Source organism: Carassius auratus, chromosome 27 (assembly GCF_003368295.1).
Source record: "Carassius auratus strain Wakin chromosome 27, ASM336829v1, whole genome shotgun sequence".
Classification (NCBI taxonomy): Eukaryota; Metazoa; Chordata; class Actinopteri; order Cypriniformes; family Cyprinidae; genus Carassius; species Carassius auratus.
The window spans coordinates 13,508,003-13,580,091 of NC_039269.1; the positions used below are offsets into that span (position 1 = coordinate 13,508,003).

Consider the following 72,089-nt stretch of genomic DNA (forward strand, 5'->3'; position numbering starts at 1 on the left):
AATGATTTCCCAATTCAGTTCAAATTCCTAAGCTTTCGGTTTGATTCGATTCTGATTTAGGAAATAATAATATTATCTTACATATGAAAGAAATGATCTGTCAGCTAATGCTTTAAGTTATACAGGGAAACATCTAGCTTTATACATTTTAAAAATGAAAGATTATTCAGTTTGCAATAGATATGTGACAGGGATATTATTTAATTATAATTTGTAAAATCATAAATACTTTTGCTATAAACTTCCATATACAAATTTAGAATTTATTTATTTATTTATTTATTTATTTATTTATTTATTTATGATTGATTGATTGATTGATTGATTGATTCATTCATTCATTCATTCGTTCATTCATTCATTTAATGAATCAGAATGAGTCAGCAAAACCAAATATAAAACATGATTCTATTTTGCATTCGTGCTGTAGATTCAGCAGCACAAGTTCCCCACAATCAGTGTTATTTTAGTATCATTGAGATACTATTATGGTTTGTATTAATAGCTTAAATTGTTATATATATATATTTTTTTTTTTCTCTTAATTTCTCTTAATCAGTTTCACCATCAGTAATCACATTGTCTTGAATCTGTTCTAATCATAGGAGAGAATGTTAAATTAGAAATAAAGCTGTCATGAGAACAACAACAATAAAAAACAACATCTGTCAATAAAGCAGGGAGGCCTCAGAGGTTCCCTGGAGCTGAGGAAAAGGGGTGCAAATGAGTGCCGGTCCAGAGGGAACCCTCCATTCGGGAGCTAATGCATCTTATTAATGCAAACATCTTCTCTCACGCAGGGTTTTAAATGTCACAGTCAATTTAAAGCAGGAGTGAGAGGCAGAATTCATTTCATCCCTATGCTTCACCAAGACCCCTGAGCCAAACCCTAGTGTTTGCACACATGTCTGTCTCTACTAAACGACAGGAGATGGCTGACGTGCTTGGCAGAATGTATCTATGCCTCTCGTGTACAGACAATAATGGCCTGGGCTGAGACAGGTTTCTTAACACAACCTCATCCGCCCCAATGAAACCCCCACCCACAAGCAGCAGCACTGATCAATTCTGCTTATACTTCTCCTACAACATTGTTACCAGGCCAAACTGCATTCAAGGTTGTATGAGGAAATGGACTTTTGCGGTGCTGTTTTCTTGGGTGGAGAAGAACTGACGGACCTCACCTGTGGTTTTGGGCCATTGGTGCATACTGTGGATAATAGCACAATGTGCATGACTGGAACAATGGGATCAGACAGGTGAAAGCATGAGCCGACAGAAGGAAGTGTGATAATTCTCTCTCTCACTCCCTTTCACTCTGTCCCCAGCTATTACACGTCCTCTCTCACTTGTTCTCTCGCACACACCTTTCCTTTTGCATGTAGGTCAGTGTCTCATCTTCAGGAATTTGATATGTCCTGGGTAATGGATTATGGCTTAAATTGGGCCGGAACGATACAGAATAGTGTGGCAGAACCTTAGATTAAATTTGTTTGTCAATCCATTCCATTTCCTGTATGCTCCTGCACGGTTTTTGTGGATTCAGTATTGCTCCATTTAGTATGTGTACTCGGTCAGAACCACCTTTAAAGTTTACTACACTAAGCATTATGTTCCCTTCAAATCAGTGACTCTAACAGAGACGAGATTATCACCCAGACACAGTTCTTTACTCTACAGCAGCATGGGGCGTTGCGCTCCTTTCCAAAACCCCATTCATAGTGCCAGCGTTTTTGTCTCTGCATGTTAACAGTCTTTGTACTGGTTGGTCACTTGTAGGCATTCTTAGTACTGGTTGCCCTAGAAACTGTCAGGGACATCAACCACACTAACCTGATCCAGAATCCCAAGTATGATTTTTCATGTTTTTATTTATTTATTTATTTTATGTTTCTTATTTAATAAGCTGAGAGGATCATGTGAGCTTTACTTTCTTGATGGTATTGCATCAAATTCGCCTTTGAATGAATGTAGATTTTTTTTTTTTTTTTTTTGCTGCATACCCCAACATCTTTTCACCAATGGTCACTGCTATTTGTGTCATTGCATCTCTCCAAGTGTCATTGAAAATGAATGAGGTAAGGTCACTCTGTGTTCAAGTGGCTGCCTTATTTATTTATTTATTTTAGTATTGATTGTTTTATTGATTTAATATTTTACACTACTATTCATAAATATTGGGTTGATGTTAATGTTTCAAAATAAAATGTATTATACTGACTTTTTTATTTGATAGAAAACAGCAAAAACTGTAATACTGTAAAATATTGTTGCAATTAAAAATAACTGTGTTCTATGTTGTATATATTTAAAAAAATAAATACTCCAGTCTTCAGTGCCACATGGTCCTTCAGACTTTGTTCTGATTAGTTGACACACACACACACACACACACACACAAATATATATATATATATATATATATATATATATATATATATATATATATATATATATATATATATATATATATATATATATATATATATATGTGTGTGTGTGTGTGTGTGTGTGTGTGTCATATATATATATATATATATATATATATATATATATATATATATATATATATATATATATATATATATATATATATATATATATGTGTGTGTGTGTGTGTGTGTGTGTGTGTGTGTGTGTGTGTTTTCTTTTTCTTTTTTTCTTGAATAATTTAAAATAGACATACTGTAACTTTTTTGTATATTATTGTAACTATGTATTTGTCACTTTTGATTAATATAATGCATCCTTGCTGATTTAACGTTTTAAAGCTTTAGTTCACTTACAGAATTAACATGTCCTGATAATTTACTCACCACCATGTTATCCAAGATGTTCATGTCTTTCTTTCTTCAGTCAAAAAGAAATTAAGGAAAAACTTTTTTTTTTTTTTTTTTTTTTTTTTTTTTTTTAATAGATAAGACTCTTATTCATCAGCTGGGATTGTGTAGAGCCATTTGATGCTGCATCAATTTAACCCATTGAGTTCAACTATATGGAGAAAAGTCCTGTAATGTTTTCCTCAAATATGTTTATACTTTATATACTATATTATGGAAGTGAACTAATTTCTTTGTAATCAGGAGTTCAATTTATTAACTTGAGTAACAAAGCTTGGTGACTCAGAGATAAAAAAAAATAATAATGTTTACTTGAAGAAAAAAAAAGGATCCTACAGATAACAGTTATTTTTTAAATATGATTTCATATTGTTTGCACAACAAAATGATTAATTTATCTCTAATAATGCTTCCAAGGTTCACCTCATTAAGTAACTACATGAATATGTCATCTTTCCTTGTAGGTAGTTAGAGTGTGCTGCAACAGCTCAGACAGCTGTTATCCACGCAACAGTGGCAGCAGCTACTTTCAGCAATTAAGCCACTATAGTGACTGTAATATAAGAAGAGACGTGAAGAAATGTGAGAGAAAGAAAAATATCCAATCAACGTACCATTAAGCACTTAGCTCCTCAGTGGCTTATCAACATTTAATCAGAATTATCACCCTTTTACCTCGCCTGATATGACAGTAGATTTGTGTTGGGGATGTCACAGTGGCAACTGTAGCTCCACAAATAAGGAGCAGATAAGTGGAGGTTGGGAGGGCATGTTCTCTGAGACCATGTGTCAGAACCTGCATTGTGTGCTGCTTTATCAGCCACAATGTGATCCCTCTGGCAAGAGAAGACACACAATCACAGAGTACTGACAGTTCAATTTCACACTTCATTATTGGGCTGCAGAGTGGTTGGAGTCACTCAGAGAACTAGCATTGTTTTGCTTCAGTTCTGTGATGCTGTTCATTTTTCTCTCTAAATTGATCTGGAACACAATATTATCCACAAGGCTTTGAAGAATCTATTCCAAAAATAGAGCGCCTGTGCTTTTATTTACAGTATGTGCTTTAAATGTACACCTCTGGCGTAGATGAGGCAGAGAGGGCTGGTTCTGTTCATTTGCTAACACGAGCTAATATGTCATGTGTCGATAGGTTTTGAAAAAGTAAAATCAGGGGATACAGTTTTAATGTTTTCAAGTTTCTGCGACTGCTAGAACACAAGGGTGAAATGTTGTTAAATTTTGAGGCCACACTCACATGTGCGCAGAAAAAAGTGCAGTTTTCTTTAGAACATTGGGTTTGAACTGATTTTTTGCAGTAGCTGTGTATATGTATATGGTGCCACTGAAAGAGAGGATTTACTTGGGTTTAATGAAAGTTATATCGAGTATTGTAATGATTGAGGCAAATGTCATAACTAATTGCAGTAGACCAGAAAAGATTTTAAAATCAGTAATTCATAAATCCAAATTCTTACCTTCATGCTGTGGATGTACTGATATGAATTTGTGTTCATGAAATACTAAGAGTACACAACATATAGTCATTAAAATGATCTCTATACGTTTTATAGTCATCATCTTGTGTCATACGCACATTGCACTGCAGTTTAAGTAAGCAAATTTTCACACCTTTTTCTAAAATAATAATATAATTCAATAATAATATAAAGTTATTCAACCTGAAAATAAAAATTGCTTTCACTATTCACAGTGTTCCTGTGGTAAAGGATTGTGTTAGCAGTGAAAAAGGTTGTGGGTTTCTGTCAAATTTTGGGAACTGCTTGCATTCAGTCATCACAGTTTAAATTACAAACTGGTAATTACGTAATATCAGACTCTCAAGTTGGATGAAAAAAAAAAAAAAAGAAAAATGAAAAAGGTTTTTGATTAAGGGAAAAGGTCAGTATTTGGTAAAATTGTATTTTAAGGTGTCCTTGTTACAGTGTAATTATACATTTGCATACTAAGTAATAATAATTAATAGTTAATATGTACTTATATGTTTAGGGTTAGGATTTGGGTGTGGTTTGGTTTGGTGTGTATTTATTTATGCATGTAATTATGCATAATTAATTGTTATTACAAAAGAAAGTGCATGTGTAACAAGGACACCTTTATTATTATTTTTTCCCCCCAGATAATATTTAAACAACTTGCTATAATATATATAAAATATAAAAGTGATCTATTTAATTGAAAGCAATTATTCAGTTGTTTTTTCATAATATCACATTCATTCATTCACTTGGCAGTAAAATGTCCAAAGGATAGGGGTCCCATCCATAAACACATTATGCTAATACTAATAGAGTGCTACTGCTACTAATACATTTAGAATGACCCCTTTTTCACAAAACAAGATGTAAATCTTGTTATTTTTACCAAGCTTCAACTGATGTAAAATATTGACCATAAAATTAACATCAGTAAAGTTTCTCTCCTGACAAGCAGCTTCCTAAGAGATGTGCTTGATTAAAGCGCACTCTCACAGAACCGTCTTTTTGAAGTTCCTTGAAAGTGCCGGTTCCATTTCTGATGCTGTTGGTGACTGGCCAGCGAACCCAGCTTAGATCTACCAAGACCAGCTAAATCAAACTTGCTGCACTGAATACTTTGGCAGAACAAATCACACTTTGCTTCGAAAATCTGCTGCCTGGGTATTTGCATTCATCTGTTAAGGGTTTATTTGAGTTAAAGTTTTATTTGCTCTAAGAAGTCAGAGCTAAACACGTTAATTAGTTTTAACATGGGTGAATATCTGGTTGATTTTCAAGTTGAAGTGCTAAACTAGCTTTTTTGGCATAAGTGGCTAATAATGTAGCATAGTATGGCTAATGTTTATGTCTTCCAGAAAGGGTTACTCTTTAAACCGTACCAAACATCAGTTAAATTTAGCTTAGGATTAATTTAGATAGTGAAGAACCCCCTGTGGTCCTAACTGTGTTTCATCTATTTTCCCCATTTTAGGGCTCCATTGTTCAGTCATCAAGTGAAGATAAGTGAAACAATGCTAATCACCTGTCAGAGAACAAAAGTACACAGACATCAGAATGCCACTACTAATAATGGTGGACATCAGACACAGAATGTCCTCACCCAGCCTGTCTCTCGGCCTCCATATCTACACGTGTGCAGGTGTAGGGAAACAAGGGGATCTTTCTCTGGCTTTTCCTAAACCACATAACAGCAGATTAATTAGCCTGTCTCAACCTGGTAAACAGAAAAAGAGAGAAAAAAGTTCAGGTTCCAAGGTAACAAAGAAAAAACAGTACTGCTGTCAACAAAGGGAAGGTCCATTGCATTTAAATTTATTAAGCAAAGTCAGTACAGGAGAGAAAATTTGAACTATAAATGCACAAGATATCAATCAATAGTAATATAATTCAATGTTTAAATACAGTAAATCTGCAATATTGTGAAAAATTAATCCAGTTTTATTTATCATTATTATTATTATTATTATTATTATTATTATCCATATTTTAAAATGTAATTCATTCCTGTGATGGCTAAGCAACATTTTTGACAGCTATTACTCAAGCTTCAGGGTCACATGATCCTTCAGAAATCACTCTAATATGCGATATGCTGCTCAAAACTTTTTCTTATTATTATCAGTGTTAAAAACAGCTGCTTACTATTTTTTTGTAGAAACACTGATGCATTTTGTCAGGATCTTTTTGATGAATCCAAAGTTCAAAAGAACATAATTTATTATATATAGACAGTGTCACCACTGATATGTTTCATATGTCAAATTTTGTTGTGTGTGACTGTATGAATGACACACAAAAAAAGTTAATAACGACAATATGTGTACACTCTTAAACATTTGGCCCCTGCAACACAACAACAGTGTTTCTATTTATTTATTTTTATATTAGTCGAGTTATGTAAACTACGTCAATGCAGTTATGTGGCTGTTATTAAATCAGACATGTTGATCTACTTTAATCAATACCAATTTTTTTTTCTGAAAACAACTGCAATTCTTGTAAAATAATTAACGAAACAAAATTTTAGGTTCAAGAGCCCAACTGAAACAAACGCTGATCCCCATGATGGTGATCTCATTTTTTATGCAGTCCCACAATGCTGTGTGGTGGCTGTAAAATAATGCTTCTACTGTGTATTTACAATAATATTACAGGACTGTCCCATTATGCATTTGCATTTACATTAAGAACATGAATACAATGCATTGTTATAAAATGTATTGTAAAAATTGCATCACTTCTCACTGCTGTGTGTGTGCACTTGGATGGGTTAAAAGCAGAGCACCAATCCTGAGTATGGGTTACCATACGTGGCAAAATATGTGCTTTTTAAGTTCAAATGAACAGCCAATATGTTAATAACATGCATGCTAATAATTGACTAGTTAATAGTGAGAAAGGGTACCTATACTAAAGAGTTACCAATTAGTTTATTAAAAAATAATAATAATTAAACAGCAGTATATATGTTAATATTTCTCCATTTTAAACATAAAAATGTTATTTTGACCCATAAAAACTTCTAAAACACTTGAGTTTAATTCATAAATACTGTAGTGAGACTTTATTTTACATCACCACCGATAAATGGCAGCCAGAAACAGATGTCAGCAGATGAAGAAATCAAACCTCAGATGTCTTAAATTTTTAATGTTTACATGTCTTTTTCCATCGTAGGCGGTTTCTGCTATATTTTGCATGTAATGAAAGGCCTACATCTCACAATCCCCTCTTGGCATTTTCGGGCCCTAAAGTCTTTTCAGAGAGGCGCATGAGAGTGATTGTCTGCAGTGTGGTAACTGGTCCTAAACTAGTGCTCATTTGTAGGATGGCTGGCTCAGCATTGCTGATCACACTCTCACTAATGAGCAGAGCCACGCGGAAACTGTGGACTTTCTTTGCATTTTCTGTGCTGATTTGGGGGGGAAATCTGTGGGATGTATTTAAACACGGTAAAATCTGTTAAACAGCTGAGAGTATTCGACAATTTTTGCTAGCTGCAAGCATAATCAAATTAGCCAAAATTTTCATAAACAAACAGGGATGTGTAGAACTTTGTGAATGCCGACTTTCCACATCTACAGATATATTTGTGGTGTACTGCAGGCTCGCATTCCTGCGGGCCTGCTAATGAGGTACCAATCAAAGGAGAAATCCTTCAAACGGAATTTGAGCAAGTCAAATCAGACCATAACATGAAATTAAATTATTTTAATTTCAGTGAAGAGTTTCTAAAATTGAGCCCACTGGTCATCTAGTGATGCTGGTCTTTTATTTAATGAGGTCTTGAAGGTTTACATCTTATTCAAACCACAGGTGTCATTTCACTGGATGATTGGTGATGCCATCATCATAATCATACTAATTATGCTGACTATATGTGTTAGAAATACATTTCAAATTACAAATGTATTTCAATTTAATTTAAATACATATTTGTTCATAATTTTGGAGTCAGTAATATTTATATACAGTTTTGTGTAAAACTCTTAGGCCACTAGTATTTTCGCCAAAAAATGGTTTTAAGTCAGTCATTTCTATCTTTTGCTGTAGTGTCTCAATAGAAAATATCAGTTTACAAACTTTATTCTTAACATTAAATGTAAAAATGCAGTGACATTTTTTTTTTTTTTTTTTGCACAAGTAGTCTGACAGTAACCAGTGCTCCACACAGATATCTGATCTCACCATCATCCAGTCTGTCTGGAATAACACAAACAAACAGAAGAAATTGAAACAGACTCAATCCAGAAGAACTGTGCTACAGTAGTGTGCAAAAGTTTTAGTCACTTGTGTAAACATACTGTAAAGTGAGGATGCCATCAAAAATAATGCCACGAAAAGATTTTATTAATTAACTTCTATTAACTTAACTAAATTAAATCAACATTTAGTGTGACCACACTATGCATTAAAAAAAGCTTTTGAAGGCTTTGCAGCTAAAGGTATCTTGAAATGTCTTGGAGATATTCCCACAGTTCTTCTGGATTTAGTCTGTCTCATTTTGTTCTGCTTCTTCATGTTATTCCAGACAGATATAAATAACTGACTTAAAACCATTTTCGTTTGTGAAAATACTAGTATATATATATATATATATATATATGTGTGTGTGTGTGTGTGTGTGTGTGTGTGTGTGTGTGTGTGTGTGTGTGTGTGTGTGTGTGTGTGTGTGTGTGTGTGTGTGTGTGTGTGTGTGCATGTGTATACATTGCTGAAAGTATTTTAAAGGGGTCATATGATGCGACTTCAATTTTTCCTTTCTCTTTGGAATGTTACAAGCTCTTGGTGAATAAAGATCAGTAAAGTTGCAAAGACTAAAGTCTCAAATCCAAAGACATATTCTTTGTAAATTTTAGCCTCAACCACTCCTACCTAAAACAGCTCATTCTAACTGACCCCACATGGCTACGTCATGATGTGGGAAGATTTGCATAATGCCGCCACAATGCTCAAGCAAAGAAAGAAGCTATATTGCTGCTTTTGTGTTTGTTTCTCTTTGTTAATGTTTTGTTTTCAAAATACATTTGGCATAATGTTTGAAAAAATTTTTAAATAAAAAACCTGTAGGGTAATAATAATGAGAAATAAAGGAAAATATAGCCACTGAAGATCTTCTTCAAAATCCTCCTACAGTGAAGCAATCTGTGCCTAATACGATTCAAGGAACAGAAAATTAATGATTTAGGTAAAGCTACTGTTCCTCTTAAGAGATTTCATCTAACATTTTATTAATGCTCATCTTTGTAAAACTTCAATGTGTTTTAGATATTAGACGTGTGCTCGAGTACAAATTACATGGGCAAGTGTGGTTAGTTTGTATAAAAGCATTACTGCTGAAGGTCTGTAGTCAGAGGCAGCTGCTGAAGTGCTGTGGCAAAAGAATTGCAGGGTTGAGTGCACTCTCCAACCAAAGGTTGCACCAAAGTTAATTACCATAGACTGAAGTTATTTTGTGTTCACCATGGGATTTCTTCTGAGAAAAAATAAAGCAGTAACTTGTGAATTCATGTCATTTCCTGAAGCCTTCCACCTCATTTAAAAAAAATGGGAAAACATCTAGTGAATGCTACCATAGATTTCCAGCAGTCTCTACTCCTGCTTATTGTAGCCCTATACCTGAACATTATTTTTGACTAATCCTTTTATTCTTCAGGCAAGACAAAGGCTCTGTGGGTCATCGCCCCTTGGCTCTTTTAAATCTCAGACCTGGTCCTTACCAGTTGGAAGAAGCAGAGTCCAGGCCACTTAAAAAAAATGGGGGGGTGGGGGGGTTTATGACATCCATTGGCTTTCTAAACCACCAACACCTGAAAATGCCTTCAAACGGGCTGCACTCTGGCTAAAGATTTTCTCATTTTTGCTTTGTTAATTTGAAGATGGATTTAAACATAACTCTTGGATTAATCAACTGAACAGTCTTTAAAGCTTTAAAAATGCCAAGTGCTTAAGGGTAGTCTCCAGACAGCCGGAACTGCACAAGTGTGAAAAGTGATTTTCCTGAGGGACGGAACGGAAATATCCTTATTTGCATTTAGAGAATGCATCAACTTTATGAAATGTTTAGCAACTGTGAAGCAGCTCTTGTGTTGATGTCACAGCACAATTTGGCTTTTAATAAGACCAGAGGCTTAAGCGCAGCATTACATCTTTCCTTCCTCTTGAAATTGTCACTCCGTAATCCCTTGGCAAAGAGTAATGCAGCTAGATTAGTGGGCCAACCCCAGATTTCTGAGCGATCGTCAGAGGACCCACAAAGAGATCGCAGGACCATCTAGCTTACAGTATATACGACGCTTCGTGTTTTTCCATTTGAAAGCTACAGAATGCATGCCAACGCTACACTGTATATATGTGATCTGATGAAGACGAGGGCTGTGAAATGTGTTGATTTGAGTACAAAACACTTGGGGATTTAATAACCGCAAACATGCTCTGTCCATCTGGGCCAGCGAGGGGGGGCTGATTAATCCATGGCTCTGTGCAGTATGAGGGATATTAAGAATGCACAGTTGAAAAAGGACCTCTCCAAATACAATGAAAGCCGAGAGAACTGTTTTTTATTTCACATGAAACAGCTTCCAGCTCAAAATATGATTGATTTGATTATTCCTTCCACCCTTCAAATGATAATTTCCACAACCCACATGAGATGCCTTTTCAGAATATAAACAAAATTAGATTAGCTCAACACTTCATTCAAAATAAAAACGTAATCGCCCGTTAATTCACTTTTCAACAGCTTTTATCACCTGTCAGCATCTTTATCAATGCAAGACAATAAAGGGGTAATTGATGCTAATGTTACTTACAAATCAATCATATTATTAAATTAACAATGAGAATCATTTTGACTGTCATCACCACTGACTTGGCTGTTAATCGTCATTAGAACTGATTATGTATTTATATTACATTGAGATGTGTAAGAAAAGAAAGAAATATGCAATGCAAATTAATTTTGTGAACTTTAGTTTACTGTTACTCTTTTAGGTAACAATTTGAAATAAGTTTTAATTTATTAATGTTTGTTAATGCATTATGTATAATGAACTATATTCATCATTTAAAATGCTTATTGGGAAAAGTGTTCATATATTAGTATTATTTTAGAATTATTATACATTTTTATATTTTTATATATTAATATGAATATTTGTTTTGTGTTTTGATATATGTTTGTTTATAATTAATTTAAGTTATTTTATACATCTAGAAAAAGTGGAAAAATATATTAGTATGTAGAAATCAACTTAAGAAATTAAGCAACCAAAAATGCCGTAATATATTGTTAATTGTCTAATAGATTGTACACTAAAAAAGACATAGAAACAACTTAACTTAAAAAATTGCTTCTAAATTTCATAATTACTTAGAAAGATACTGCATATAACACATTGAATTAAACATGACATTTTGAAGTAGAAAGCAAATCCTTGTAAATATACACTCAAAGCTCCTTTAAAGGGTCATATGATGTTGCTAAAAAGAACATTATTTTGTGTATTTGGTGTAATGAAATGTGTTCATGTGGTTTAAGGTTCAAAAAACACATTAGTTTCCATATAATGTACATCATTGTAACTCTATGCTCCAGCTTTCTGAAACATGTCATTTTTTTACAAAGGTTGATCTGAAAAGTGAGGTATGCTCTGATTTGCCATATCGAGTGCATTGTTATTAGCCAAATGCCCCAAACGTGTGAAGGAAATGTTACACCGCTCACCATCCTGTGATGGTGTGTTCCTGTCAGAACATCGGCACAACAGGACAAAAGACAATAAAACCCATTACAAACAACGCATTTTATGCATCCAGTGGGGACATAATTACTGATTATTCAATTGTTAAGTGATGGCGTAAGAAGCGCTGTTTACGGGTCCATGCCTCAACTCGCTTCACTTGAAAATACGACCTCAGCAGCCGTTTATGAGCACAGTTTGTTCATATTAATAATTTAAGCTAAATGCTTTCAAACTTACGGTATACACTACAGTCTCCGTGCTCACAGCATCCCAATCACAAATAATTTTTATATATTTTTTTTATATTTATATTTTCATTGTCTGGCTATCTGTGACTTCGGTATGGAGTTAAAGGCTAAGATTATAATTTTTTCACTAGTATTCTATTACATTATGAGTTTATACTGTATTAGCTCCTTTTGGTGTTTTCTTGTGGTAACTGATAGAGCGTTTGGACACAGAAGCGCTGCTACGTGACGTCATACTTAACAAGCGAATGATGACTTAAACTGTTTGTTTGTTTGTTTGTTTTTAAGTGTTGCGTTGCATCGCCCCACATAAACATAAAACCATGTCAGCATTTGTGATTGGGAGAAACTACAAACAACAAGTGCTACTCTACACTGCTCAAAACTAATGTCTGAATCATCAATGGAAAATTATTTATAATATAAATAACGTACTAACAGGTAGAGGGCTAACAGGGCTAGAGTGAGTAACAGCCAGCAGCAAGAGTGAGGAACTGCCGGCGGCTAGAGTGAGGAACAGCCGGTGGGTAAAGTGAGGAACTGCCGGCGGCAAGAGTGAGGAAGAGCCGGGGGCTAGAGTTAGGGACTGCCAGCGGCAAGAGTGAGGAACAACCTGGGGCTAGAGTGAGGAACAGCCGGGGGCTAGAGTGAGGAACTACCAGCAGCAAGAGTGAGGGACAGCCGGGGGCTAGAGTGAGGAACTGGCGGCGGCTAGAGTGAGTAACAGCCAGCAGCAAGAGTGAGGAACTGCCGGTGGGTAAAGTGTGGAACTGCCGGCGGCAAGAGTGAGGAAGAGCCGGGGGCTAGAGGAAGGGACTGCCAGCGGCAAGAGTGAGGAACAACCTGGGGCTAGAGTGAGGAACAGCCGGGGGCTAGAGTGAGGAACTACCAGCAGCAAGAGTGAGGGACAGCCGGGGGCTAGAGTGAGGAACAGCCGGCGGCTGGAGTGAGAAACAGCCGGGGACTAGAGTGAGGAACTGCCGGCGCCAAGAGTGAGGAACAGCCGGGGATAAAGTGAGGAACTGCCGGCAGCTAGAGTGAGGAACAGCCAGCAGCAAGAGTGAGGAACAGAAGGGGGCTAGAGTGAGGAACTGCCGGCGGCTAGAGTGAGGAACAGCCAGCAGCAAGAGTGAGGAACTGCTGGCGGCTAGATTGAGGAACAGCCAGCGGCTAGAGTGAGGAACAGCCAGCAGCAAGAGTGAGGAACAGCCGGGGGCTAGAGTGAGGACTGCCGGCGGCTAGAGTGAGGAACAGTCAGCAGCAAGAGTGAGGAACTGCCAGGGGCTAGAGTGAGGAACAGCCAGCAGCAAGAGTGAGGAACAGCCGGGGGCTAGGGTGAGGAACAGCCGGGGGCTAGAGTGAGGAACTGCCGGTGGCTAGAGTGAGGAACTGCCGGCAGCTAGAGTGAGGAAGACAGGAACATGAGAGAGGAACATTCAATGAATTTAATGAAGGAGCGGCTGGGGGCTTGTGGCAACCACATTTGACGTCCCCGGGCTGGGCTTCTCTTCATCCACGGTGAAAGCCGATCCAGTGACCCACAGCTTGAAGTTTATGTATTTCCTCAGCAACCAGCACGGATCAACGCATGACGAAGCAGATATCATCCTCTTTTGGAAGGCCAACAAAGTAGTTTTGCTTTCACTTTCAAACACAGTGTCTCCACGACATGGCACTGGCAGCAACAGCGAGAATAAAAGGTACAGTACCCCTTCTTTCTTTATGAAAGTCTTCCCACGCAGTGATGTAGCCATGTGGGGGTGTTTAAATTAGCCCTTTTAGGAGGGCGCGGACAAGTCTTAACTTTTACATACAGTATAAGATCTCTTTGTATTTGAGACTTTAGTCTTTGCAACTTTACATATCCTCTTTAAGCACCAATAACTTTTTTAACTTTCTGAAGAGAAAGGAAAAATTTTAATTGCATCATATGAACACTTTAATTATTTAAAATAATAATAATAATTTGCAGTTTGTCCAACACATTAATTAATGTTAATGGATTGTACATCATTGCAAGTTGCCCTTTTTTTTTTTTAAACACACATGCACTTGTATGTCCTTCTAGAATTCTTTAGGCCAGTGTTTGTCTCTTTCGTTCTTGTTTCCCCATGACAGTAGCGCTAAAAATGCAACATGACAAAGTCTATTGAGAAGCACGTCTAATAAATTTCTCCCCCTGCTGTAGTGATGTTGCCCTGGGTCCTTGGGATCTGCTCTCTTGCTGAGGGTGGAAATCAAATTCCAGTGGCGGAGTTGGGTCAACCCCTGCGATTCTCCATGCTCAGCAAGAGCACTCGGGACTACTCTCTTAGGCCTCAATGACTCACATTTGGATCCTCAGGGGATAAATACTTTACAGCTCGTCTCTTAACACACCAGCTTTACAGGACATGCAAATAAGATGCCCTTGAAGTTTCCACATTCATTAAAAGAAATTCAGATATTTGCATTTGGAAACATGGAGATACGAAGACTCGGATGTGACAAGAAGTCATCAGCATAATTATGTATGTTATACAAACTGCCGTTTGCTCCATGCACATATTTTTTTTTCTTTGAAATACTGAAGGCATTGCATGACATTTCTGGGCTGCTTATTATTTTACATTGCACCCATTGCTCCTTGACTCTGTCTTGGGTGGTATAAGGTATAAGCCTGAGCCAATATGCTGTTACTGATTTAAAGCGGATTATCGTTTGCTGTCCTAAGCCTCAGTGAAATCCTTTAAAATATTCATATTGGCAGACCTGGATTAGAAAACGAAACAACAGACCTCTTTTATTTATTTATTTATTTATTTATTTATTTTTACCCTTGTAGATTGGGTAAATGTGTTTATTTATTATATATATATATATATATATATATATATATATATATATATATATATATATATATATATATATATATATATATATATATATTATTTTTTTTATCTGCAAAAAGATTATCTCAGTTTCTTTACAATCAACTTAATGCCATGTTCAGAGTTCATGTGTGATGGAGTGTGTATTGTATCTATGCTAGATTAGATTGCGCTTAATGCAGCATAAACAAAAACATCTGCTGAGTGATTGGCTGTTAACATAAAGCATGTGTGCTATCATTCCATCCTCCGTCACCACATTTATACTCATCTTCACATTACAGCCACAATCTCTGTTAGCATGAGACTGGAGACAACAAGGAGGATAATTTTCAGTATCATGCTGGTTTATTTGTATTGCTATCAGTAATCCATATACAGTATATACTATATATGCACTTTCTTTAATGCACATGCATGTACAGCTTTATCAGTGTATGACAGGATATATGTCCTTTCCCATTTTTTTTACACATACAATACAAGCATTTGTAGGTTTATTCACGCTGACTTGAGCAAGACTTTCTGCTTTGTCAGCAGTCAAGTGGAATGTGCATCAGCCATGTCAAAGAATACATTTAGGTCATGTCAGGATTTCATCAGTTAGAATTCAGCTGGTGTGTGTAAACGCGTTGCATTTCCAGAGTCGAGTATCATGCCTATGAGCGCTTGTCACATTCCTTTGTAACTGGAATTATTAATGCAGTGTAGGTTTTTTTTTTTTTTTCTTTAAAGAAAAAAAAATGCAAAGACAATTGTTAGAATTTGTTCTGATGTTGTGAAATGTCTCTGGGTCTTGTGAGCAAAGAAACTAAAATTTCACATCTTTCAAGTCTGCTCTTAAATGCTGAGTCATAAATCTGCTGAAACAATAACTTTATTTGGTTGGAGTTGACCGGAAGGGGGCTTGCTTCGTTAAAGTGTGACCAGGTTTCATGGGGTGTCTCTCTGATGACTGAACATGGTATGTGGCTTTTGACTTTAGGGCTTGACTTTTAATACATAGCTAACTATACAAGTTATCATAACAAACTCAATTCACAAGTTCTCTATAATACAGGAGTCTTAAACTAATTGTCCACTGGGCGGAATCTGATAATTATTTGTTTGTTTGTTTATTTATCCCACTGAGTATTATTGGTTTATCACTCAATACTGCCTGTAAATCAGTTTTCTCTCAGAATTTAGGTTTGACACTTAATTTTGTCCAAAGATTAACTTTTTCTATATCTATAGGTTTGCTAAACAGTAGTTTATGCCTCTGATTAGATGTACACTAAAAATAAAATGTTGTTGTATTTCCTTCTTGAAAAAAAAAAGTTGTACATTTTACAGATAATTACAAAGATACAAGAAGCACTGAAATAAAACAAAATTTTGGAGTAGAAAGACGTTTCATTAATATCGGTTTTATTTATTGTTTTGAATAATTATTTCTCTTTTTTTTTTTTACAGTGTATATACATGTTCCATAATTCATGTATAATGACTCATTTATGCAAATTTGGATATTGTCACAGTCATAAAGGCATAATTATTTAAATATTATATGAAGATATAATGAACTTTGTATGGTGATGGTGATCCTTTAGCTAAATTAGTGCTGTCAATCAATTAAAAAAATAATAATAATAATCACATATTTCTTTTCGTAATTAAATTATTTGTGATTAATTTCCCACCTAACATAAAAAATAAAATAAAAACTTTTACAGTATATTGCAATAATTTCAGAATTAAAAAACAACATAACAACAGTATACTTTTAATATTTGTTTAATGGCATCTTTTTTTATAACTGAAGGCATGTCTGTATGATGCCAAAACTACTGATGTCTCTAGGAATTGGTTCCACCTAATATTTAACCATTGACTATAGCCATGTAACATTACAATATAATTGAGCATAACTATATATATATATATATTTGTCTCCTGATGCATAGCAGTATCCAGGTTGTTTGCGTTTGAGACCCCGATCTAATTCTTAATAGTGGTACTATTAAAGTAAAATGATTTGCCTTGCTGTCCATTATGGAGGGCTCAAGTGTTAAGTTTCCCACATGGATTACATCATTTCAATTTCAGTAGAGATACAACAAAACAAAGCTGCCGGAGAACTGTTGTCACGGGAGTGAGTGAGCAGCTCTATATCCTTCTGACTGACAGGAATTGAAAAGCATGCTCCTCCCGGAATTTTGTTTAGAGCTCCATAAAATGCAAGAAGGCCAAGAACATAACATAATAGTTAAACAGCTTCTGGTGTAGGCGGCCTGATGCATTTCCCTTTATTGTGAAGTCTAACTTTACAGCTGCTTCCATAACCAGAGATCATACATCAGTAATTATTTTATCACTATAGTCAGAAAAGTGCTAAAGCATCATAGTGCAAAAGATGTCAGGCGGGATCTTGAGGGGGTTTTGATTCTCAGCAGTAAAATATATGGACGGTAAAACTTCAGTAAAAATGTAGGCTTCAATGCCCACAACATCTACACAGGGTCAATGGAGTTATGACACCAAGTCAGAGTCTTTGAAAAATGAACTAAAAAGCTTGTTCTCCATCTCACATAACACGTTCAAGATCCTGAAGTCTTTCAATAACAGTTCACCCAAAAAAGAAAACCCTGTCATGTGGGCCTACTCATCCTCACGTTGTTTCAAACCTTTCTTCAGTGGAACGCAAAAGGAGATGTAAAAATGACAGCTTCAGTCAATTCACTTTCACTGTATGAAAAAAAAAAAGATCAAACTGAATGATGACTAAGGCTGTCAGTCAATAATATTCTGTCTGTTCTGCATCTCATAATCTTGTACTGCAGTTATATCTGATCAAATACACATTATTATTCTTTAGCTAGGGTTAAACAAATCACATTTGCTTGGTTGGAACAGCAGCTATGCTAATTATGTCTCTATTTGTCTGTTTCTGCAACTAGGCTTTACACAAGCTTGAGTCTGGATCCAGAACACCTGTGAAGAGATGATGCCCACCCCTCAGAGGACCTCAGATTATGCTAACCCTGAAATATTGTGAAGCATCTCTTTGATTATGTCTTTAATAGATTTTTCTGTACATTTCTGCCATATGTACTGTAACTGACATAGTCACCACTGATAAGTTACTCCTAAATATATTGTAGCAACTGCTTTGCAACGATCTCTTTTTGAGCTCTTTGGAATAGTCGCACAAGTTTAAAATAATACGAATAGCTCTATGAGTAAATATCCGAATTAAGTAGAAATAAATAATTAAAAGCAACTTAAACTTAAAGCTTGTTCGGAATTTTTTTTAAAGCTGCCTCTGCCTTTTTCCTCCACGGCCAAAAATAGATTAATGATAAACTACATCAAAGTAGAGAGTTAATAGTAGTGACCCAAATCTCTGAACAGACGTGACGATATAATAGCTATAGCGCAGGCTTCATTTCCAAAACTACTTTTGCAACACTTAATATTTATGATCCCTCTCAGTCACTGCGCTGCGAGTCACAGCCAATCAGCAGCTCTGTCGCTTACACTTCAAGAGATTTGAGAGAGAGAGAGAGAGAGAGAGAGAGAGAGAGAGAGAGAGAGAGGTGATGCGGCGCACCGGGAGGGGAGAGAGAGAGACAGGGAGTACACACACTACAGTGTCTTCACAGCGCTCAGCGAATACACATCGACAGCAGGACTACTCTCGAATCCTCAGCATTGAGGTGAGTGGGGAAATTAACTAGACTTATCTACTATTCGCGTTTAATTAAACAGAAATGCACTGAATATGCGTGCACTGTTTGACCCCTACAGACTGTGTGCTTAAGCCGTAGACTGACTTGGATGCGTGGATGGATGATGCCGGTCGAAATTGGCCCGGATACTTAAAAAAAAAAAATATAATAATAATAAACCTATTAAGCTGCATACAAGTGATGTTTACCATAGAAAAATATTTGTATGGTCTTATTTCTAAGTGTTTAATGTTTATGATTCATGTAGGCAGCTTCCTGTATTTCAGAGCGCGTGAGTTTTAAAAGGCTCGTTGTTGCACTTGATAGTGTTGTTTATTCTTGTTTTTAATGCTTAACGTTATATTCGAGTTTAAAATGTTCATACTATTTCTGGAGGGAAGTTGAGGTATTATAGTTGCCGTTTAAGCTACAAAAACCTGCTGTATTTTTTCCCCCGTCTATCCATATAACTTGCACCAATAATAACTTTGTAATTGTTTTTTTTTTTTCATGATTTTATCAGTAATTGAATTCAAAGGAGTAAAAAAGTGCGCTGTCCAGGTTATGATGTGATGAATTTACTTAATGATTTAAGGTAGCAATTAAACGTAATTTTTCAGTTTTAGTGGGCTGACATTTTATGCAGTGTGCTCACTGTCCATCTGTTGTGTGGCAAGCATGATAGAAGGTGATGTCCTTAGTTATTTACATTTCAAGGCCTTTTTTTATCATGTATATGCGACATCTATTTTTGGCAGTACTAATATGACCAAAACTCTCTGTGCTGCTTTGTTGAACCTTGTTATTATATTTCCACTGTATTTTAGTGTCGGGCCTGTTAAAACTGAGATGCTAACTTACATTTTTTTTTAAGATTTGCATATACACAGATGTGGACATGAACTGACCAGAAAATGTGAAATGTAAGAAATGTGACTATATATGGCTAGATATCACTCTTTGTGAGTGCAGACCCTTTATCATTATTTTTAAGAAAATCTTTATCCAGTAATCATGGATGACTGAAAAAGTAATGGAGAAGTCATGGAAATTCAATGATCAAAAGGTTTGGGAACATGTTCAGACTGTAGCTCTGTTTGAGTCCTTTTATGTCAGGCACCTGTAGATTTCTGGGTGGACTGATTAAAGTTGTTCTACATTATGTAAATTATTCATACATTCAGGGCTTCTCCTTCAGAATTTATTCTGAAGAAGAACCACAATAGTTGCAATTGTTTGTAAAATGGGAGATGGTATTTTAATTTGTCAAATGCTATTATTTTGTCATATGAATACAAAACAATATTAATGTTTGTTTTTTCCAGTCTTTGTGGCGATGCAGCTTTTAATCCTATAAACTGCTGGATTTGACACACTGCAATATATCTTAGTCTTGTGAATATTGGTTGAGCAACTGTGGTCTTCAGTATATGGATTGTTTTGTAGTGTTCTGCTTGGACTTTGATTGGATTTTAGGCCATGCACGTAACAAACAGCAGACCTCTTAGATATGATCCTTTTTGATAATTCTGTTAGGAATATATATATATATATATATATATATATATATATATATATATATAATTGTTTTTAATTTTAAATGATAAGGAAACTAATAGATGGGTTTATTCAAACTGATTTTAGTTAATAATATACTGAATGCAAAGATATTACATTTTAATTTTCAGTGTTCAGGAATAACACTTTATGTGGTTCTTTATGCATGTATAATGGATTGGGTTTTTTCACTAAAGGCTCAAAGCTAAAGACTCGAACCCTGATAAATAATTTCTAAAGGAAGATTAGATGCAAAACATGGATTTTCAGTGGAAGGAAATGTAGCTGTCTACCACGTACAACATGTATTTTTTTTTTTTTTTTTTTTTTTTTTAAACAAACGTATTTAAATGTTAGCATATTGAGAAATATGTCACCTGATAATCAAAGGGTTGCAATTCTGTTTGGGTTCAGAATAGATTGTCAAAGTCTGCGTGATGTCACATGGCCACATGACCTTTGACTTGCTGAAATTCTTTGACAATAAGCCACATCACAATTGAATGGAGAATAACGTACATATTTGCTGTTGTTTTTTCAAGGCCATCTGAATGAAATCTGAGAGCCTGTCTGAGAGGTTTTTATTTATAAACAAAAAAAAAGCATTTTAATGGCAGTTGGCTTAGTTGTCATGTTGCATTTAAACAGATTTTAAAATATGTTTTAGCAAACAATAGACTTTCTCTTTTTATCAAAAGTTTCACACTTTGACAGTTTTAATAGTTTGAGAGTGCTCAGATCGCGAGGATGCCCGTATGCAAATGTTTCAGTAGGCTCTGTATGATAATTAGATCAGAGCTATCTGTCACCTGACACGACAATGGCCCAGCAAAAGCTGTGTTTGCTCACAGGAGATGAAGCAGGATAACATTGATTAGCACATGCACTTGATTAATTTCACCCAAGAGTGATTTATGGAGCTCCATCATGCTTTTACCTCAGTAATGGAACCCCTCATAAATATCGCCCAAATTTAAGCACTTTCAGACAACTGAACTGCAAAATAACATGATCAAGAAAAGCGCGACTGGAGTTTAAGCCTTTTTTCCAAGATATGGGTAATTTGCTGTTCTGATGTGTAGAACACTTCCAAAATCAATAGAACAGTGTTTATCTACACCCGCTTTAGTCCAATATGAGGCGATTGATTTTCTTTACCAATTTATCGTCCGCTATCTGTTTTCAGTTTCCTGGCTTGTTCGTGTTCCTTCTTGATGTTTACTAATTCGTAAGGATGAGGTTGGAAAGGAGGCGAACAATTGAAAGTGTCTCCAGTGAATCTTTAAATGGGCCCACAAAGGAAAATACGTTTTCCACGGTTGCTGTCTATGATAATAAGTTTACTTCTTACAGCAGGGTGTTGTTATTTTCTTTCATCCACACATCCCTATAGGAAATAGCCTTGGTATATGAAAGCTCTGGATGTCCTCCAAGCATACTCCTCGCATCGTGCATGTGTGTAAGAGGACAGGGCAGATCACAGAGAGTTTGAGTTGGAGGAAATTTGGGGGAAAAAATAGCATTGATGATGAAAAACAAACTTGAAACGGAATTCACTATGCACAATGAATATTTCTACGATTCAGGCTGGTGCTTTAGAATAAATTAGGATCGCTTGCTCTTTTTGTGCCAAGTGCAGTGTGAAATAAGAATGCTGATGGCAGAGACACCGTGCTGGCAGTCCTGCTATGGTTGCGTCTATGTAAGATGATTTATTCAGTCAGCACATGACTGCTCTGACCTGTGACTCCCCTCCATCTTAATCACTGTGACCCTGGTGAATCAGGTAAACTTCACTTCAGCTTCAAGTCTTCTGAGCATGTACAGTTAGTCAAAAGGAAGTGGTGCGGTTTGAATCAAATGGGCATATGGTTCCTTTAGTCATTGATGGTGGGATTTTAAAACATTTGCTTTTGTGAAAGATTCACTGTAAGCAAATTTGTGAAATGGCACCATTTTATGTTATACAGAAAAAAATTACTTTCATTTTAAAAATAGATTTCATTAATTTACTATATCAAAATATATTTTTTAGTTAACTTTATAATATACTAGCAACCGCCTTCAGTTGTTTAAGACAAACAACATGAAATAGCTTTTTCACGATTTGAGGTAAATACTAATACATATATGGTGCACCTTGTGCACTCAGTTTAACTGCTCTAAATAGCATCTTTCGTCACTTTGTTGTTTTTGTGAATAAAACACTGAAACAATGATGAACATAACATTCACAAAAACATTGATTTATTGAATAATTAAGTAAATATAATTCATAGATTTACCTTTGTAAAGAAATCTCATTGCTCTCTGCTGTCTTTACCGACGACATCTTTACCTGTGTCGGCCACCGTAGCTTCTCTAAAGGGAGAGGTGAGCGGGGGACTGAGTCGTTGGTTGCAATTCGCAACCTCACCGCTAGATGCCGCTAAAAATTACACAGTGCACCTTTAAATAAATAAATAAATAATGCAGTAATCATTAATTTACCAACTTAAGATGTAACATAAAACCCTAATGTACTGATATGAAACAAAGTTAGTAAAATAGTTATTTCAATTAAAAAAAAACCATCAAAAGTGTCACAAACATTTTGTGCCAATTTTTACATTTTTAATTTTAAATTATAAGATTGCTTGATCTTTTTCACATCTTAAAACGTTACTTGTAAAAGTGTTTTACTGAGAAAAAAATACACAAAATTTTCCCATTTCATCTTTGACAGTTTTTCACCATACTTACTATAGAGTGATTTTTATAAAAAAAAAAAAAAAAATTACAATAGCATATTTTGTCATTAAAATTACCTTAATTTTTAGTCTTGTCATTAGCACAGAAATGCAGCAAAAATCGGTTTTCACCAGAATGGAGAGACTTTAATCGGAAATCATCCTCAAAGTTTTTGATTTGTGTTTGAAGTTACTTTTGTTTCATGTTTGCAGCGACTTGCTCAGCTCGGCTGTCTCTGCTGGTGTGATCTGCTCTGGCTGGTACATGTCGAAGCTAAGTTCTCCACCCTTTTACGTAGGGATACATGAGTCATCTCGATACATTTTTCATAGTCATATATAAGACATCTCTAACTGTCTCCAGTTGCATGGAAATTTGCATGTGGCTAATTATCTGGTGGCTGGTGTTTGAAATACCGCCCATTGAAATCTAGCACTCATGTATCTCCTTCAGCATAGCCTCTTGTAATAAAGTCTAGATTTGCATAACTGAGAAGCTTCCTCCCTTTGGAAGTTGAAACTGTGTCCACAATATACGGCGGCACCTAATTACTTGCCAGAGCTGGGTTGTCAAAAATTGGCTATCTGCGCAGGCAGCATCCAATCATGTAGTCCACTTTCAGGCACAATATTAGGCCTAATGTCATTAATGTTCCTCTCAGCTGTCATGCTTCTTTCAATTGATTGCTTTCTCCTATTACGTACGAGTCAGTCCAAAATGAGGCAGGATGTATTACAGCTCTACAATTTTCGAACCTGCCCTGGATGTGTGTGATATGAATTACACCAGTGCCGAAAAAGTCCATTTTGTTGAGGAATCACAGTTGTCTCAAACCTAGATTGGTCAGGCAATCCAGCCTGGATATTTTCCACAGTGACATCTCGCACCGAAACTGCGATACTGATATATTTACCCTTGGAAAAACAAACTGTCATACAAGCAGCATGGCCCAAAAGCAAATAGTTATTACCTGGAAGATGACACAGTCAGAATGTGGTCGCCGAAAGGGCACAAGCCCCAAGAGCAAAGTGCAAGAAATACAAACCACATACAGATTACTGAATGGCTGCTGCATTTAATGGTAAATGAGATTCAGTCTGTTATGGAATGGGTAAACAAACTTCTTTTGTAATATAAGTACTTTCGGTATACACAGTATTTTGGTACTTAACCAGTCATCAGCTTATTTTCCTTGCATTATTATTCTTTTTATTTATTTTTATTTTTGCTAATATTGGCCTATTGTGTTTTTGTTGGATATTTAATTGTGCACGCTCATTCATGCTCATTCATGCTCATTCATCTCATTTGTTGTTGTTTTTTTGTTTTTTTTTACATTTAAATTAAATTTGCCATCATCAAAGTCTCGTCTTATATATTTACACACATATATATATATATATATATATATATATATATATATATATGAAAAATCCAGGGTCGATAGAGTTTCCACCGTTTTAGAGCCAAGTCCAAAGTAAGAAAATATAAAAGAAAAGAAGTCAGTTTTAATCAACAGCCTTTAACCTTTGCTCTCTGTTTGCCTTTGGCATATACAGTGGCTTTTAATATGAAGAACTTTCCATTTCCACTTACAGGGTTTATTTATTTGTGGTCACAGAGCGTTGGGATTTTCAATTGTTGCTGCGCTTGTTAATGTCAATAAATGTCATTATAGATTATTTCGGTTGATATATACGTTTTCCTTCCTTGTCATATAAGGCCTGGACTATAATATCAACAAAGAAGCAGAATCAAATGTCAGAGTTTGTTGTGATTGCAATCAAGATGACTTCGTGTGACCTTTTGAAATGGAAGCATTGTTACCTTGATTGTAAAATTCTGTCTTTAAGGCTTCTTCTATAAAAGCAAGGGTTAGAGGCATAAAACAACACAATGAATTACGACCCAAGCCAGGAACGGTTCCATTTAGATACCTTCATGTAAATCCAGGCCGTAAATTGAAACGTAGTCTGTGGGGTTAAACAACCACGCCACAGTCTGTCTGGAACTCAAGTGTTTACCAAGGTAAAGGTGCCACACTTACAAGATGTTGTGAGTCTGAGGATGAGTTAATGGCATTGTCAAGTTGTAAAAAGGCCTTCAGGGTAGAACACACAATAAATATCAACAATGATACGAGAAAGTCTGTTTGACTTTGTCAGTCTCTGCAAACTCTATTAGCACAGTGTTTGTGATTTGCGTATTTTTCAGTCGTGGAAGTGACAAGTAAACAACCACGCACGTAAACGCGTGCGCACAAAACAACCAGACGTGGAGACATTTGCATTGCAATGGGAGCTGCATTCCCGGGCTGAATCACAATGCTGAAGGGAGGCTGCTGTCTCGTAGGCTCCCGTGGAGCTCTTTACACAGGCCGTAAAACTGCGGTTCCCACGGCTTCTCTTGTGCCTCATGAGGGGAACCCTAAACAAACACCCCACAATGCTGTTATGGGATTACAGGGAAACCTTTCCAGCTCCACTGTAAACACTAGGAACACACTGACACAACGGTTAACAGGTGTTGTGTGCTGTCTATTTGAGCAGCCTGCACAAATCGACAATGGAAGGGCAAGCTGCAGTCTATCACGTGGTGCTTTCTCGAGCAAATGAATGGTACGCGGCTAAATGGATATTTGAGGAACATTTGATTTTCGCAGGTTTGGCTAAATTGCTTTAATTCACCACACAGTATGGTCTGCCCTAGGCAATTTGTGCAGCAAAAACACTCGCTTTCAACGTCATTATAGCCGACCAGGAAAAGCAGATTCGAAGTCAGTGGCACAACATTGCTTCCAGATCACATTATGGCCTCTCTCGTTACGTAATTAAGAGGACCCATCTGGTACGGGCAGCGCTCCCTGACACTAATTGTGTTGGTGTGCACATGGCCGTCCCATTGAGCAAAAAAAGACCTCCAACATTTGAATCCATTATCTCCTACTGTTCAGATTAAGGCGCACATGTTGCCGGGGAGATTATGGCGGAGGGTCGAGCGACGCTTGTGTCTTGTAGGGTCGCGGCTTGAGGATTAAGTCTGTGGTTTGGTAACCCTTTTGGTTAAGTACTTCCAGCAATCTAGTCACATGCCGGGTGTGCTGTGTCTTAATAAGTGACTCCTTTTATGTTTAGAGATAGTCGGTTTGACCGATATTCATACTTTTCATACTTTACAACTTAATCATAAAGGAGTTCTTTAACACTGGGTCTATTTGGCAAGTCACTACAACTCCCAACTCACCCAACAATAGGTAATACAATTGCATGTATTATTGGAAGAATAAGAAGAAGTTAACCTAGAATTTAGCTAATAATTACAACAAACATAGCGGGAAAATATAAATTCTTAATTATAATAATATAAGTAATACGTTTTTATTATTATTATCACCAATTTAAAAAAAAAAAACTATAATGATATACGTATATATATATATATATATATATATATATATATATATATATATATATATATATATATAAATTAATGATAATTATATATTATATTATATAATATATATTATTATATTATAATTTATATATATATATATATATATATATATATATATATATATATATATATATATATATATATATATATAGATATATAGATATATAGATATAGATATATATAGATAAATTATATGAGTTATATTTTATCATATTATTATTATTATTATTAATAATAATGCAATTGTTGCCATTGTAGTTACATTACAATAATCCTTCACTATTGATCTTAAAAGTAATATATCAATCGATCGTGTGCTGTTATGTGATACTCCTGTCCCTTTGGTTGTGTCAGCTGCAAAAACAGTGCAGTATTTACCTTCTCATCACCGATTTATTTCACGTCCTAGCTTTTTGCTGTCAGGTAAATGTGTTATTGCTTTTAAACATCAAGCGATGTTTATAAATAGCCCTGGCAAAATGTAGGGTAGGACAGATATACGAAAAAACATATGTCTAAAATGAATAAATCAATCATCGCTTGCAGCCGAGCTAGAGTGTTGCAGGATAAGTGATACCTTAACATTCGAAAACCCAGCTGTCTAGACAGCCCTTTTCCCCCCAAACAGACAAATCAATATATATTGATTACCCACTATGCCCTGGGGAATAACACGGATACGCTGCTTGGCAGGCAAGTGCACTGAACGGACCGAAGAGGAACTCGAATCTGTTTAAGTGTGCCACCCTGAACGAATTTGTGTTCACCTGAGCTCGACTTTGCCTCTCATGCACTGTTGCTCAGTGGTAGGAAGGGAACCGCAATCAAACATGGCATATGTCTCCTACCATTTGCTCGAGCGAGATGAGTACTAGCTGGAGAGTTTTCTCTTAGTGTTTTCACTAAGATGTGATATAGCCAGAAGCTACTTTAGAATTTCTTAGCAGAGGCAAAAAAAAAAAAAATTAATAAATAAATAAGAGATTTGCACAGCTCAGAAAAATCAAACATTTATGCTATCGCTATCACAAGACACTATATCATGTACCTTGGCTATGCAAACAAGAATGACCTATTTAAGAGCCGTGGCGTCTAGTCTTTCTAGTTAATGGGTGGTGGTCCGGTGACTTATTCATTTTAATAGAGAGCCCGGAGACAGTGTGTGGCATTAGTCAGCTCTGTTTCTCTCTGCTCTGCTGGTCTGTGTTCTTGCAGCAAGACTTGTTACCTGTCGCCTCCCTCCTTGCTGCCCATGGCTGACATTCTCCTTCTCTCACTCCTAATTGCCCCTGTGGGACTTATCAGGGCTGCTGTGGCTGTCTGCAGCGTGGCAGAGCTTTCAGCGAGGGCCGCGCTCGAGGCCCCACCTCACTTGCTTTCTCTCTCTCCCGCTTCCCACCACCTGACCGACTTCCCGCGTCCTCCACAGGTGTCGCCGGGTTTCCTCGTCCTCCTTCACCTGTCAGCCCCCGCCTCGCTCGCGTTCCCCAAGGGCTTCCGAGGGGACTGTGTCTTTGAAAGAAAAATAAAAACAAAGACAAAAAAAAAGAGGACATCTGATGTCTCAAGGTCAGACTGCATAGTAAATTGCCTGATCTGAAAATAATAGCAGATAACGTTCAGGCAGATGTAAGTGAGGTGCTATTGAGGTTAATGTGTTTTGTCTGTGTTTTGGATAGCAGACAACTGTGGTCCTGCTTATGGCAGGCACCCGGTGAGTTAATTACTTTACTGTTGCATTAATTGAAATATGAAAACTGTAAACATCCTAGCGTAACACAGTCAGGTGATATGTGTAATTTACTCTTCAGTTTGTGGGTTGGGTTCACAGAAACTCTGTGGTCTGTTGTGTTTTCAAAACATTGGTTGTTTGAGCTTCCACACCAGCCTGACACAGCAACAGTGGCTCAGCCAATGACGTGAGTCTGGGTGGGACTTTTGACCAATCGCTGACAGGGAGAATATTTGGGAAAACGTTCATTATTTTTGCAGTTCAGTTTTAGTGATGCCTAATGACAGCAACATTATGCACTGCAGATTTAGTTAATTGTGAGGATTTCCCAATATATATAAAGCTTTCTTTGGTAAAATGCAAAGGAAGAAAATGTTGGACCCCAACAATACTTAAAATATTTTCACTTGTGATTCACAGAAGAAATAGTCTATACTATTTAATTAATATGTGCTTCACTTGTTGAGTGTGTGGCAATAATGGACAAAAATATTTTGACACTGGAGCTTCTTTGATTTTATTAAAATGTTATAATCCCCCAAACATTCATTTTAAAATAAAACTTTACCTGGTTTGTTTCCATTTACTGCATGCTTTGCATGGCACAACATGGTGAAAGTAAGTGCTAAAAATAAAAATTTATTTTTATTCACATTTTAAAATGAAAAAGGGGAAAATGTGAAGAACTGAAATGTAAACAAAGGAATTATGATCCATATTACAGCGTTATTGCTTCGTTGGAATAAACGTGCTTCATGAGATGTCGTTCAGTGGACCCTTACCTTTCTAACTAAACCAGGATTTACAGCTGTGGATGTGTTTATAACTCGTTATTACGACGGATCTGATATGTACTGCGTTTCTAATGTTCATGTTTTTATGTGTACTACTTACACAAATGTAGCAAATACAGTCTTTATAAGCTTTCCTTTGAAAAACAGCAATCTGTCGTCGACAGGACGAGGGCGTCGGGGTGCTGGCTAATAGGTTAATGGTGGGTGTGTAGTTTTAAGAAAAGTTGCAACAAAATCTAACACAAGTTATATTATTGAGTTTATGTTTTATTTTTGGTTTGTTTTTATGAAACAACATGTGTATGTACTGTAAATTATATTTAAAAAAATGTTCATTTTCATTTGAATTATCCTTTTAAGCTACTTAATCATGACATTCACAGTATAATACTGACATAAAGACTCTCTAGGTTTGGATCAGCATGTATCAAAATGGCACAACAGTGAGCCTGTAAAATGAAGTGCTCTGTAGAACCATAGTGTCCCATTGAGTTCTCCTAGTTTTGTGCTTATATTTAAGAATGGCAAGGACATTTTCATCCTTCACTATCCATCTCCCTCTCAGCAGGATGGAATTGTAAATGAACGAGCAGACATTTTGTCCTGGAAACTGTGTCTGTTCACTCTGACACACCATGTAACAAAACCGCTTTAGATCCAGCTGAGTTCCCCCGGCAGGACTGTGTCAAGGGATTTGCCAGGTCACAGAGCTGAGCAAAATGGCTGCCTGAGTTTGACTAATGTGCTCCAGGAGCCCGCTCTCTTTGCCCAGGAGTTTTGGGTGGCTGAAATTCATTAAAGAGCACCATCCATAAACTACAATTGTTGGACATAACAGGGCCCCATTTCGCTTTCCAGTTTGTACTGAAATACACAGAAAGTATCATGTGCACATTTATATTTATACATACGTAGAGCTCCCATGATAATTTCTAGCTCATTGAATTTGACAGCAAATCAATATCCTATGTTATCTATTGTTACCTAATTAAATTAGGCCAATTCATAAAGCAGAACATAATGGAGCTAATGGAAAGCACTATTAGGGGAATAGCGGCACCATTTAAGTCACGCACAGAACTACGAAAGTCAATTCGGCATTGCAATTGTGCATTTCCATCTGAATCGCTGGCCCTCAGCCGCCGCTCTTCCTGGATGAAGGGCGATGTTGACCTGATGTGGTTTTACACTGACAGAGAGAGGTGTGCGAATGTCGCAAGCAATATTGTAAATCAAAAAACCAGAGGTACTTAAACGCAATTCATTGAGAGGCCCGCGTCTCCCCTTCGACACTTTGCGCAATCACATTTGCAATCTGCTTGATAAAGTGTGAGAGGGAGCGAGGGCAGGCGTTCAGTTGCAGACAAAGCCACAGATTGATGTGGAAACAGGAAACGTGCTGATTGCTGATTATTATGTGGTGGCAGGATGCTTTTGTGTCTCAGACTGTCATTCCAGCAGGTCAGTTCAGAGCCAGCAGGCTATATTGCCCATGCATGCTGATAAAACCCAACACACTTTGGTTGTTGGTATTTTTTATTTTTTTTGAGGGCCGGCTGAATTCAATAGCGCTGCGAGTGTTTAGATCTTTAAAGTGGGGCATTTAGAGAGCATGCGTATTGATTTATTGATTACAGATTTGCGAGAGCTCGCCCATTGGCCCGCTTTGCAGTATTTTAGTCAGAGGTTAATGGCTAGGTGAAAAAAAAGCATTTCTGCCTTTTATAGTGATGGCTGCAGCAGTTTGAATGGCCTCTGGTTTTATACTTCATGAATGTGGGACGCCAATTATATAGATATCAGAGCTTCGGTCACAAAACTTGCAGTGGAATTGGTGTCTTATGGAGAATGTTTCAAAGATATATTTAATAAGGGGATGGTTGTCGTATGATACAGGAGCTCAAGTTGCCTTTAATTAGGAAGGGAACCATTGCCAGCAGCCTTGGGATAATACTGTGAGACTTTGCCCAATAACTGATTGTTTTTCAATTGCTCTCTCTCTCTCTTATTACAGGTACTGTGTGGCTCGCTGGCAGCCGGAAGGACTATGAGGGTGGCTGCCGCCTGCACTGCAGAGCTCTGTAACTTTGGCAGATAGGATCATTATCCCCCTGTAAGACACCCTAAGAGTGGAAAAGATGAGGACTTGGATTGTACTTCTTCTGTGGGCATGTGCACACCAGAGTGTGAATGCAGTTGCCCTTTCAAGAGGGCCTGTTCGAAGGAAAACCAAAGAAATTGAAGGACTGCAAGACAAAGATTTGCTCAGACGTTCAAAGAGAGGATGGATGTGGAGACAGTTTTTTCTTCAAGAGGAATTCACAGGAACGGAGCACCAGTACATTGGCAAGGTATGTGATTGTGTTTCTTTTCCAGGGAATAAAGGTGGTGTGACTAACGCTGGAGTAATGTTGATGGAGTCAATTGCAGAGATTTGGTTTCATCACTCCTGTATTCTGAGGTAAAAAACAGAGATCGATCAAAACTATGGCTATGCCATATGTAGGAATCTCCAGCATAGACCCTGCTGGATTTGACATACTGTACAGAGCAGGGTGAAATCTGACCTCACTTGTACCTCAGAGCTGCTGAGGATCAGAGATTAGAATAAAATATACCCGCTTGATACTGTTGCTTATAGCAATCTATATATAGCATAAATTATATAGCATATCTCAAACTGTGGCCCTCAGTTAGTTAGCTACACAACTCAGCATTTACAATACTAAAAATATAAGGTCATCATTTTAAAATGTTATATATTTTTTGTATATTACACAATATTAAGTAATAATGAATTTGAAATAGATTGTAAATTTGCAACAATATTTTTTTTCTTGTAAATGCTGTTCTGTATAAAGCCTCTGATGGAACTTATAAGAGTTTTTACAGGAATATTGATATAAATCAAAATATGACACTCTCTTTAATACACAGTCCTTAAGCTTGCACTTCAGAGAGGAGAATGTATTAGGTGGTCCTTGGATGTTCTAATTTAATCAAAGGTGATACTTGGCCTGAAAAATCGGAGAACCCCTGATTTAGAGACTCGAAGACTTTTCAAAGGATAACGGACCACTGGATTATTCATGTGGGAGGTTGTCAGCGCAGAATTCACAAAGCTCTCATTGTTGCTATGGACATTATGTGTCTGGATCATGTAGCAGTCAATGTGGAGTAGAAGCAGCTATTTCTAAAATGTTCCGAGGGAAAATCACGAAGAGCAAAAAGATCCATTGTGTTTGAATGGTCTTTTGTATTTTACCACCCCATTTTGCTATAACAAAGCGGCTCATTCAAGTGGAAAGAAATGTCAAATCATTCACTCACTCCTCTATCAGATGTCATTGTCAAAGCTAATCACATCACACCTTCAGCTCTGAAGTGTGATGTTCCTATCAATCAATTTAGTCATTTCTTCGAACATTAGTCATTATCAAAAAAATGTAATAAAAAATAAAACAGTTCGACACATCTCTGAAAGACGAGGAGCAGAAAAGTTTGATTTACCTTATGTATATCAGACCAAATTGGTTGCACTAATAGATACCATGTGGCAGCATCACTGTTAGCAATAGACGTGCATTATAACCTTGATTGCACATTCAGCGTGTTGTACTTTCATCTGATATGCCATCGGAATTCAATTCCGTGAGGACTCATTTTCACATATTTACCATGGAGTACCTGTCTCTTGCTACATAGTATTTCTTCATTGTTTTATTCCCTCAAAATCAACGGATATTGAATACATTTCGAATTTTGAACGCAATACATATTCATGAGCCCTATCAACAGCAGAATGAGCGGAGGTGCTGATGAAATGCTTGAATTGCTTCCTCTCAACAGCTTCACTCAGATATGGATAGAGGAGATGGCACAGTGATGTACGTTCTCACAGGAGAAGGTGCGGGGACGATCTTTGTGATAGATGCCAACTCAGGAGATCTGCATGCTACCAGGAGCCTGGACAGAGAAGAGAAGCCTTTCTACACGCTCCGAGCCCAGGTTGTCAACAAGAAGACCGGCCTCCCACTGGAGCCAGAGACAGAGTTTACTGTGAAACTACACGACATCAATGACAATGAGCCCAAGTTTGACAAGGAGGTTTATACAGCGTCCGTACCTGAGAGGTCACATATTGGTAAGATTTGGCAGTTTCAAAAACCAGTTGTGAGCGAACATCAATGATGTAAATATTGTAGAATTACATGTAATACAAAACAATCTACTGCTTTATGAAGTAGTACATAATAAAATTACATCATATTTTTAAAAAATAATTAAGTCTAAAATAAACATTTTATTATTTACTCTCCCTCATGTTGTTCCCTGCTGAAAGATTTACTAAAAGGTGAATTTGGTCCATGCAGTTCAAATAATAGTGACTCTAACCTGCAAATGTTGTCATTTTAGACATTATTTACTAATAATCTTACCCTGGAAAGCTTATAACTGCTGCAACTGCCCTTGTAAAAAATAAATATTTGAAATACATTAATTTCATACTAAGTATACAACAACTATGTGTACATATTTATGTACTTATAAAAAATACCCTGCAGTTCTAATTTTAGTATACTAAATTGGTATGCATACTGGTATAAAGTCCACCAAACTGGAACAAATAATTTTGTACTTAATGCACTTTTATTGTGCGGAAGTATTGCTGAGATCCATCTGAAAATACAGTATATTGAGGTGTATTTATATTTGCTAAAGTGAAACTATTGCAAGTATGCTTTAGGTATCCTTTAAGTATCGTGTAAAGTATGACTGATATTAGACCAATATTTTGAAAAGATCATAAAATCCTCATCAGTGATAAAATCAAAACACATTTTAGACCTAATATTAAGATGTAGTACTCCAAATAAAGTTTAATTTAATTTATTTATTTATTTATGTTAAGTCTCATTGACAATGTCAATAAAAAAGTTAATAGATTTGAACTATACTTAGTATGAAATAGATATATTTTAAATATAATACTATTTTACTTGGATGGTTTGTTTAAAAAAAAAAAAACAGACAGATTCGTGATTTCATTTGGATTCATTTAATTTAATTTGGAGTATTTTTTTAGCTTGACATTTTCAGTCCCGAACCATTACCCAACAAGTACATTCATATTTCCTTCTTTTGTTTTCCACTGAAGAACAAAAGTCATAACAAACATCATGTGAGTGACTGCATAATGACAGGTTTTTCGGTTTTCTAGGTGAACTCTTCCTTGAACTGATTTCTTGTTTTTCAGGCACCTATGTCACTCAGGTCACCGCCCATGATGCAGATGATGAAATGTTTGGCTACAGTGCAAAGCTGGCCTACAGCATCAGCCAGGGTCATCCATACTTCTCAGTAGAGCCAAATACAGGTCAGTTCTGTTGAACTGTTATATCATAGACAGAGATGGTGAGATAAACAGAGAGACACAGAGTGTGTATCTGTATAATTTGATATGGGGCCAGGGTTGTACTGCAGCTCTGTCGTTCAAGCATTTTAGCAGAGCAAATTCGCCCAGCGAGTTTAATCATTGCTAATGTGTGTCCTGGAACATCTTCCGCAGAGGTATTTGTTTAAACAAAAGAGAAATAGAAACACAAAAGCTCCCATGACAGATTAGTGTCCAGCTTAGCACTGATATGCTTTAGCCCAGATGGGACACGAACGATGATGTCCATGAGCACACAAAATCCTAAGACCGAAAAAAGGGATATTCATTAGAGGTGGGGGTTAATCTGAGAACATTTGTGCCATTCAAAGAAGCAGCAGGGCCTGGGTTCTTCTCTACATGAATTACTGGATTTGCCTTTCGCCTTTTTTGAGTCTAACCGAGACATCAGGCGTATTCATGTTCAAAGTCAACGTGAATCACTGCTTGAAAGCCGTTTTACTTCTGTAGTGTGACGCAACAGGAATTTCAATGACAAAACATTTAGGATAGGACTGAGGGCATTACAAACCAGAAAGTGTGATTACACAGAAACAATCCCACAATCCCATAAAACATATTTAGCTATTGGTTAACATTATCCAGTAGTTTTCTTAGAGTTTTTTACCTTAAGATTCTGACAGGACTTAAAATAATGCGCAGTGATCAAAAACATTCACAATAACAAAAGGAAGGTATAATGTTTTAAATTATTATTAATAAAAGTTAACAATTATGCCATTTTATACATATTTAAGGGTTATGATTATGTTGTTTTAAAATTGGATTTGAATTGTATTTTTTTGTTAGTTATTTGATACTTTATTTAAAATGTTTACGTACCTTTACATTATATCTTGTATGATATATTTATTGTTGTAGATCAAAATTAATGGGATAGTTCATCCCCCCTCCCCCCCCCAAAAAAAAAAATTATGTCATTAATTACTCACCCTCGTGCCGTTCCAAACCTGTAAGACCTTTGTTCAACTGTAGAACACAAATCACTATATTTTCGCAATATATCACGATATTTTAACATATATTAAATCTGAGAGCCCTATGACCCTTCCATAGACAGCAAGGGTGCTACCACGATCAAGGCACAGAAACGCGGCAAGGACAAATTGGTCAATGTGACATCAGGTTTTTAACCATAATTTTTCGAAGCTATGAGAATACTTTTTGTGCACAAAGAAAATTCATTGAAAATTCAAGAACATGCACCATACGCATACATCTACATGAGGCCAAAGCATACGCATGTTTCATGACATTCTGTCCACAATGGCAGCGCTTGACAGCAGACAGGATTTTACAGTTTACAGTTTTACAGGATTTTACGCAAAATTATGGTTGCACCCCTGATGTCACATGGAGTATATCGATGTCCTTGCTACGTTTCTGTGCGTTGACTGTGGTAGTACCCTTGCTGTTTATGGGAGGGTCAGAGAGATCTCGAATTACAGCAATTTGTGTTCCAAAGATGAATGAATCTTTTTCCTATCTGAAGTCTTACATGTTTGCAATGAGATGAGGGTGAGTAATTAATGACAGAATTTTCATTTTTGGGTGAAAAATCCCTTTAACTTCACTTATTTTGCAAAGATTTGCTGGTCCAAATCTGCCAAGCAAGTCTAACACTGTCTTACTCTAAAATTGCTTTCTATCAAATTGGTTTAGCTTGTAAAACACCGGTGTTAATAACCCAAGTTTTTTGTTTCTTCAGAACCTGCAGCGATCTCTCAATCAGCAGCTGCTGCCTATAATAATTTCTGAGGCAAAATGTCAGTCTCAATGCATGTACACAATTAGTTCTGCACTGTTTAAACACGACCAAAGACTCAGCTGCCGCTGCGATCTAGTGTCGTCCATCTCCTAGAGTAAGGACACTGGGCTGGATCGGATGTTAACGAATTAAAATAAACCATCTTTCCCTCAGGTATAATCCGGACGGCTTTGGGACCTTCAGATATGGACAGGGAGCAGAGAGAGCACTACCAGGTGGTGATCGAAGCCAAGGACATGGCCGGCCAGAGGGGGGGCTTAACAGGCACCACCACAGTAAACATTAGCCTCACTGATGTCAATGATAACCCTCCTCGATTCACACAGAGTAAGAATGCATTCAAGAAATGCAAAAATATGTATGTAAAGGCAGAAATATCACCAATCTAATGTTTGCACAAGACATTTGTTCCATAATCCCAAGGATTTCTGAAAGGACTCATGCAAATAACAAGAAATACAATACAGAATCTTAAAAAATAAAAAGACAAATACACTTTTTGTTATGTTTGATTGAGGGAAAATGGTTAGTGGCAAAGCTTTAGCAACTGTGTGAGGTCCGTGTGTTAATCCTGATTAAATGGACAGAGTGGGCTCAGCTCACTTACTCTTTTGCGTTTCTCTTAATATAATCTTTTCTTTTAGCCTTTATGCAAATAGAAAATGCTTGGAATTTTTGTCTTGTTAATCAGAGAAATGCAGGGTATGAGCACAAAGCGGATTTATAGCAGGCAGCACAATATCAGTCACGTTCGCCATTTATTAAGTAAAGAGAACACCAAGACTATGCTTTTTTTAAAAAAATGCTTTAATTGGCTGCAGTGTTAGGGATCCAGTTTTTGAATGTAAAAATTCCCCCGAACCCTTATTTTGGGTTCACTATAGTTGGTGTTTAAATTATAGATTTTCTCTGAAGGCAAAGAAGACTCTTGAGATTCATAGCTCCAAGCACAGCCTGACGTTAACATTATGTTCCCCAGGTATATATCAGTTCAGCGTTCCAGAGATCACCAAGGTAGGATCATCGTTTGGCAGGATCAGGGCTGTGGATGCCGACGTCGGCAGAAATGCGGAGATGGACTACACCATTGTTAGCGGAGACGGTCTAGATGTGTTCGACATTAGCACTGACAGGAACACCCAAGAAGGCATGCTCAGTCTTAAGAAGGTATAGCGGATTTTTCTTTTCACTCATGCAAGTAAAAAAAAAAAACGATTCTGAATGGTTTGTGAATAAAATGCAGGGGGATTTTTTGCTGAAAATTTGACGTAGAGTGGGTTGTTTATTCCTGTGAATGTGTTTTTCCATTGCAGCCTCTGGACTATGAAACGAAGAAATCATACACGCTTCAGATCCAGGTCCAAAACATACATCCAGACCCACGCTTTCTGAGCTTGGACGCTAAGGACATGGCGACCATCAGGGTCAGTGTTGAGGATGTGGATGAGCCCCCTCAATTTGAGAAAATCAGCTATATTTTGGAGGTGAAAGAGGACGCAGCTGTGGGCACCGTTATAGGATCGGTCAGCGCTGTGGATCCTGACATGCGCCGCAGTCCGGTCAAGTAAGGGCTTTGCATTAAAATCATCCCACATTGTTTCCATCATCTATATTTACAAGATTCTGGTAAATCTCTTTAAATGCACATTTCCCCACACACAATAGCTTGGCGGAAGCCTCTTAAACATCTGCCCGTTTCTTCCAGTGACCTTTCCATAATCGCAAAACCCTGATTAATCTTTCTGGAGCTATGGCGATATGAGCTTAGATGGACTGCTTCCTAAGAGCATGCTTATTAAATTCACATTTAACTTGAGAGGTCCTTCAGTTGCATCATCTTTATGAGATAATTGTAATAAACTACAATTATGAGAATAAATGAGGATATTATCACTGTCCAAAGTGCCCTAATGATAAAGCTGATGCAGTAGGCTCAGGAGGACAATAAATGGATGTTTTTCCCTCCGGAGTCCACAGTAAATAAGAACACAGAATGGAAGCGCAATTAAAAAGCCCTGTGCTACAGAGAACAGGACTTCAGGGCTGGTAATTATCAGGGACATCAGAAGCACGGGCAACACTGTCGTGCTGAACATCAGGAGGCTAATTAGGAAATTGAACAATCCCACTGATTGATCGCATTTGAAAGAGCAATATTGTGATCTTCTGGTGAAAGAAGAACAAAAGGGAACTGGGCATGTGTAGGCTCAGGGCAGTGGGATTTCATGCAGTTATTGCTCTGGTGTGCATCAAGCTTTCTCAAGTGTCTCCTGCTCTAAAGGATCAGCCGTGTTAATGTTTGTGAAAACCATTGTTGTGGAAAGTTACAAGTTACAAGCTAATTAGAATTATAAATGTTCAAACTAGTCAACGCACACACATGAAAAAGTAGTATCTTTCATGTTTGTGTTTTTTTTTTTGTTTGTTTTTTACTGTGTAAGAAAAAAAAAACGGAATAGTTAAATGATCATAGCTGATCATAAACAGAAAATGTGTTGTCTATTTTTTTTCTTTCTTTCTTTTTTTTCTGGTATTTCCAGGATTTCTCAGACTGTAGAAATTGAATTAACTGATTAATTTATGCTAAATGCAACAACATTTAGTTATGTTTTTGTTTAAATAAGGAAGACCTAAACAGCCACAGTGATTCATGCAAAGGGACTCAAATCAGCGAGTCACTTTGATAGAATCAGTTCATTAACATGAACCATTTGAACAAACTGATTCTTTTTACAGCTTTAATTACGTTTACAGCACTAAACAGTAGAGTGAAAGGGGCAAGTGTAGCAGTCCGGATCTGATTATTACAAAGACAAAACAACAATTATGACAACACTGACTACAAAAGATTTTTCTCTCTCTCTGATTTTTTAATGATTTTAATGCTCCATTTACTCTGAGCAAATGAGACAAACCTGTTTATGACAGGTCATGTCTTAATTTAGAAGACACAATTTCAGTTCAAAATGTGTAGAAATGTTGTTTAACCTTGTAACACATGACATGTCTTGTCATGCTAAAACGCTAGGTAAACGAAGCTAATTACTGGAAGAGTTACACATTTTGAAAATAACTTAATGTTGAAAACATGTTGAATATTGAGCTAAATGGTGTGAATTACAGGTACTCCATTGACCGGCACACAGATGTAGACCGGATTTTTGGTGTCTACGCTGGGAATGGATCTATATTCCTACAGAAGCCTCTGGATCGAGAAGAATTCTCTTGGCACAACATCTCAGTGATCGCAACCGAGTTTAGTAAGTGACTTCACGCGGCTCACAGCCGCAGTTCATTTGCAATGAATTTAGGCTGATAAGCTCAAGTCATCCAGCATTAAATTTCTCCAATAGGATTTACGCATTTTCATTTGCCATGACAGCTTATATTGACTAAATATATTAGTTTACTTTTTTAAATTAGAAATCCAGTTTCCTCCTGCGATTCCAATAATGTGAGTTTCTATCATCTCAAGTAGTCACCCATCATCTGCCACATCTTTTTAAGGACACTTAGATAACCCCGAGCAGACCAGCCGAGTGCCTGTGCACATCCGCGTACTGGATGTCAACGATAACCCCCCCATGCTGGCATCCTTCTACGAGACCTTCGTCTGTGAAAACGCCAAAGCCGGTCAGGTAAAGAGCATTTTAGTATATGTTTCCCATTTTATCTGCCACATTGTCAATTTTGATGTAAGATAAGGGGGAATAAGTCCACTTCTCCTGTTCGGCTGGTGGATGGATGTGTCGATTTAAAGCAGGGGCGTCTGTTAAACAGTGTGTGACCTCTACAGAACTCACACCTCCGGAGCGAGATAGAGATCAGTGATGAGTATTTCTCCTTCATGGATTAGACGGCAGAGCCTTTTTCTGTCAGGCTTGATGAGATTATGTGTCATGGTGGATGACAGGGGCTGTCACATATCACAGGCACTTCATAATAACTGTCCACCTCTCCTCCATTTCCTGACTCTTCTTGTATCCCTCGTTGTCCGTCATCACCCACCTCACTGACCCGCCCACCTCAGCTGCTGGCAGAATTGTTCAACCTGGGGTATGCCAAGGATTAGTTATTACTGGGTACAAGAAGACCGAAAACTCTTTATTAAGAACATACATTACATAGGGTAAATCCAATTAAAAAAAAAAAAAAAAGAGGAAAAACAAAACATTTTCCGAAAGACATCAATAGTACACAACTATTACAGAAACAAATGCATATGCTATCAACTGCATCTATCCAAATTTATTAGTAAAAATGTCAGAACATCCTTCTCAATTTACTTGATGCAAAATTGCATAAGATAATAAGTTACTTTTAATTTTTAAGAATATATCTAACACAGTGTAGTGAGGTTATCTAAAAAGTATCTAATATATATATATATATATATATATATATATATATATATATATATATTTTTTTTTTTTTTTTGTCATACAGATAAGAGTAATAATTCATTAAACAATTTGTGTCTCCTATTTAAGTATGTATAGGTAAAAGAGAGTTACAAAACAGCAGACACTTTTGCTGTTACTTCCATGATGAAACTAAATAATTAATCATTATTATTAGTTATAGTATTTAAGTGACGGAGTGTGAGATAAGGCTGGGATTTTGGTTCTGTTCAGCGGTTATATTCTAACAGACTGCAGTAAAGCCCAGAGGAAAGTGAAGCCAGCCAGCAACACAAGAAATCTGGCCAGTACGTAAGCCTGGTAGAGAAAAAACGCCAAGCACACAATGGATGATTACATTTTTGTCACAGTGTGTTGCCAGTGCACCCTTGAGAGATGCATTTAAACTAAAATTGCCCTTGGTGACAACTAAAGATAACCATGAGCCTCTATCACTGAGCCAACATCTTTCCTCGCTGTAAACATGCTTATAGTGTTTACATGTAAACACTTGTAAGGTCTGAAAGATGACATTGTGGATGGGTCATGCAATACCTTATGCAGTACATTTCCAGCTTTGTACCTTAAATAAAAATTAACAAGATATGAAAGTAATAGGGTATGTGTAGACCTATGTACTGGTCAAGCACATGCATTTAAATGGTATTTATCAAGCAATTCGAGAATTAACTGGAGACCTAACTGGAAGGAAAAACATAGCAAAAATGGTAACACTTTATAATAACTGCACACTATTAATCATTAATTAAGCATTAGTAAACAGATAATTCAGAATTTATAAAGCATTAATACACAGTAATAATCAGTTTAAATATTATGTTATAAATACATTACAAGATATAAATGTTTTATTCTTGATTTAAAAGCATATCTATAATATGTAATTTCATACTTTATTCATGATCAATTTATCATTTCTCAATGAAGTATAGCATTATTTACAAACCAGTTATTTAGGAGTTGCCAGTGATTCATAAGATCACAAGAAATGTAGTAAATTCAGGTAGTTATAAAGCATTTAGTAGTGGTCAGTTAACTATTTATGTGAGCTCATCTAAAGTGAGGACTAGTTATGCCTTTGTAAAGCATTTATAAAGGATATTTAAAGGCTCAGTTATCTTCTAAACAAAAAACGGAAACAAACACAACACAGTGACACAGAACATAGAAATATTAACAGCCTTTAAATCTCATTTGTAAAAGCTTTACAAGGCATAAATAGTCCTCACTTTAGATGAGCTCACAAAAATAGTTAACTAACAACTACATGAATTAACCCTGAATTACAGTAGAAATACATGTTAATAAACCATTTATTAACACTATAAGTAACTATTACTATATGTCTGAATAAAAAGATGTATCAATGCACATTTAAATAGTTTATTAATCATTTACTTACAATTTCTAAGTGATCATATGAACCACTGACAACTCCTTAATAACTGGTGTGTAAATAATGCTATACTTAATTTAGAAATGATAAATTGATCATTAATAAAGTATGAAAAAACAATTATTAAATACATTATAGATATGCTTTTAAATCAGGTATAAAGCATTTATATCTGTATTTATAAACTGCTTATAAATGTCTATTAATGCTTTATAAATGATGAATTAACTGTTTCCTAGTGCTTAACTAATGATTAATAGCATGCAGTTATTATAAATTGTTACCCAAAAATGGTAGCTAAAAGGAGAAAAAAAAAACCGATGGAAATTTAAATTGAAAATAATAATAATAATAATTGTTAATTAACACATTATCTCTAGAAAGACGTTGAAAATGTTTAGTTTGAACCATTTTTTTAATTGGAAATTTTTTTTATTAGAATTTTTTTTTTTTTACTTTTTAACATTAAGGCAAGACACCCTTGGTAAAAGAGAAAAAAAAAGAGAGATCAATTTGAATGCATAAATATAAATTAACAAATAACAATCCATACTTCCCAAATAGAAGTATGGTTATTGCATTAAGATTTTGCAAACAACTTTGTTTTGAACTGTTGTTGAAATATGCAAATTAGACCTCTAGTTAAATATGCACTCGTTTGCATACATTTCTAGAAAAAAAAAAGTTTCAAAATTCTTGTTTGTTGACATATTAGAATCAAATGTGTTGAGCAGATTTTAGATATAATCCCATAAATCCTGAATGATATATGATCAATCCCACTGTAAAAAAAAAAATGTAGATAAAGTTTGTTGTATGTCAGTGCTACTGAAGTGGAGAGTTCTGGCTCAGTGCTGGAATACAAAAGCAAGTTTTGAGAAAATGGCTTATAAATACAGTGTATTTATCACAGTTGAAAAATAAAGTCCAATTTAAAAAACATAAAAAAAAAGATTTTTTAATGTATTTCCTTTTCACTAGTCTGAAGAAGTATCTAGTTATATGTAGTCTGATATAATATAATATAATATAATATAATATAATATAATATAATATAATATAATATAATATAATATAATATAATATAAATGTATTATGGGGACATAACAAAACCTACCCAATTACCATTTGTAATGTTTGTTCTATGGACATTGTTAAGTATGTGATTGTCATGCATTTGCTTCTTTGCCACAGAAAATCCAGACGATAAGCGCAGTGGATCCAGATGACCCGGTCGGTGGACATCGCTTCTTGTTCTCTTTAGCACCAGAGAGCTCAGTGCGAGCAAACTTCTCAGTCCGAGATAATGGAGGTGGGTGCTCTCTCACATTGTGTGGCCTTTTAACTAACTCACTGTCTCTCATCATGACAACACAGACCAATCAAACAGGACAAATCTTTAAGACACATGGCCTCTCCACGTCTAGCTGTTTTAACTGAGGCCAGCACGTTCTGCAGCAGTCATAACTTTAGGTCTGTCTGGGCCCGCCAGGGTGTGCAGAGAGGCCAGATCTTTCATTTCTTAATAAACTAAGTGCTCAACTCTCTACAGATAACACAGCTGGGATCTTTACACAACGCAAAGGATTTGGCCGAATGCATAAGAGCACCCATCTAGTGGCTGTGGTGATCCAAGACGGACACTTTCCCAGGCAGAGCAGCACGGGCACACTCACGATTCGGGTTTGTACGTGTGACCGAGACGGCAACATGGAGATGTGCAACGCCGAGGCTCTTAGCAGCGGCACGGGGCTCAGCACGGGGGCGCTGGTGGCCATCCTGCTCTGCATCCTCATCCTGCTCTGTAAGTAGCCTTCAATTCTCTCTTTTGACTTTAACAATCAGATCACTTCTCCTACGTCCATCTGACTGATGGCCGCTTCCTCCATCTGTCTGTCTGCTGTGAATCCGACTGTTCATCTTTCAAGCCCTTTGTTAGTGGGACTATTCAGTTCATTTTCCCACCTGTCTTCCTGTCAGTTAGTGCTTTTTTCTGCGCTGCCATTTGATTAATTACAATTCCAGTGTTCTGAAGTGTGTACGCCTGATCTGCATGTAAATAATTTGCAATTATGGGGGGGGGGGGTAAAGAAAAACAGTTTCTGACATGCTCGGATAGCTGAACTGATAAAACTCACTTGTTGGTTATTAAATCAGGAAACTGGGTAACAAGGGCTAGATTTCAATTAAACTCAATGCAGTCTTGATTTCATAAAAAAAAGAAAAGATTATCACATTTAAAATGTATGCATTTAGCAGACGCTTTTTAGACTTGATTTTAATTTAAACACTTGTGACTTCATACAACTAACATGCTTACTTAATTGATCAATTTAATGTATATATTTATTTATGTATTTATTTTTATGATGATCCATTTGAATTGCTGTTGGAAAGCTTACTTATTTGAGTTCTTCTAACTGTTAACATCAGCTAGATCTCACCTGTGATCTGTGCGCAGTGGCTCTCTTAACGACCTGACACCTACATTAGGTGTCACCCACAGGGTGAAAGTATGCATCATGTATGAAACTCTTCCTGCTCCACTACAGTGAAAGTTCACTGATAAAAGCAACCAAATGGCACTAAGTGATGGGGGGGTGGGGTACTAAAAACACATCGCGGCCCACTGAAAGTGTGGTTTATTTGCACACACTGTCTGAACTACTTCTTCAAAATGCCAAAAGCATACTTGACTACACCGTACATCTGGAAATATGGCCACTTATAATGCTCTTCTTCATCATTTGATGAATATCTTCTATAACGATCAAAAGCACATTACATTTCGTTTACCACCTGCTTTCTGCGGGTGTTTTTAGCTAATGCTGTTTAGCAGCATTGAGTTGCTAATTGTATTTAATTGTATTTTTATCTCAAATGCAAACTCAGAATATTATATAAGTCTGCAATAATTGTTGAATAAGACAAATAGAATTTATTTAATCCCATTTTATTAACCAAAGACTTTACTACCTTGACCTTCGATGATCCAATTCAACCATACTTAAAAAATATAAGATTTATGTATACAATATATACAATACAAGTATAAATATGTATACATACAAATATACATTTTTTTATATATATACATCTATGTGTGTGTATTTATATATACATTATAGATATATACAGTACCTGCACATATAGTGTGTAAACACAACATTTTATTTTGAATGCAATTAAAATAAAATGTTTTCAAATGTAATTTATTCCTGTAATGGCAAAGCTGAATTTTCAGCAGCCATTACTCTGAGTTTTAGTGTCGCACGATCCTTCAGAAATCATTCCAGTAGCCTATGCTGATTTTGAAACTTTGATACTTTTTTTCATAATTCATTGATAAATAGAATAGTTCACAACTGCATTTATTTGAATAGTTTGTGACATTATAAATGCACTGACATGTTTGATCAATTTATATGTGGCCTTGCTAAATTAACAATAAAATCTTGACCCCAAACCTTTGATACATTAATGAGTATAAATAATATTTTACTAATCACTAATAATAAAAAAATTATTTCATTCTGTAGTGATCGTGGTGCTGTTTGCTGCACTGAAACGTCAGAAGAAGAAAGAGCCCCTGATCATCTCCAAGGAGGACGTGAGGGACAATGTGGTCAGCTATAATGACGAGGGCGGTGGCGAGGAGGACACGCAGGCCTTTGACATCGGAGCGCTTCGGCATCCGGAAGTAATGGAGGAGAGCAAACTGCGGCGAGACATTCTACCCCCCGAGTCGCTCTACCCTCCGCCGCCACTGCGCAGAACCATGGTGCCATCCCGAGAGAACGCAGACGTGCGGGACTTTATCAACCAGCGCGTGCAAGAAAACGATGGCAACCCCACAGCCCCCCCTTACGACTCGCTGGCCACCTACGCGTATGAAGGTAACGGATCGGTGGCCGAGTCGCTCAGCTCGCTGGGGTCCGTGTCCTCGGAAGGGGAGCAGGACTATAACTACCTCAGCGAGTGGGGACCACGCTTCAGGAAGCTAGCAGACATGTATGGCGGCGAGGACAGCGACTGGGACTCCTAACGGACAGACTGTGGAGCCAGACTCATTTGCTGATCTGCCTCTCCATGAAGACTGGAGTGGCAGAATGAGGCAGCCTAATTTCTTTTACAAAGTGCCCTTTTATCCTTCTCTTTGTCCTACAATCAGGCAGCCGGTTTCTCTGTCCTGATTGGCTGAAGAACTTCACGCTCTGTCGAGGAGGACGTATCCATACGCCAAACTCTGAACAGAAAGATCATCTGCAGTGACATCTTCCTGCATAATCCCAAATTGTTCTGGAGGTATCTGCAGTTTTTCATATCCGTAAACCATCGCTGAAAACCTTCCTTTGAAAAGCTGAGCATCTAATGCTGAAGCGCTCTTCAAATCCTGCTGCAACGATCAGTTTATCAGTTGACTGTGAGCCTGTGAAACACTTGAAGTGACACTCGAGCAGGCCATTGACAAAAAAAAAGGCCAAGGCCGAGGACTTTATGAAAGTAATGAAACCACCGCCAAACTCGAGCCTTTGAATTCACCATCAGACCTCAACATGTAGCGGGCAGCTTAGAATCAAACCGTTCAACATCACAAGAATCGTCTAATAACTGGGAGGAATTTTCAAACCCTTACTATTAACCATTTGCATATTTTTACTAATCTACTTACGCACTCAAGAAAAGATGTGTTGTCCTGTAACCCGAATCAAGACGGATTGTATGAAGCCCATCTAGAAAATGGGTCAGAAGATGTTTTACGGTTGACACTGGTTTTCATCATCCACGTGAAAAAAAGAAAGAAAGAAAAAAGCCAGAAGCTTAAAATTATCTGCTATGTCATTGGACCTAAATGTGTTTTGCTTCCTTTAGCAGTCTGACAAACGTTTGGTTGAATTCAGAACTGCTTAGTATGACTTTCAGACTTTCACACGGCCTCTTAATGATGTGCTGCAAAATTTACACTCCATACTGTAACCTTTAATCACTGTATGTGTGCTTTTTCCTCTCTGTCTATTCATTCAGATGAGACCTTGACAGGAACCGCAAGAGAGTCAAACAAGCCGAAATACAATGAAACGTTAATATCCATATGTAGAATTACAGCTTCGTGGACCAAGAGATCGAAACCAAAATTGTTAATTAATCAAAGTTTGAAGCTGCAGTTCTCTCCTTTCCTTTGACAACATTCTGCTTTTAATAGCGAGCGTCAAATAACCAGGGAAGTAATAAAAGCTCAACTGATTTATTCCTCAGCTGAATGTTAACTACAACAGTGTTGTATTGAGGTGTGAGTCAAATCTTAAAGTAAATCACTGCGCAATGATTGCGCCCTCTCTTCAAACTACAAAATGAGCCTGAGATTGCCTTCACCTCTTCAGTTAGGAGGGGGTAAGTCAGCTCTGAACGGCACTCTAACAGGTAAATATTTGTGTTTTCTAAGCGGAATATCCATTCTTTCTCATTGATACGCTGTAAAAAGAAAAAATGAAGAAAAAGATGGTAACTCATGCTGTAAAAACTTGGTTTAATGAACAATGCTTTGTACCAGTGGCTTGGGAGAGTAGATTATGTCCATGTACTTCTTTGCTTTATATCTTGTGAAATTTTGTACCAAATATTTATATACCACAATGATGACTAAATATTCTTGAAAGATGTACATTCAGTATTATTGTTTCCGTGTTTTCAAAGTGTTAAACTGTAAATGTGAGCTGGTCGCAGTTCATTCGATGACGTGCAAATGGAATGAAACTTTCATTAAAATAAATGTTCTCTTTTGCAGAAAACCTGAGCAATTCTTTACTGAGCATTTACTGAGCTTTAACCTGAGCATTACGTTAAGCTTTTGACTTATCAGAAGCTATATGTATTTATTTATGACCGTTGGGCTGTTTTGTGAGCAAAGATAAGTTCAATCATTAACCTTAAATAAATGTATTTAATATTTATTTAAATGTACATATGTATGTCTCTGTGGAAAACTACAAAAAAAAGTATAATATATATTTATATATACACACACACACATACATATAGATAATATCCAATAATGTTACTTCCTGTGATGCTAGATATATGTGCATGACTTTAACATGATTCTTAGAGGCCAAATGTCATGATCGTTATTGGAAAATGTCCAGTGTCTGTCCCAGATCGTCAGCTCATTAGGCCAGTCTATAATGGAGATCTCAAAGCTTGCCACTGGATTTGGAGGGAGAAGAAACAGTATTCATTTTAAATTGATTGGGGATCAGCAGTTGTGAGGCAGATGGTGACATTTCAAACAATGCCCATGTTAACTCAATCACCCTGCCACCAAGCGCTCTCTGCAAATATGTACGGAGACACTAGTCTCATCTGGTCTTTCTGTGTGTCTGTACAAGGCCATTAAGGGCTTAAATAGAAAGCATCACTCCAGGATCCAGGTGCACTAACCTCATTTAGAAGGGTCAGTATGCATGTATTGGAAAGAAGATGGAAAAATTGTGCTCCGGCAAAAGTGCTTCTAAGAGAAACTGGATGAGGTTTATATAGACGAATACTGAAAAAGCAGAAGAAAATATACATTTGAAAACAGGGATGGGCAGTATTTCAAATACATGTATTTAAAATACAAAATACTATTTTGTATTTAAATACATTTACCGGTACATTTTTTGTAATTAGAAAATACATAAGATATTTTTTGCTAATCAACCTCTTTATTAGACTGCTGCTTTTTTCTGCATCAACAGGTATAAAAAAATACTAAAATCAAAAAGAAAATCAGGAAATCAGCAGTCTAATAAGGAGGTTGACCTTGTGCATTTAGAAAATTAAAAAATACTCAGATTAAATGATTAAATGCAAAATACATTAGATTTTTTTGAAAGGTATTTAACACAAAATAGTATTTTGTATTTTTCTAATACATGTACTTGAAATACTGCCCATCCCTGTTTGAAAACTATATAAAGGATTGGTGTTTAAAAGATGAATTCATTATCAAATAAATAAATAATAATGAAAAAAAAAAAGACAAACCAATATGCCGTTGGATATGCATGCACACACGCACACACACAAAAAAAGAAAAAAAAAAGATGAGGGGAACACATGGTTACCCTGCTGTGATTTTATATTTAATTTAAAGAATAAATATTTGTATTTAAGGGACCAAAAAAGCCATGAAAGTTATATTCTAATACATTTTAAGCTAAAGCTTCTATGAAAAACAAACCCAAATGTCAGTTAATATTAAGCAGTAACTATTAATTCTGTTCTTCCCTTTCTTCTTCTTGAAGCTGTATTGTATGAAAAAAAAATGGTATATATATATATGTAAAATATATAAAATATATATATATATATATATAATAAAAAATAAAAAATAAACTTAAATGAGCCTGCACTAGTTGGCTGGTCTTGGCTGGATAAAGCTGGAAGTATGGTCTTATAGCATGGAGTGGTCGAAACACTTACAGATCCAGCCTGCAAACCAGCTATGACCAGCCAACTGATTTCAACTAGTTTTTCCAGCAGGCAATGGGTTTGTTTAACAATACATGCTCAGTCATCAGGTGCAGATTTTTCAAATAATGAAAAAGCCTGAGCAAAACAGCTTTTACCTGATGTGCATAAGACATGAAGTTTTGCTGAACTGAAATGTTGCAAACTCCCTCAAGACTTGAGTTCATTACAAGTGTATATCTCAAATCAAATACAGCTGGTAATCACAGGATAAGCCCTGAAGACAAGATTACATGAACTACGCAGTAATGAAAGCAAAGGCGGCACAAAGCAAAAGAAAAACGTACACTCAAGTGTGTTTTAATCTCTGTAACGTTAAGCTGACTAAAGGTTAGCTGTGCTTGAGGCCAGCGCTGGTTGTACGCTGAGGATCCGTCGCTCTCACAGCCGACTCTGAGAAGGAACCAGCTGAATCAAGAGCAGTCAACATGTCACCGCAGCAGTGCGGCTGCTGAGGGTTGTAACTCATCATGGCCGAGGCTTAAAACGCTGCGTCGCTTCCCATTAGCCTCGCCTGTCTCTTTAGCCTTAATCTTTAATGGGCATGTCATGTTAGGGGAAATGCTAAACACCAATCTACCTCATCTTGGGCTTTGATTTCCTTCTCTTTCTACCCAACGCTTTCATGGGGTGCCGTTGCTATCATCATCGCTGACAGGCGAAGTTTTCATTGCTATCCAAAAAACCATGTACATTTTTTTTTTTTATTAAACTTTACTCAAGAGAGTTCTCAAGCACTGTTCCAGCTTTCTTTTGTTCCGAAATTGATGTTTATATTCAATCTGTCAAGCTGCAAATGTTATAAAGTGCACTGAAAGGTCTGTTGTCTGTTATCTAAGAGCTCCTGATGTTGTTTTGAATGCGTCGTGTCGTGGCCTATTTTCCAGTCATTCACCGAATGAGTCTCATTCACTTGTAGACTCATTTTGGTTACTTGTTGTAGTTCTGACTCATTTAACAAGCAATAGGCTGTTTATTTGCCATACAAAAGACATTTAGCTATGGCTCAAAATAATCTCCCAAACAGCATGTTTAGTGATACGTACACCATCGTTCAACAGTTTAAGCAACAGTGACTGTTAAACTTTACGTAGACATCATTAGACTCTGATACAGTGAGCGCTTTTGATGGATTATTCTAATTAATATGGAGTCTTGCGCTTTTCTTGGAATGGCACTGATGGGAAGTCTCTTATCTCAGAGTCCAATACATCTCGTGTTTCAAAAGTGCCCAAACTTTCTGAACATCTCAGTCGAATATAGGCTTACATTGATTAAAATAAAAAAAAGTCTCTGAGGCAAAAAATCTTGTCAGCATTAATGCAACATGATCTTTATCACCCACAGTATCCTTTTCTTTTCCTTTTTTCTCCTTTTTTTACATTAAACTGATTACATTAAAAGCTAGTGGGGAACATTACAAGAAACTGAATGTGAATGATTAATTGGTAAAAAATTAAACCATTAGAAAATGTATAATGAAAATATGACAGGTGTTGCATAGCATTTAGGCTATGAATGGCCAGCGGTGGATGAAGTAATTTTATTTAAGTGCTTTTTTCAGATATCCTTTCTTTTACTCCTTTATTACAGCATTTTCACTTTGGAAAACTTTATTCCAAAACGTAATATCTTACTTTTGACTAATTTTGACTACATTCGTACTTTTCAACTAAGGCTCCAAGGCACGATAGCAATGTCTGAGTCATGAACAAATCACTCATGTGAGCTGATTCTTTTAGACAAATCTATTAAATTGGTACACAAATTGCAGTAAACGTTTCATTTGCGAACTGATCCAATTACATCTGTTCTCGAATCAACAACTGATTCAGTGAACTGCATGAAGCGAGTCTCTAGTCTCAACTATCCTAACTTGAGGGTGCAGATGATTTGACTGATGGTACAAAAAGACGCTAATTCCTAACCCTAACCCTAACTTAAGTAATGTTTGTTGTAAATGAAAATCATATTTTGCTTTTAACATGACTAAGGTATATGTGAAGTAAATCTGCTGTTAAGGGGAAACAACTTGGTTCATAGTTTGAAATTATTGAATGTTGACAACTACAGTGGTTTTCTAGTAAGTTTTCCATTAATTTATTTTAAAAAATCATAATAATGTCAGACTGAGAACTCATGTAAGCTCTATCATATGTGTGTGTGTCTAGGACATTAGACCCCTCTCTCCTTAGGAAAACCTATTTAATGAGGAGGCAATTGTGTTAATTTTTACAATGTGAATTGTACAACTTAAAAATAAAAATAAAAATAAACCCATGAAGGTCCACCCGTAGACATAGGCATCAATGTGGTTTGAGAAATGAAAATGAATGAGGTTGAATTAGCCACCAGTTCGACCAAAACACTAAGAAATTAAGAAATGCCACAGAACTGTGTTGGTATTTTGAGCAGTAGGCTTCACTCTAAATGAAGTCCATAAAAATACTGACAAATGGAATATGACAGAAATTCCATTTTGAATTTCTAGATGTTTTGTAGTTGATTTTTATTTACTCACATTTTGAATTATTTATTGCACCATGTTGTGTTTAAAGGGTGAAGGAAATGTCTGTAAACTTAACAGCAAGTGTACTGGCTGTAACGGAAAACCGATCTGTTTTTCTACAGATGTACGTTTACTGGAGGCTGGTTATCTGTACTTTTTGTTGTACTTCATCTACCACTGTGATTTGTAAACCAAAAGTCTTAGTACCAGAAAATGCTGTGGCATTGCACATTTCACAGAGCCTTCAATTTTTGTCCTTTCACCCTGCTTATCTGAGTACATGACATGTGCATTTGGTAATCACTGTCTGCCCATCAGAACAACACAGCGAGTTGAAGAGTGAGTAGTCTGGAAGACAGCTGATGTCAAAAAGGCCAGCAAAAATTCATTAGAGCTTGAAATATCGAACCTGTAAGGCACCAAGTAACAATCTCCCACCGGGTTTCATGTCCAGTTTTTCATGTCTGTAGTGAATGTGAAGCCATCCACAGAGGATCCAAATCTGTAAGGATACCCTTGTATATGCGCAGAAGGAGTCGCAGCGCTTTACTTTGAACTTCTGAACCTAAGCAGCCAAATTAGGCAAACTCTGTTTCCTAGAAAGGAGGACACAAAGGTTCGCTTCAAAACAACCCACATCTGAGTTCTAACATCTCTCTCCAATGGGCTGGAAAATGTAGTTTTTACAGCGCACCGGTGGAAGGAAAGAAAATTTATTGGCCACACAATGTACGTCATCACGGACCAATTTGCGAAAGCAAAGATGGCATAGAATTTTTACCACAAGTCCCCATTTTCCCACAGCTTAGCGCTAACTGCCTCCAAAAAGCACGGCTATTGCTTTGTCATCAGATAGTGGATTATCGGTGGAAATGTGAAGTTGTTGTCAAATTGAGATATTCTAATATGCCTCCATCTGCCAAGTCTATGACTTTATGTTTACTCGGATTGGGGTGAGGGAGGGTCTGGAGTAGAAGAAATGAAAGTTTGTCGGGTGTGCCGCATCTCATCCACTTCTCTACATTTTATTTCACCCTCAGTATTCATTTTCCTGCCCCTAAAATGATCAGAATAATTCATGTGCTCCAGCGTTGCCTGTAGAATGCGATTTCCACTTCTCGGCCCTCTCAGCTGAACAACCCCACAGAGGCTTTGGACTTTGAGGTCACTCGGATCCAGCATAGATGATGCCCATATCTATAATTCAATGGACAGGAAAAAAGGGATGAGTACAGATCAGAGACTACTTAGAAGACATACAGTGGTGTGGAATCTCCCTCGTGTCCACAAGATTGGACCCACATTCCAATAGGGGCATCTAAAAGCAAAGTCCATTAGCAGGAACCTTTCCTTTAAAATATTCCTACCCTCTGAAATGTTTGTTTTGGCCCTTTTAACTGAACTTTTAGTTTTAGTCTATTTTAGGGTCTTGCGCATTCCTCTTTTTTTCAAATGTAAGTGTATTTGCGTTCTCAGTTCGTTCGCCCAGATGTCACTGAATCCACTTTAGTTGCTAACACATGGCAATATGAAAATGGTTCCATTTTCTTCTTAGATGCACTTAGCTTTACCAAGTTTAAAACTCCTGTGTACTAAACAGGCTTTTTGCTCAGAAATGGGAGACATCAAAATTGCACTAGTTCAAACAGGATTACAGACCTTTTCATGTGGAGTGCTAGTCCTTTCAAGTTTGATCACAAGTGGCCATTAGGTCTTCTTGCATAGCTTCCTTCTCAAGCACTTCATTGATTGAGCTCAAGGGCCTCTCTTAACCAGTCTAGTTACCTATTAATAATCCTCGTTACGAACAAAGAACGACACAAGTGCATCTGTCGAGTCTAAATGCATTGTGAAGACCTTAAATGACAGAGAAAATTAAATACTGTACTATTTAGGTACTGCCAGTCATCTCTGCCCTTGGTATAAAAATAACGCAGTTTACTGAAAAAGAGATGCCTTGATACAACTACAGTTCTTCATGTGGATCTGAAGCGAGATTGAATCCTTGATACAATCTATATGATCTATGTTTTAACAAATCAATAACAAACCAATTTTCTTCACTTTGCAACTGCATGATGCATATAAAATGGCAATGGAATGGTTAATAATGAAGCAGAATGAAGCAGTAAAAGTTTTCTTGGTCACAGTACATCCTCTAGTCGTTCTCTGGCACAATGCACCACGTTGCACATTTGTGCTCTGGAGAATTGCTCTCAGAAAAGCATTTTTATTGATATTCTACTAATTTTAATATAATATTTCTATGTAATGATTAATTTAACCACTCAAAAGTGTTTGTTACCTGCAATAAAATGCATCATTGTGCAATAACAGAGGAGTGGACGCAGCTATTTGTATTTAACTATCTATCTTTTGTATGATTTACCAACTTTTCAAAGCCGAACAAAAAAGCTGAAATGTTGACCATGGTACTGGTAAAACTGTTCAAAAATCCAGTTCTAATTTTCTTACATTAAGATCTATGGTTAATTTTGAGCGTCAGCGATCTATCACTGGCACTCTCCAGGCTCACCTTCATTCATGATTATTTCAAATTTGAGGGTCCTCTAAACCATCCATGGTACATGGTCTGGAGGAGAGGTGTCCCTCATCTTCTCCACACCAATCATTCTCAGAGGTGCTAAGACACTCTCAGACATGGGGACATCATCTCCTTCCGCATCACTTCAAATGAGACGACCATTCTTTGTCTTAAGGGCTTTTAAGAAGAAAGAGAACATTTTTGCTCTGTGTTCAATGAGTGCTGACTAAAATGTATTGTTTCAAGGGGGCGACTCTAAATTATTATCTACATTTTTATCTATGTTTGTCAAATGTAATATTATATCAGTTTTTAAAAAGATGCTTTCATTTGACAGCAATGACATGGAGAATTCTAATAAAGCAGTCTACTTCATATGCGTATCACATCCCATCGGGAAAGGCCATAAGTGGAAAATACATTGAAATTGGCTGTCATAAAGCACGGCTGTCCCACTTTCTTGGGCACATTGTATTAGGCTCTACATTTGAATTTTCAACTCTCAAAAGACACACACCTCATTAGGCATGCTGTGATGCCAAGAAATGGAATGAATGGAATAAGTCCACTAATACATGAAAAGTCCCCTGATAAACATCGCCATTAGATAGCTTACAAAAATACTTTATTTTAGAAGACTTGTATGATTATTTAAGCAAGCAACCAGAAGTGCATTCTCACTGTTGATTTACTGATGGAAAGAACAAAAGAGCGCTGCCATCTTTATATTGATCATTTTGCTCTGGAGAACATGTACATCCAACAGGCTGGACAATCTAGCAACTGCTTCTATGTGCTGTTAACCTTGCTACCTGAAAGAAAAAAAAAGAAAAGAAAAGAAAAACATGTTCTGTTTCAGAGTGGTCCTATATCATAAATCCAGGGTAAATGATAAAATCCCAATTGTTGGTGATGTACTGAGCTGATGTACTGTTAAAAGACAGCAAAAGCCCTGACGGGGAATCAGGCTTAAATCAAGTTTACCAGTCTCCAGTTACATTAAATCAAGGACAATTCAGTGCCCTCCAGTGCCAGTTTCTCAAAAGTGCCCTCCAGGGCCTGCTCCTCAAATCGCCCTCAGCCCACCATCTATGTGGTGCATGCTCTGTGGCACTGCCATCCTCCAGCATCACTGTTGGCTCCACCATGGCTCCGAGCTCCATCCTCTTCGTCGTGGCCCTACAAGCTCCACCAGACTCTCTCATCCCTCTGGCTCTGTCAGGCCCCTCATCCCCTCGGCTCCACCTCAGCCCTCTGTCGCTCTGCCTCCACCTAGGACCACCGGATCCTTCCCGTTTCCCTGGTTCATCGGCTCCCCATCTCCCCCTTGGACTCCTCCACCACCTGCACCACACAGTTGGTTGGCCCCCTGGAGTCTGTGGCCATACCTCCTCCATGGCTCCTCCCTCCATCGGTTCCACTGTGGGCCTTCAATAGGCGCGTTTCCACTGGCGAGCTTAAAGCGGGCGTGCTAGTGCGTGCCAGGGCCAGTCTCGTTTCCACTGTCACTTCTGGGGGTTGATCGTGCCTCGTTGGGGCTTCCTCTGGGTCAACAGCCAGGGTTTTTTGCACCGACAAAAACCTTGGGCCAAAGTGGGCCAGCTGGGGCTAGGGAAGTGGTTATGAACAAAGGCGGAGTTTCTCCGCATCTGGAGAGCGTCAGCCGCTGATAATTTCAGAAACATAACAGCTACACCAGTATTAAAGACTTTTTAAAATAAGTTGAGCTCAAAAATCACTCTTAGACAGCAGCGAGTCTTTGAAATATCTTGATCCGATGTGGATTACAATCACTAAACAATGGCAGAAATATTTATAAGTGATTTAAATGACTGTGCATGCTAAATATTAACGTTACCATAGTAAACATGGTAAATGCAACCAGGAGAAATCAGATGTCAGCTTCTTATTCTCTATCACAGTGTTTTTCAACCTGTGGTATTGCAGGTGGGCCGCCAATTATTTTCTGTTCATTTCCAGTCCATTCTAGGGCTGTGCGATTAAAAGAAAACGTCCTAAAATCACGATTTGAGCGTGCGCATATGCCTAACTCCAGGTTCACACACTGTCTGTGATGCGCCTTTTTTCTGAGCCAATGTTGATGGATCAGAGCGTTCTCACTGCGGTAAAAGGCTAGAAATAAAAACGTGCAAACATAATTCATGTCTAACACATGAGCATAGAGTGAATTTGTTAGTGAACAGGATGCAGTTTAAGTGAGAGGAGACACGTTTTAAGTGTGCACACTCTCTCCTCGCAAAGCAGCGTGTATCTGAGCAAGCACGACCGGTTTTGTGACAGAGCAAAGGAAATCTGCTGCAAACAGAGAGATTCGCACTCGTGCATTATTTTAATGTGCTTTCACGTTATATTTATGCGCTCTCACTGCTGACCGCATACACATACTGTATACACACTGCAAACACCTGAGGCACCGCTACAATTAATGAGCTCTATGAACAATGCATGGCAAAAAAGAAAAAAAAGTCCCTGTATACAGGATTTTTTTTTTTTTTTTTTTTTTTTTTTGCCACAAGTCTATACATTTTTTTACATCTTCACTATAGTGATAATTTTGACTTATGTCTGTTCTAGAGATGTTACAACTTTTTTGATAAAGCTCTGATTGGTTTTCTTTTGGAAATATGTTTCAAATTAATCCTGAATGCATTTATGACTGTAAAAGCACAATTGCAAAATTGATAAAAAAAGTTTTTTTAGTTTTTTTTTTTTTTTTTTTTTTTTGTCCATATCGCACAGCCCTAGTTAATTTAATAAATACAGTTTAAAATCTAGCTTCTGAGTACTAAGTTATTAACCCAACAATAGCGGGGTCAGTTAAATTTTTTGAAGTGGGCCGCGCAAACATATGTTTTTGGTTGTGTGGGCCGCGAGTTGAAAAAGGTTGGGAACCACTGCTCTATCACAATCGTGAATTTATTTAGTAACATATTTTATCTGTCATAAGTATCGTTGAGTTTAGCTCCATGTAGCATAGTCTAAGTCATCTAATGATTTTTGTTCGGGAGCTTTTATAAAAATAGAGAGCGTCTGCACTGCAGATCATTTCAGAAAGCTAACAGCTATAACACCAGCATTAAAAACTTTTTAAAATAAATTGCTCAAAACTCACTTTCAGTCAGCAGCGAGTGTTTGAAAAAACACGATCCGATCCGATGTGGATTATAATCACCACACAAGTCAGAAATAGTTTAAGCGATGTAAAAGAATATGCAAGCTAAACATTAACTTTACCATAGTAAACATGGTAAATATGACCGCTTGAAGAAATCAGACGTAAGCTTCTTATTCTCTATCACAATCGTGTATTTATCTAGTAACTTATACCACCTGTCATAAATCTTGTCTCGAGAGTTTAGCTATTATAAAAATATAATAATGTTTTTGTTCGGGAGCTGTTATAAAAATAAAGATATGATCATTCATTCTAAATGTGACATATAGGCTACTCTGGCTACAAACAGAGCCATATGGCTCTGGCAACAAATAAACAGAAACAGACTCGACAGGCTATTTTCATAAGCATTAAAAAAAATTAAATAAAATATAAATACTTTTTTTCTGTGTGATTAATTTTGAGTTCTGATAAATTAATTAATTATGATCAATGTATCACTTATTCTATCGTAAAACATTGATGCTTTTGACTTTGAATATTTAACAAAGCAGGCAAACGAACGAACGTGTTCGTGTGTGATCGCACATATTCCAGTGATTTATTTCTTATTAGTTTTCTGATAACTTTTCTTTATTGGTGAAATGATGGGATTTTGTGACGTTGTTCCTGAGAGGCGTGTAAAGGGCGCATGTTTTAGTGACGTGCAGTGGAGCTTCAGGCTGGACAGTGGAAACCCTGCGATATTTTGGTCTCGGTGCTACTGGCCCGGGGCCATTAGCCCAACCCGGCCCGTTTTAAACCTTGGCTCGCACTGGCCCAACAGTGGAAATGCAGATATTATGGCTGTGGCCTGGGTCCAGCTGGGCTCCTGCTGCTCCGGGTCCCTCCTGTGTCCTCCCTCCTTCATCAACAACCCCGGTCTCTGTCTGACGGCCTCCTCCCGGATAGCCATGCTCCTCTGGAACCTCCTCCCAAGTTCCCACCCATGCCTCGCTCTGTTGTTTCTACAGTGTAAGGTTCCACCTTCCGGGAAGGGGGGATAATGTCAGTATTATAGACCTGTCTGTGTGTGTGTTTTGCTCCCAGTGACCCAGTTTACTCCCTCATGTTGATTGTGTTAATTTGATTCCAGGTGTGTCTCGTCCCTCCATGATTATCCTGTGTTTAAAAGCCCCAGTCCAGTCAGTTAGTGTTTGCCGGTCCTTGAATGTCATACTTGTTCACATTGATGTGCTACGGATGTCTGCTGGCTCCTCTGTTTTTCCTCCTGTGGATTATTAAAGACAGTTCTATGTCATATACCTTGTTTCCTCATTCCTCGCTCCGATCAGTAAGCAAACCATGACAATAATATTATGCTTTAAATACATTCATTTTTTCATGCATAAAAAAATACTACTGGGAGCCATGCTAAGTGTAACACTGATGGAGTGTTTATGTCATGTCAGAAATTATTTGTTTTTTAAATCAGTTAACAAATCTGTAGATGGGCATACACATTTCTAACAAATCATGACCTTGTTGTCTGCACAGCATTTTCCTTGACAGAAGCACAAGCAGTGTTCAATTCACACACATTTTATCCTTATTAATCAGTTCTTTTATTATATTATTAAAAATTTAGTTAATGTTTTTTTTTTTTTTTTTTTTTTTATCCACTGTTACAAAAGTAAACTTTAAATAGTAGGAATGTGTGTGGTATGGTTGTAATCTGGACATATTTGTCTACAGCATCAGATGTGTCACTTCACTGCCATTCACAAATTCTCTCTCGTGCCCTCGTGGAATTGTAAGTCCATCAGATGTAGAGTCCATCAGATGCAGATTCTGAATTGTGACTGAAGTAGTAAGACATCTAAGTACTTTTCTCCTAATGTATAATCAAAACTTTGAATTCGGCCATTGTGAATTGACTCGCTTATTTATACTTTATAGTATGGAAGTATATTTGGATGCAGCCAGAAACTCCAAATTCTATTTTTCTAACAAATCCTTCTTTGAGGGAGCTCACTGCAGCTAGTGAATCAACATGGAATTAACATTGAATCAAAGACTCACTGAAAGGAAAGCTGCACTAAGACCTGTGTAGTCAAATGACTCGCATGTTGGGAGTTACTGATCTGAAACACCAATTCACGGTGAGTTCAGCTACTGAATCAACATATACTCAATAAACTGCATTTCCCATGCCAATATAGCCGCCACAAAGAAAGCAAAAATACAGAGTATTCCCTCTTTATATGTACTGTATACTTCAAAGACACCTGTATTCTCATTTTATGGTTTACTATAAGTCTCCATATGGAGTGAAACAGATAACTACCTGTACACAACCTACAATTTATGTGAAGAAAAGCTTACTTTTAGGGAGCCAACTTTATGGATATTAACCATGGATTTACTGTAATAACAGTGTAGTTACCACATTTATGGCATTTTGATTACCATGTGTGACCCTGGACCACAAAACCATGGCAATGCATATTACTAATCAAAAATTCAGTTTTGATACATTTACGGTACGTGATTTACAAAATATATTCATGGAACATAATATTTTCTTAATATCCTAATGATGACAATTTGACCCAGACAATGTATTTTTGTCTATTGCTACAAATATATGACTGGTTTGACTGGTTTTATGACTTTGTGGTTTTGTGGCCCAGTGTCAAATTTGTATAACCTCAGTTTCACTACAAATACAAAGGGTTAAACTATGCTTACTGTAGCAAAACCATGGTTTAATTTTTGTAAGGTCATTGCTCAAAACCACAAGTGCTTAAAAAAATAATGAATTATCATTGCTATTAGATTTTAATGTAAAAACAAACACAAAATCTTTGTCACAGTAATATACAAATTGGATATTGATATTAATATCATCCAGACTTTTACAATGCTACAATACGACTAAGATATCTGAGTGACTTAATTATGCTATGTCAAAAGACATGCATTTGTCCACTACCCCTACTTCACCGCCTACTATTCACTCCCTTCCATATAAACGTACACAGCATTGCCAGAGTTTTATTTACATCCTCGCCGGCCATCATCGAATTCAATTTGAGGTCGGATACCGGTAACGGATAGCTTAATAAACCCGTTCCTCTCCCACTGCATCGCTGCAATGGGCCCGTACGAGCAGAAAAGGGGGATGAGGAAAAAATCCTCTCTCTATTACCCCGGAGGACCACTTAAAACATCTCCTATAGTAGAGGAAATAAATGAGGACACCAATCTCTCATCTCCACAAAAGCTCAATGCACAGGCAGGGCTACGGAGCCTGGGGTAACGGGGGGGATGGGGGTTTAGTTGGCGAGGTGGAGGCACAAAGAGAGCAGAGGAGCACCTATCAATCTACTCTGACAACCTGTCCCGATTTCTTCCTTTATGCCAAGTCAGAGAGCATCCCTCATCCATGTCCACTCCACCCCAGCTCCTACAGTATACTTTTACTTCCCTCCTCTATGCCGTTCAATCTCTTTCTCTCACCCAGAAGGGATTCTGTCATCTACTATTGGCTCTGTCGTTAACGAGAAGGGAACACATCAAAGTGAGGCTGAAACCTCAGGAGGGGAGAGATCAAAGTTTGGCTCTAATCTCATCAGGAATGAGGCAGATTGATGAAGATTTGAGGATGGGTGGTGGTCTGCTCAAAGACAGGAGCGCGGTGGGAGGAGGCCGAGGAGGGGAACCCGAGATCTGTCTTTCAATCAGCCAGATGCATTATATGAACACTGAATACTGTCAGGAAACAAGACTGTGTCCTGAAGTTTTCCAGCTCTTTGATTATTTTATTACCATTTCAAAAGAATGAATGGCTGCAGGTGAACGGAGAAGCAAAAAGTCAAATTAACCCACATCACCTTTAATATCACAATCTTTATACTCCTCCAGAAGCCTCCATCTAGTTTTCCATCATCTGTGCCAAACAGTTTTGTGACATTTGTGAGGGTTAACGCAGCTCAGTTGTGACTATGCTGCTCTCTGAAAGCATTTGCATGCCTCTTTTGCTGCAATAAACTCAATGATATCTCTATATGATTGTAGCACACTCTGCTGGCTACTGCTGCAATGTGTTGACAAGCAAATGTGAGATACAGCTTATCAGCTTTCAGCCAATTTATCAACCACTTACAAATTCAGAATATGCAGATCTTGAGCTGTATGTTTTATGATATAGGCTTAATCCTGTGGCTAACCATGATGGCATGTGACATTTAGTCTTAACGAGTCATAAATAAGCCCATGCACCTTCTCTCAAGCTGTTTAACTTCAACTTAAGAGGCGCTGAACTATAAAGAAGGGGTTAATGTAATGTCAGAGGTAAAGGGTTTGTGCCAACAGGCAAATTGAAAGGCTTCTTGTTGTCCTAGCAACCTAAAAATGCAGGACAACATGACTGACATATCTTTTCAGTGTACTCATAAAAATTCAGGAATATCAAACATGCCTTTCTAAATGAACCCTGAAGTGGTTCCTGTGCATTGTGTACAAAAAAATCTAGAAAGGAATGATGATATTGTGATCTGTGGCATTGAAATCTATTGTGCAAAAAAAGATTGCTTTTCTTCTTGGAATTTATTCCTAATGTAAATCATATCTTAATTTGGACTTTGTATATTTTCATGGACATATTTGGTTCTGCAACTCTACTGGTAGGGCAATGTACTTGCTGGTAAATACTGGTAAAATGTACATGCTGAATGTACTGTTGGTCACTTTGGATAAAAGAGCATTTTTTAAAATTATTATTATTATTATTATTATTATTATATATATTTTTTTTTTTTTTCATGTTTTCAGTTCCTCAAAATGGCACCTGGTGGAAAATAAAATACAATTGCAGCATTTACAATTATTGCTAACATTCATATGACCAAAGAAATATTTAAATACATTCTGAATGTTAAGTTTTAGAAAATAGTATTATTGTAACTTACTGAGAATGTCAGGACAACATTCACAGAAATTGTTTTCTGGAATTCAATTTAGGGATGAACCATTTCTGTCTGATAACCTATAAATAGCCAATATCAAAATTATAGTTTACCCCCAAAACATCATTTACTCAACAATAGAAAAAATATTGAAGAATACTAGGGAGAAAAATAAATACTGTAAAGGAATGGCTATGGTATTATGGTTTGGTATTTTCACTCACAAAATGCTTGTACATTTTACAAACAATAACAAATAACTAACAAGTAACACATTGAATAAAGCATTACATTTTGAAAAACTGAAGTAGTTTTCTCTTTTAAAACACAGTCCATTAATCTTTGTTGTATTCACATTTTGGACAAATTATTTTAACATTGTAGAGTACAATTTTTTTATATTTTGTATATTTATTTTTGAGATTTGCTAAGGGATACATTTAACAGTTATTATATGATTAATTATGTAAAGTTAAATCACTAGATGGCAAGGTAAATTTAAATGTAAGGTAAATAAAAAAAAAGTAAGGCAATCTGAATTAAAAAAATAATAATAATTTGAAATACCACACAATACTCAATGATACTGACATGAATAAAATCTATATTACTGGCTGATAATACTGATGCATCCCTAATGTATTTGCCATGTCGTAGGTTCTATTCTGATTTATCTGTTGACAATCTCCCTTAACAATTACAATGAGAAACAGATCACAGACTGTCGCTGAGCCAAAAACGCAGTATGTGGCATTCATTTGTCAACTGTTGATTTGTGCACAGCCCTCAAAAAAAGGCTGTTACTTCTGGGATTAGATAAAGAGGGGTGAGCATGGGTGGTCACCCAAAGATGACCCCGGCAAACACAAACACCCCTTATTTCTCTCTCTTTGTACATTGCTACCTAAAATGCTATGGCTCAAATCTCCCCCTCCATCACTGTCCTAATATTGGTCCATGACCAAAACCTTGTCCATCAGGACCCTCGCATATCTTCTACGTGGCTAAATGTGCTCTTGGCATCACGCTCGCGTGTTTTTATCATCCCCGCAATCTATCATCAGCAGCCCAGCACAGTTCAGATGCCCTCTGTTCTTGTCGGGATAAAGCAAAGACCCACACGGTTTGAGTCACCCATCACCTGGATTCATGAATCCATTCCAGATTGGTGAAACAAGATAAAGCGTGTCCTTATGGATAGCCTTGAGTGACAAAACAGCATTTTTCAAAAGGAGAATTCCCATCAAATAAACATCTTGTATACCCATAAAGTGTGAAATGCTCACTCAGTGGCAGAGTTTCACCAACACAAAAGGCAGATGTCTACAATTTCTAAACTGAGTGGTTTTGCAAATATATATATATATATATATATATGTATGTAACTGTTCTGCTGCAGCTTGCCACGGGTGATCCACGCAAAGGCTAAACAGCTGTTTGAAAGGGCACAGCCCCTATAATCTTACCCAGGGCATTGCAGAACAATATTGCAAATATCACCACTGCCATATGGGGCATCATTCTACCGCAAGTGTGGGCTTACAAAATTCTTATTACCTCTGACATTAACATTCATCCAAAAGCATTTTCCAACAACTCGACTCCTCTAGTTTCTAATAACCCCATTTATAAAAGTACGTAATTTCCATCATTTGTTTTAATGGCATTTTGACTTATGTAGGTCAGCGGCTTGGTGCGAGTCAGTCAAATTTGAACCGCAGAGTTTATGTAATCAGAAATTAGTCTTGCACATTAAAAGGGCAAATGAAGCGAAAGGAATTCATTTACCAAAGGGTGGTATTTGGATGGGAGATGAAAGCAGCTAGGGCTTCTACAGGGCACGGCACACGCAGCCGCTTTGACTCGGGATCTTGTTCCGACATTTTGCTGCATTAGAACTGCACTGATGGGATCTGAGTTAAAATACTTGCAGTTTGGCTGTTCGAGTACTCGAGCGGTTAATTGAACTGACCTTGCAGCTTTATTTTTTGTAATGTTTTAGAAAGTACAGGGATCATAATTAGGCCTTCATTTTAATACACTGTGCAGATATGTTTTGTGGATGAGTTCCATATTGCCTTCGCCAAATGCAGCTGAAGATTTTCATGAGTGAAAGCAGGGGTGCACCCATCTCTTTTTGTTTAACAGTTTTTACAATATTAGGATACAGCAGGACAAAGGTTATTTGTCATTTGTAAGGTTGGGTCAGCAGGAAGTAAATGCAATCAAATTTTTATATCAAATTTATCAAGAGGCAATGGACAGTGTTATTTAATATTATTAAAATGTATTTTATTATTACTATTATTAATTAACGTTTTATTTGTGTGTGTATATATATATATATATATATATATATATATATATATATTAGGGGTGTAACGGTTCACAAAATTCACGGTTCGGTTCGGTTCAATACACTGATGTCACGGTTCGGTTCGGTACGGTTCGGTACGTTTTAGATACAGCAAAAAGAAAAAATTGGCAGATAAATTTCCTTGATTTTTTAAAAAATGTTTTATTTATTAAAACTAACAAAGTATGTGTTTTTTTTTTACATTGAACAATGATGGAGCTATTCTTTACCCATCTTCTATGGTGTTTTTTTTAAAAATTAAATGTAATATTGTTGTAGTGGTTATGAACAAATACAAAGATGTAACTCTTTTTATATGGAACTCTATAACTCTTTATATTTAGTGTGTTTTTACTCAATTGGTTCTCTATTTGGGCTTATGTTTTTTGGAACAAAGCAGGAATTACGGTCTGTCTGAAATGGGCTCGTGAAGGAATATTGTAATGGGGCTCAATTACATTAAGCATGTTCTTAAAACCTGCGTTTTCCACTACAGAGTAAGGTCTCATATCCGCGGCTATAACGTAAATGCACCATTCGCTGCGGTGATGTCCGTATACGGAGCCCGGGACGTCACCTGTAGGAGAAAAAAAAGCAATCCGTGGCGACGGTTTTGCAATCCGTCCCCTCAGTTTATAAACCGTACTCACGAATTCATAAACTGTTCACTCGATTTAACAAATCGTGCCCACGGATTAACAAACCGTGCCCACGAATTTCCAATCCGTGCACTTAGATTTTGTCAGAGGTGTCAAGTAACGAAGTACAAATACTTCGTTACTGTACTTAAGTAGAAATTTGGGGTATCTATACTTTACTTGAGTGATTATTTTTCAGCCGACTTTTTACTTCTACTCCTTACATTTTGAGGCAAGTATCTGTACTTTCTACTCCTTACATTTTAAAAATAGCTTCGTTACTGCTATTTCATTTCGGCTTGTTTTCATTCCGGCTTGTCATCATTCAAAAAAAATAAATAAATAAATAACCTATCCAGATAAATCGCGCCATCCGGATGGAGTGAATTTGATTGTGGTTGGATGAGAAGTATAAACAAATATATTCCGACACCCTATTGGTCTGTACGCGATCCATCGCACCTGCACGTGACACAAATTACATCACCCTCCAGCAAGGGCATAGACAGTTTTGGGTTCGTTTATCAAAAAATATATTTCTTAAAAGTAGGGTTGGGTATGGAACCGGTATCCGATCACCTCAGAGTCAGTCCGCTTAAATTCCACATGAAACCAGCGTCAGACCGGTCTCCTCCCGTCTTTCAGCGCGCTCTTCAATCCGCAGAGACGCAGACCGCGAACGGAGCAGCGCATGCGAACTTAAACAAACAGAGGACACAAGGTGTGTGTTTATCGATTGTTAGAATATCCATATCTGTGCAGTTCTTTGTCATAAATAGAGTTTTTTTTCGCTCATCACACCACAGCCGTTTCCTCCAGCGAAAATCTAGCCCTTAACACATATGAACGAACACATACTTTGATTGCACTTACTTAAATATACTTAATTTAATCATACGTACTTTATACATACACTACTGTGCAAAAGTCTTAGACACTTTAGTATTTTCACTTAAAAGAATGGTGTTCGGACAGTTATTTATATATTTTGCTGTAGTGTGTCAGTATAAAATATCAGTTTACATTTCCAAACATTCATTTTGCTGTTGTCAGACTGCTTGTGCATTCAAAATCGCACTAGATTATTATTAAAATTAATGGCAAACTGATATTTCCTATTGACACACTACAGCAAAAAATATAAATAACTTGCTTAAAACCCTTTTTGGGGAGAAAATACTAATTTTTCCATAAGACTTTTGAGCAGTACTGTATTTTAAAAACGACACTGTTGCTACTTTATAAAGACTGAGCATACAGTAATTCACAGAACTGATTTAAGACAGTGACAGACAGCACTCATCTTAACTAAATATCAGAGTGAGTGACAGAGATACAGTAGAAACATTATGTGTGGTTTTGTATTAAATAATGACCCAGATTGTGGAATACATTTATTAGCCTTAGATTAAGGGAAGCACAATTTGCACAACAAGCTATGGATTTATTTTAAATATTTGTAATGTTCTTTAAAGTTATCCATAGTTTTTTTGTGGTTCTTTTTTTTAAAGTATCGGTTCAGGCACCGTTTAGGAGCCGGTACCGTTTTAAAAGTATTGAAAAGGCACTGGACCCTACTTAAAAGTTATTATTTCTCACTGGCTCATTTACCAAATGAGTGCTTTTTCTTCGTCCTCCACAAATTAAGATACTGTAGGTAGTTCGGTAGCGAGACATTTTAATAAATTAGTGTTTTCGATTGACGATGCGATTGACAATGTTGTGATAAGTTGGCTATACCAACTTTGTAACCCCCCCCCCCCCCCCCGAACACTGGACATAGCAGACGTATGTACCAAATACAAGAAGCTATCAATCAAGAAAGTATCAGGATTATGATTTCTTTTTCATTTTTAGTTTTTGATTAATCACTTGGAGTAATCATTCATTTTGACAGCACTATAATGTTTACTGTAAATAGACAACTATACAAGTGTAATTGTTACTAAGCCTGCACCAATGTTCTTGTCCATTGCCCTCGCAGATTCCTGCAGCTAAGCTTGGATGTACATAAACATTCCATTAAAAGTTATTGATGACAAGCCTTTGAAGTTTGACTTTTTGCACCATAACAATACTTATTGGCAACTAGTCATCATATCTCTAGTCCTCTAATGTATTTGCATTGTACTAAAGTGCGTTTTAAATGGGCATATATGCGGCTGAGGAAGACCTGAAGGTCGAAATGTTGCTTGATTAAATTCCTCTGGAGCAGTAGTTTTCAGTCTTCAGACTTCACTTCTTTATTTGTCTATATCATTTAGTTTTCTTGCACCTGCGTCCTAATTGGATGTTTGGGATGTGCACACCATTTTTGTATTTTCATATATGCGGATGAAACAGGAAGCCTAGTGCATCCCAAATTTTTCAACATGAAAATTTTAATATAACATTATAGTCATTATGGCCTATTGCCTTTAGAAAAATGTTTTTTGAGGCGGTGGGGTAGTACACAATAGGCCCCTGTGGTGCGGCCTAAGCTTTTGTTCTTAATGGCATTTTTTTCCCCTTACATTACTTTTACTTTTATACTTTAAGTAGTTTTTTAAACCAGTACTTTTACACTTTTACTTGAGTAAAAAGCTTGAGTTGATACTTCAACTTCTACAAAAGTCTTTTTAAACCCTAGTATCTATACTTCTACTTGAGTAATGAATGCCAATACTTTTGACACCACTGGATTTTGTAAACCGTACCCTCGGTTTTTGAATCCGTACCCACGAATTCATAATCCGTGCGCACGCTTTCGCAATCCGTTCCCTCGGATTTGTAAACCGTACTCACGGATTCATGCAGCAAACTCCTACGTGTTAACATACAGTTTTATTGAATATTATTATGTGGAATAGGTTTACAGCAAAGTGTCTTAAGTGATTCTCTATCAAGTGTAGTACGAGGTGGAATACAAAGATTTAATAAGAAAGATGCGCATTAAAATCTTGTTCAATTGATGATAATCTATAATAGCACTTGATTATTATTGTGCAATAAACCTGGCATTGTGACTGACTCTGGAGTAATTTTTTCCTCTTTTGTAAGTTATTTTGGATAAAAGATTCTTATGCATAACCTGTTTAATAATATATAATAATGATACAAATAAAAATAAAGTTATTTTTTATAATTTTAATTTGTAGGCTAAATAAATGAGTACAAGACAGTAAAAATATTTGTCATAAAATAATTTGTGAATTGCTTTATTTTTAAATAACCTTTGGACAGTTTTGGAAATGCTTGTGTACAATTCTTTCTTAACATGAAGACTTATTTTTGTGATTTTATTATACTAAGCTCCACCCACCTCACCCCACCTGCCGGAGTTAGATGCATGTTTCACTGTTAAGTGTAAAATGCGTGTCAGTTTTCAAATCCGAGGGAACGGATTGCGAAAGCGTGCGCACGGATTATGAATTCGTGGGTACGGATTCAAAAACCGAGGGTACGGTTTACACAATCTAAACGCACGGACTGGGAATTCGTGGGCACGGTTTGTTAATCCTGGGTACGATTTGTTAAACCGAGTGAACAGTTTATTAATTCATGAGCACGGTTTATAAACTGAGGGGACGGATTGCAAAACCGTCGCCACGGATTGATGTTTTTTCTCTCCTACAGGTGACGTGCGGGGCTCCGTACCGAGCCTTCAGCGCGTACTGAGTGAGCGAGCGCCTGACTGAGTAGCCTAACATAAACATATAAGTTGGTGTTTTTTTTTCTTCGGGGGTGTCAGGGGCATTGCCTGTTACGTCGTTTGGGTTATTGGGCTACCTTGTTGAACGCATAACATTATATTTCACACACCTTTTTTATTTTCCAAATTTAATTAATTAGTCCAACGAACCGTTCGGTACATAATGCGTACCGCGTACCGAACCGAAAGCCTCGTACCGAACGGTTCAATACGAATACGCGTATCGTTACACCCCTAATATATATATATATATATATATATATATATATATATATATATATATATATATATATATATATATATATATATATATACACACACACACAATGTCAGTATTAGTTAAGGGATTCCTAAAACTGACATTTAACTTCTATAGTTAAATGTACAGCCCAAAATTAACATTCTGTCATCATTTAATCATCCTTATGTCATTGCTAAGCTGTATGAATTTTTTTTTTTTTTTTTTGTGGAACCCAAAAGATGATACTTTGTAAAATGCTGTCTTCGCCCTCATTTCATTATATATATAAAGCAACAGTTTAAGTCATTCTTCAAAATATCTTCTACAGTTGAATATGAAATATATGCAAAATGGACTAATGCATAAGGCAGATAAACTATCTGAATCAATGTCATTTTTCATTTTATGCAAATAAAAATGCACCTGTGCTGCATAGATTTGCAGCCCATTCAATTGTTTGTCAGCAGACTGCACATCAATCTTTCACAGTCTAGTTTGATTCACATAATTTAAATATGCCGTCTATACTCTGACTATGGCCTTTTAGATGGAAGTCTAGAGAGAGATGGAGATGAGAAATGTTACAGGTGTGCTATAAAGATGATGAAGGGGGCTGTTTTAAGTAGCCCTTTTCACCTTGCTGCTGAGCAGCTTTGAGAGCGGATTTTGCAGACTGAGAAATGCATTATTTATTAAAAATCATGTGTATATTTTTACCTTAAAGTTAGGTTACTTAATGTCCGTCCAATGGTTCATCTTTCATAGCAAATGTGTGAGAAAGTACTTAATTTACTATGTCTAATAAACCTAGCATGACACGGGTCACTGTGCATTTAGACTAAACTCAACAAGCCAGAAACTGAGAGAGAGTACAGAAACTGAGAGAGAGTACAGTACTCTCTGAGAGAGAGTACAGAAACTGAGAGAGAGTACAGTACTGATTATATTGAAATGTAAAATGATTTTTTGATTTCTTTATATTGGTGAATTTGATAATTAATTAGCATAATTGATTAATCCCCTAAAGCCTGACATAATATATATATATTAGACTGGTCTGACTCAGGTTGCTATATCTTTTCTAACTGATCTGGCTTACGGTTTTTGTAAACCAGACTATCAAAACCACCTAAAACCCCATAGACTTTCATTGAGGGGGTAAAAAACTTTAAATAAAACTAAAAAAAGACTCAGGGTCTATTTAAGCTGTCTATTGCTATAACAAAGCTTAGCTTGATTTTAACTGTTTTCTTACTGAATCAACCGGTTTTACCTGGATTAGCATAGTAACAAAATGCAAGTAACTTGCTAGTCATGCTAGAAACATGCTAACAACATGCTATTAATATGTTAATCATGCCAGCAACATGCTAGAAACATGTAAACAACATGCAAGTTACTTTTTAATCATGTTAACAAAATGCTAGTCACTTGCTAATCATGTTGACAAAATGCTAGCAACATGATAGTCACTTGCTAATAGTGCTAACAACAAGCTAGAAACTTGTTAACAACATGCTAGTAACTTGATCATCATGCTAACGACATTCTAGTCAGTTGATAACCATGCTCGGAACATGCTAGCGACATGCTAGTCATTTGCTAGTCATGCTAGCAAAATGCTAGTCACTTGTTAATAATACTAGCAACACGTTAATCACTTGTTAATCATGCTAGCAACATGCTAGTCACTTGTTAATCATGCTAGCAACAAGCTAGAAACTTGTTAAGGAAATGCTAGTAACTTGCTAATCATGCTATCAACATGCTAGTCGCTTGCTAGTCATGCTAGAAACATGCTAGTCACTTGCTTATCATGCTAGTAACATGATAGTGGCATGTTAGTCACCTGTTAATCATGCTAGTAACATGCTAGTACCTTGCTAATCATGTTAGCCACATACTATAAACATACTAAAAACATGCTAGTAACGCTACCGTTATACTAACTTGTAAATCATGTGAGCAACATACTAGTCACTTGCTATTTCTTATCTAGCTATTTATCTATCTATCTGTCTATTTATCTATCTATTTTTGAAGTATACTTGTATTGCCTTCAAAAATTTAAAACTACTTTAAATTAATTAAAACTGAAAACCCTCAAACTTTAAGCTTTTAAAACTACTTCAAACTTTCTGGCTAGGCTTTTTCAAGCCAACTTAAAGTTTGTCTACAAACTTTACTGTCTAATTACTATTTATCCTACTGAAACTTTAATTTATATACAGTACATGTACAATATTTTATTTTTGATACAGATTATCCACAATATGTTCAATTTTAAATATCAA

At 36.8% G+C, this 72,089-nt stretch overlaps 1 protein-coding gene across 1 annotated transcript; it reads left to right on the forward strand.

Moving 5' to 3' along the window:
* Nucleotides 1–18,765: 18,765 nt before the first annotated feature.
* LOC113045552 (cadherin-6-like) lies at nucleotides 18,766–48,012 on the forward strand. Its single transcript, XM_026205971.1, has 12 exons — nucleotides 18,766–18,900; nucleotides 31,193–31,529; nucleotides 33,028–33,322; nucleotides 34,436–34,555; nucleotides 36,555–36,728; nucleotides 37,381–37,568; nucleotides 37,715–37,965; nucleotides 39,525–39,661; nucleotides 39,909–40,039; nucleotides 43,413–43,530; nucleotides 43,771–44,022; nucleotides 45,758–48,012. The coding sequence occupies exons 2-12, from the start codon at nucleotides 31,317–31,319 to the stop codon at nucleotides 46,261–46,263; spliced, it is 2,385 nt and encodes a 794-aa protein (XP_026061756.1). The 5' UTR covers nucleotides 18,766–18,900; nucleotides 31,193–31,316; the 3' UTR covers nucleotides 46,264–48,012.
* Nucleotides 48,013–72,089: the final 24,077 nt, after the last annotated feature.

What these genes read in the sequence shown, in the direction of transcription:
- LOC113045552 (XM_026205971.1), top strand. Translation starts at nt 31,317, where the DNA reads ATGAGGACTTGGATTGTACTTCTTCTGTGGGCATGTGCACACCAGAGT. An exon ending in ATGCGCCGCAGTCCGGTCAA is followed by an intron (nt 37,966 to 39,524) that starts GTAAGGGCTTTG and finishes TGTGAATTACAG; the next exon opens with GTACTCCATTGACCGGCACA. An exon ending in AGTGATCGCAACCGAGTTTA is followed by an intron (nt 39,662 to 39,908) that starts GTAAGTGACTTC and finishes CATCTTTTTAAG; the next exon opens with GACACTTAGATAACCCCGAG.